Below are 60,978 nucleotides of genomic sequence, written 5' to 3'. Positions count from 1 at the left end.
GGTTGCAGCATCTCTTGGCTTGGTGCCACCAGCATCTGTAGTGACAACATCCCTGAAGACCAGATCAAAGCCACAAGGGCTTTGAGGGTCAGCATCCAGCTGTTCCACCAACTGTGTTCTGCCTGCAAAAAAAGCCTTTGATCTTCAAAGTGCTCCACAAATCACCACTAACTTCAGCCACGCAGGTGCCTGGAGGTGAACAAAACTTAATTAGGGCATGAAAAGGCACAGATCCTCTCCAGACAAGCTTAGAGGTTCTTCTCCCTTGATGTGCAGCACTGTGGGTCCAAGAGTGAGCCTGAGCTTCTATTTCACCTCTCCCATGCTGGAGAAGGACCTGTCTTGCTGTGCTGGTGTCTGGCCAGGGTAGCAAGTGGAGGGTTTTTGCTTGGTTGACTTGGTTCTGAGATGTGGACAGCAGTTCTGTGTTCATGCCAAGCAAAGAAGTGACCACTGAGCTGTAACCCAAGCACCAAGCCACCCCTGCTTGGCACTGAGTTGGGAAACCAAAGGCTTCCTTTGTGCTCACTCCCAGAACTTCATCCTGATGGCTCAGCACATCTTGAGACCTTTTGGCATCTTCATGCTGGCCTCACCTCCTGCCACAGGGATGTGGCTGCTCTGGCCAGACCAAACAGACTTGGTTTGGGGTCACACCATCCCCAAAACCCCATGCCATCCCTGCCCCCAGTGTCATACATCCTGGCACAGCACTGGTGAGTGCAGACCAGGGGTGGCCTTACCTCCATCCCTGGTGAGCTTAGACCCAGTGTGGCCTCCACTCCATCCCTGGTGAGCAGAGCCAGTATGGCAGCAGCTCCTTCCCTGGACAGCTCAGAGCCATTGTGGTCTCAGTTCCATCCACAGTGAGCACAGGGCTAGCATGGCATCAGCTCCACCTCTGGAGAGCTCAAAGCAAAGTGGCACCAGCTACATCCATGGTGAGCAGAAAGCCAGCATGACATCAGCTCCATCCCTGGTGAGCTCAGAGCAAATGCGGCACCAGCTACATCCATGGTGAGTGCAGAGCCAACATGATCTCATCTCCATCCCTGCTGACCCAGGAACCCATGGCTGTCACTTCTTCATGGAGGTGACCTCATGTTGGGTACAGCAGCCCACTCAGGACTGAAGGGACCAGAAAGAGCCAAGCCTAGCGTGGTGCTACGCGCATTTATTTAGTCCCAGCCCTTCAGAGGTAGCACAAGGCATAGACCCATCTCCACACCATCTCCCACCATGCCTCTGCTGGGGCTGTCGGGGTCCCTGAAGGGCTTTAGTCTGGTCCCCCATTGTCCCTCCTGCCCCATGGGGTGGGGACAGGATGGAGAAGGGCTCCTCCCCAGCCAGGCTGCTAGTCCTTGGCCACATCGCAGGCGCGGTTGGTGGCTGCCTCCACGGCGTTCATGACGGTGGCCCTCAGCGCGCCCTTCTCCAGCTGGTGCAGCGCGTGGATGGTGGTGCCTCCGGGCGTGCAGACATCTCCTCGCAGCTTCGCTGGGTGCTCCCCCGTCTCCAGCATCATCTTAGCTGCACCCTACAAGAGACCAGGGTGGGTCAGGGGGAAGGGGACCTCCCAAACCTCCCTTCTCCTTATCCAGGTGTTGTATGGCAGCAACCTCCCATTGCCCATTGTGCCAAAGCATCTGTTCCACCGTGATGCTCTTGGCTGTCTTCTGGTGGCCTCATCCTTGGCTTCAAGAGGGGAAATGAGGCCAAGAGCATGGTTCTGCACTTGGGTTGGGGCAACCCCAAGCACAAACCCAGGCTGGGGGATGAAGGGCTGGAGAGCAGCCCTGTGGAGAAGGACCTGGGGGTGCTGGTGGGTGAAAAGCTGGACATGAGCCAGCACCATGCACTGCCAGCCCAGAGGCAGTCCAGTCCTGGGCTGATCCCCAGCAGTGTGGGCAGCAGGTGGAGGGAGGAGATTCTGCCCCTCTGCTGCACTCTCCTGAGACCTCATCTGCAGTGCTGGGGCCAGCTTTGGGTTCCCTACACAAGAAGGCCCTGCTTGAGCAGGTCTGTAAGAGGCCATGAAGATGATCAAAGGGCTGGAGCACCTCTGCTTTGAGGCTAGGCTGAGATGGTTGGGGCTGTTCAGCCTGAAGAGAAGGCCCCAGGGAGACCTTCTCGTAGCCTTTCAAGACTTAAAGGGAACTACAGGAATGACAGAACCATAGAATCTCAGGTTGCAAGAGACCTCAAGGATCATCTGGTCTGAACTTTCTTGGCAAAAGCACAGTCTAGGCAAGCTGACCCAGCACCTTGTCCATCTGAAACTTACAACTGTCCAATGCTGGGGACTCTGATGACTGATTCCCAAGCAAAGCTGGGCAGGGACTCTTGATCAGGGGGTGTAGTGACAAGGGGTGATGGTTTCAAAATGGAAGAAGGAGATTTAGACTGGATACAACAAAGAAGTTCTTCACCATAAAGGTGCTGAGACAATGCAACCAGCTGCCCAGACAGGTGGTAGATGTCTCATCCCTGGAACCATTCCAGATCAGGTTGTTTGGGGCTCTGAGCAACCTGCTCTGGTTGGAGATGTCTCTGCTGACTGCAGGGGATTGAAACTAGATGATCTTTAAGGTCCCTTCCAACCCAAACCAGTCCATGATTCTGTGAACATCATCCAGCTCCTCCTCCCTCACTCTGCAATCTTGCCAGGTGCTTCAGAGCCCAGGGAAGGACGGTGAGGAGGCACTCAAGTCAGATGGGAGGTTCAGGAGGGAGAGAAGCAATGATGGATTTCCCCAGGTGATGCCACCAACTCACCAGCAGCGTCTGAGCTGCGATCCTACTGGCCAAGCCAACTGGCATGCCCATCTTCACTGCTCCCTCAGCCAGAGCTTCAGCAAACAGGTAGACCTGGGGGAGGAGAACATCAAGGATGAGCATGGCCAAAGATGAGGACCCCAAACCTCAACCCCACATGGGTGAGATGTCTGATGGCACCCTGTGTCCCACCAGACATGGGTGCTTACATAGGCCACCCCACTGCCACTGAGGCCAGTGTGGATGTTGATGTAGGATTCGGGGACCTCTTCACAGAGCCCACAGGAGGACAGCAAGTTCTTCAGTAGGGCAGCTTCTCCGTCACCAGCAGCACTGCCCCGGGCGAAGACTATGGCCCCTGCCTGCACCACACATGGCAGGTTTGGCATCATCCGCAGCACCTTGGTCCCAGCAGGGAGAAGCTGGGGAGAGATGGGGGTGGGAAAGAGATGCCAGCTCCAGGCTACACCCATGGATGCCCTGAGACAACCATTGGAATTGGAGGAGAAGTGTGGTCCGTGGGGAAGCACCTGGGGGTGCAACCCAGATGGGGAAAGAGCTACAGCAGTGTGTCCCTCTCCACGGGTGCAAAAGGGATGACAAAGCGGAAGAAGGGGTCAAGGAGGATAACATGGAGAAGGGGGAAGAAAGAGAGAGGAGGAGGACAGAGAAGAAGAAGGAGAAGAAGAAGGAGAAGGAAGAGGTGGATAAAGAGCAGGATAAAGAGAATGGAGAAGAAGGAGAAGGCTCACCCTCTGCAGTGTCTGGAGGGAGACACCAGCTGCCATCGAGACAACGATGTGGTGGGGTCCCACAGCAGGACGGATCTCCTGCAGAACACCTGGCAGAATGTGGGGTTTGGTGGCCAGGAAGACCAAGGTGGTGTCCTGAAGCACTTCCAGGTTGCAGTGTGTAGTCCGGCAGCCCGACTCCTGCCCATGGGCAGGGAGAGGTGTCACAACCCAATGCCACCCATCCCTGGCACCCACCAGCCCCAGGACAAGAAACATCTTCACACATGGTCATGGCTTGCGGATACGTTCCCAGCACAAAGCCACCAAGACTTCACTTGGATTTCACCCAGACCTGGGAAGGATGAGCCAAACCCCTTTATGGGGTGAAAGGGTGCCCCAAAAATCATGGTGAGGAGAACCCCAACTCGACTCCTACCACCACGGCCACCACCAAGCAGAGTGAGTTGCCACCCTGTGTCCCCACTCACCCGCCAAGTGTCCAGGTTTTTGTCCGAGGGAGCACTGGCCAAGATGTTGCTGGCTGGCACCTTCCCTTAAGGAACACAGACACAGGGGTGAGAGGCTGGGGTGGCCCCAGGGCGGTGGAGACACCCCAAGCTAAGCCAGGATTGTTCTATCCTCCAACCCCAGCGTCATCAGGGTGACACCCCGCTGGGGTCAGCTGTGGGCACCCACTTGTGCCAAGGTGCAGTGACAAGGGGCGTGACCCCAAAGGCAAGATCCATCTCCCAGCTTCTAAGTGTGAGCTGTCCCCAAGCTGTGGGGCAAGGACAATCAGAGACACATAGGGGAGGACAGTGATGTGGCTGCACTACCTGTAGAACAAGAGACCCTGGGGAGGGAGACGGGACAGGATTGTTTTCATGTCCCCACACCACTCCACGGGGTCATGGAGAGCAGGGATCCCGGGGAGCGGGACAGGACAGGTTGTGCCCACCTCCCCACACTGTTCCATGGGCGAGGGACCCTTGGGAAGGGGACAGGACAGGGTTGCCCCCATGTCCCCACACTGTTCTATAGGACACGAACCCTGTGGAGGGTAGGGACCCTGGATAGGGGGGCAGGACAGAATTGTCCCCATGTCCCCACACCGCTCCACGGGGTCATAGCCGGCACCCGGAAGCGGGTGACACCACAGGTCTGGCCCCATGTCCCCACCCCCCTCCACATGCCAGTGTCCCCCCCCCCCCAGCCCCTACCTGCCCGGACCAGCCCCCGGGCCATGCCCGCCGCCATTCTCCCGGCCCCCACGAACCCGACCCGCAGCTCTCGAGATTCCGCCGCCTCCATCGCCGCCCGGCCACGCCCCCTGACCCCCAAACCCCGCCCCAAAGCCCTCACTGGCTGCGTCATGTCCGCCCCCACCCTCCTATTGGTTTATATGGCCAGAAGGGGGCGTGGTTCCGATGGGGCGGAGTTAGCGCAGGTGCGGCCGCGCCATGTGGAGGGCGGTGGGTGCGTCCGGGGCGGGGACCTGGGTCTGGGGGGGATCCTGCGTGAATGGGGAGCATGGAGGGGTTCCAGGGATGTGACTGAGCCACCCCCGCCCCTCTGGTGTATTTTTGTCGTTCCCCATCGGGCGGGTCCCTTCAATAAGGGGGTCCCCACCACCCCAAAAACCTCTCCTTGGATACTGGGGGGTGGTCCCAACTTTGGGGTGACCCCCACATCGGGTAGGAACTCCCTGGTGTGTGTGTGTGTGCACGTACGTCCCTCAAGCCTTTCCCTGGATTTTGGTGGGGTGGTCACAACCTTGAGGTGACCTCCCTTCACCATTGTCCTTGTAGTGTGGGGTCCAAAACTGAACACAGTACTCAAGGTGCGGCCTCATCAGTGCCCAGTACATGCCGACAATCCCTACCCTAGTCCTGCTGGCCATATTCTTGTTGAGCCAATGAGACAACACGCAAGTGGCCCAGCTCATGTGCGGACATCATCCAGGGAATGGGTTAAGAACCACTTACCGCATTCCAGCTATGTCCTCATGTCCCACTTTGGTGACCAACCCAATCTTTTGTGCCTACCCACAGGGAACATGAGCAACTATGGGGCCATGGCAGAGGGTCCCAGGGTGGGCTGCTGGCCCTCAGGAAGGTGCAGCACATCTTAAAGGCTTGCCTGAGGCTTTTGGGCACCTCCTCCCAGCCCTATTTCTGCCCAGAGGAGGGTGTGGGAAGATTGGAGATGGGGCAGCCATCATTATGGGAGTGAGGAAGGAGTCACCAAGGTGATGGAACTCCAGGTTTCCTTATTTCCACATAGGAAGGATGAACTGGAGTTGTTGCAGGAGGAGCTGGGCAGGATGGAGATAAGCTGCCTGCAAGGTGAGAGCTGGCCAGGCAGCAGAACATGAGAGGTGGGAGGCGTGGTGGCTTCAGGACAAGGGTTTGGGACCCTAGCATGTCCCCATCCTGTGATGGGTCCCATGTGTTATTCCCATGTTCTTCAAGCTGTGCAAGGACATGTGCAGCAAGCCAGGATGTCCCCATCCAACCCCTGGGGACAGCAGTGCTGGGAGTGCCACCACCTTGATGTCGTGTTCTTGCAGAGCTTTCATTTCATGCTGGCAGCAGTCCCCAGTGATGCCAAGAGACCTTCCTGGCTTTGAAAGGCAGAAGTCACCCATCTCTGGTAGATGGAGGACAAAGCAGAGTAGTGAGGTAAGCCTGAGCTTGGAGATAGGCGCTGAGTGGGATGTCCACAGGTTGGGCCACACCTTGCTTCTGGGGACCAGCTGGGTCCGAGGGTCAGACCTTCTAGGGCTGAGATGTCCACGTTGTGGCTGCACCTCTAGGTGCTGGACACCCTTTTGAGAGAAGGGTCAGGATTGGGGATGTGATACCCAAGGAAGACTTGGGTGTCCTTAAGGATGGATGGCCAAGGCACCCACCTTGGGACAGGATGGACACCAACTGGGGACATCTCCTGCATGACAGGAGGGTCATTGGAGATGGAGGATGCCCTTCTCTCCAACCAGGTGATGCTGGAGCCAGCCAAGGAAAGCACTGGGAGCCCAAACCCTGCAGCCCAAATAGGTCTCTGGCCAGTGACCTGTGAATACCAACCACACAGAACATCCCAACAGGGGCTTGGTGTCACCTCAGGGGGCAAAGTGCTCTGACAGCATGCAGACAGCACCATTGGGGGCTTCTTGAGGTGCTGATGGATCTCTCTCCTCTGCAGGTCTTTGTTGTCCCCACAGTCCTCATGCCAGGGGCTCACTGGGGTGGGCAGCAATGCTGGAACAAAGCCACCCCCAGGCAGGGCTTCTGCCACATCCATGCCACCAGCTGAACCTCATGCAGCAGCCTGGCTGTGGACTTTCACTTCATGTTTGACCTTATACTCCCTCCCAGAGGGGTTTTAAACTCTTTCTTTTGCCCTTCCAGATCCTGGAGGAGAATACGAGGTGGTGCCCAGACCCTAAGGGTGCCACTCACCATGGGCATGGGCTGGTGCTGCTGGGCAGATGTTCCTTGTCCCACCACTTTTACTCCATTTGCATATATTTCAATAAATGCTCAATTGACAGCTGGAGCTTTTCCCACTCTGGTCCCCTCCATCTTGATGCTGGGGCCTTGCTGGGAGGAGCTTCAGGACCATCCCCACAATCTTGGACATGGTCAAGGTGATGGCGGTGGCTCCAGTTGGCTGCACTACCTGGTCTGGGAACCCTTTTGGGGGTGGCCCAATGCTTTCCCCCCAGCCAACTCTGCTCCCAGCAGTGTGCAGGAACTTGGAGGCTCCTCACTGGGCTCTCATCCCCATTTTGCTTTGGAAATGTCACTGTTACCACCCTCCCAGCCACGTCCTCTGCCCCAGCAAAGGACAACCCTGAGATGAAGAAGATGCTGCTGGTCCCAGCTCTGCCTTGGCCCATCACTTCCTGGCGTTGGTGTAGTTGGCACTGAACCAGGCACAGGTCTCCTTCACAGCTGGGGAGGGAGAAAATGGGATGACAGTTGGGAGTGGAGTTTGTTGATAGTTATCAAATGGTTTGGGTTGGGAAGGACCTTCTGAAGGTCATTTAGTCCACCCTCCCTGCCGTCAGCAGGGACACCTGCAACTAAAGCAGGTTGTTCGGAGCCCCATACAACCTGACTTGGAATGGTTTCAGGGATGGGGTATCTTCCACTTCTCTGGGCAGCCTGGGCCAGGGTCTTGTTACCCTCTTCATGAAAATTTTCCACCTTAGATCCATCCTAAATTTCCCTGGGTTTAGTTTCAAACCATCACCCCTTGTCCTGTCCCACCAGGCTCTACTAAGAAGACCATCCCCATCTTTTTAATAAGCCCCTTTTAAGTCCTGGAAGGCCACCAGAAGGTCTCTTTAGAGCCTTCTCCATAATGAACAACCCCACCTCTCTCAGCCTATCCCTTACAATAGAGGTGCTCCAGCACTTCTCATCACTTTTGTGGCCTCCTCTGGACCTGCTCCAAGAGTTTCATGATGGATGGACTACCCCGATGCCACCAAGGCCAATTACAGCGGGAAGGACCTCTGTGCCATGGAGTCCCCCCCCAATCTCACCTTGCCTGAAGGGTGTGAACTGGAAGCTGGGCAAGTAGCGCCGCAGCTTGGCGTTGCTGGCTGTCTTCTTGAACTGCCCATCTGCTTTGGAGGTGTCAAACTGGGCAAGCAAGGGTTAAGGGAAACCAAAGCTGGCACAATAGAAGGGATGCTCTGGACCATAACATCTTCCCTACAGCCCCATGACTGCTGGTGGAAAGTGGGATGACCCCCCCCAGAAAGCCTCATGAGTGAGGGGCCCAGCCTGTGGTGAAGGATACGAGAAGCTCTCCCTGAAAGTCCATGGCCTCCACAATCGCCTCTGCTGCCTCCTTGATGGAGACTTCTTCTTCTTCTCCCACTGTGGAGAAGGGCATGATGGTCACCATTCTTCTGTCTTCTTGGGAAGGGGCTGGAACCCCTTGTTGTAGTTGAGGTGGGGGGACAGGACCTACCTGACAAAATGATGGGCTCCACCTCATCATATTCCCGCAGGACCCAAAGGAAGAGCCGGGCCAGGTCCTGCAGAGGGGCAGATGACTCTTGGGGGGCGGCTGCTGTCCCCCTGCCCTCCCATCACAAGGGGACCCAACCCTGAGGATGACCAATGCTGCCCAGGACAACCCAGGTGGGCTCAGAAGCTGCTGGGGTCCAGGCAAAGACCCTCCCAGCCCCATCCCCTGCCCTCCCAAAGATGTGGGAGGGGAGTGGTCCCCAAGGCCACACATACCAGGGAGTAGATGAATTGTCTCCTGGGCTTGCCCGTGCCCCACACGGTCAGAGCGGAGCCACTCTCTGCAGGAAGAACATCACATCCTTGAGCACTGGAGCCACCTCCACCAGCACAGCAGCTCATGGAGCAGGCAGGGAAAGAAAAAGGCAACCCAACCCTTCCAAGAAAAGCTCTAAGAAGTTTCTGCCACGCTCACGTTTGGCCAGGTAGACCTTGTGGATGAGCCCCGGCAAGACGTGACCGTCCTCGATGTTGAAGTTGTCGTGGGGCCCGAAGACGTTGGTGGGGATGACGGCAGTGAAGCGGCAGCCGTGCTGCTCGAAGTAACCCCTGGGTGAAAGCAGGAGCTTGCAAATAGGCTGTCCACCAGCTCCAATCACCCACCAGCTCCAATCACCCACCCCTCCAGCACAGAGCTGTCCCCAGAAGACCCCAGCCAGCAGCGTCTCCATCTGCTGAGGCTGGGGATCTTCCCAGCTTCATTTTATTCCTGGGAGCTCCAGAGGAATCTTCTTGCCCTGATAACTAGAGGGTGCTCACAGCCTCCAAGGATGTTCCCATGTCCTTCACACACCTGTTCTGGATGTCAATCATCCTCTTGGCATAGGAATAGCCAAAGTTGGAGCTGTGAGGTGGCCCATTGTGAACCTGGGGGCAGGAAAGCAGAGTTAGGGGACCAGGGACTTCTGAATTTGAGCATGGGGATGCAGATGCTCACCATGGTCTCATCAATGGGGTAGGTTGTCTTGTCTGGGAAGATGCAGGTGGAGAGGCAGGAGACCACCTTCTGCACCCCCGTCTCATAGGCTGAGTGCAGGACATTGTCATTGATATGGATGTTTCTCCTCTGGGGATGGAGAGAGTTGTCAGCAGGGGAGACACTCAAGAGTTCTTTCCCACTATGGCTAAGAACTCCAGAAACCTAAGAAACCCTGGTTTGACCCCAGGAGAAGAGCAAACCATGTCCTCATATGCCACCAGGGGAGGGGCAAGGGGGTTGCAGCATCCTCAAGAACCCCCATACTGCCCCTTTGCCAGGAGCTCACCCAGAAATCCAGGTTGTAGCGGATGTTCTTGAAGAGGCCTCCAACCATGGCAGCCAGATGGATGACGTGGGTGGGCTTGTGCAGCTCAAAAAGGGCTTTGGTCTCTGCAGCATTCCTGGGATGGGAAATGTTTGGGGTTCAGTGCTCTTGAGGGAGCAGCCTGGGAAGGGTTTCCAAATGAAAACCCGAGCAGTCAACTCACGTCAAGTCAGCATCTCTGGAGGACACAAAGATCCACTCCTCATCCGGCCGCCCCTCTCCATCAGCCACCACCTTCTCAATGGCTTTTCCCACCAAACCGCTGCCACCTGTCACCAAGATGCGCTTGGCCACCAGCCCTGTCACCTCCGTCATGATCAAAACCCTGTGGGGAGTCAAGAGCTGAGCTGGGGTGCACCCTGCTAGGAACCACCAAACTCAGCCTCACTCCTGGGCCTGGGCACCCATGAGCATCACTCATGTGCCAGGCTGCTGGGATCACCTTGGGGGGCTTTTACCCAAAGAGTAAAGTGGCACGGTTGTGTTTGGAGGTGACACATCCTGGCCACAGCCGCAGGAACTTGGCAGCAGCAGCTTCTACTAAATGAAACTGGCTGGTGGCCAGGTGGCACCTGGGCTAGGGCCAGGTCCTGCCACGTGGCACCACGTGGCACAGCCCAGCCTCTGGAAACAGAGGTTCACCCCATATCTTCCTCTACACCCCAGGTCTGCACCCCAAATCTGGACCTGCATCTCAGGGCTGCATCCACACCTTTCCTACACGCCAAATCCCAGGTCTGCACTTCATGCCTCTCCCTGTACCCCAAGCCCCAGCTCTGCACCCCAAACCTCCTGCACCCCAAATCTCCCCTTGGACCCCAGGTCTGCACGCTAGATCTCCTGCACCCCATCCACCTCCCGCACCCTAAATCTCAGGCCTGCACCCAGGTCTGCACCCCACACCTCTCCTGCACCCCAAACCCCAAGCCTGACCTCCTTCCCCCTCCCCCGCCATACACTGCAGGCACTCCCATGCCTCTCAAACGCCCTGGGTCCACCCTCTCCGTACTGTCCTCCCTCTTCAGGAACCCCCACTCCCACCCACAACCCCCTCAGAGCACCGCCGCGTATGGGGGTTCCCTGCTCACCCCTCCTCGGGGCTCGCCTGGATTCGGCTCGGTTCTGCTGAGCTCGGGCAGACCCACGGAGGCTCGGCGGAGCTCGGCTCGGGCTCGGGGCACGGCTCGGTCGCGGGGCACGGCTCGGTCGCGGGGCTCGTCTCTGCTCGGCAGGGCTCGGTCGGACTCGTCTCAACCCGGCGGGGCTCGGCAGGGCTCGGGCTCGGCAGGGTTCGGCCTCGCTTCCCGCCGCCCCCGCCGCCGCCATTACTGGGCGCCGCCGCTCGGCTCCTCGGGAAATGGAGTCCTTGGCCCGGCCTCTCCGGGAGCTGCCACAGCAGCGGGGCCGCCGCCACCCATCGCTTACACCCGGGCTGCTGCTGCAAGCCTGAGGAGCGGCGGATGGGAAGGGGGTGCAGGGGAAAGGGGCGTGCAGGGTCTTGCCCCTCCTCCCCAAGGCAAAAGCCTCCTCACAGCGGATTTGGCTGCGACAGGGTTCAGTCACCTCTGGGGGAAGGAACATGAGATTAAAAATGAGCAGAGCTTGATGGCCGGGGGCGTTCAAAGACATCCCCCCCTCCAGCTGGATTTCCATCGGGATTGCAGTGAGGCCACTGCCCCGCCCCGAAGTTCCATGGGATTCACGGAAAGCCAGGCAGGAATTCCTGCTCTGCCCCCATGAGAGAGATGGCCTCGGTGTGCACGAGTCCTAAAAGCACAGATTCACGGAGTCCTTGGGGTGGGAAAGACCTTTACGGCCATCAAGTCCAACCCTTAACCCAGCACTGCCAGGGCACCACCGAATGGTGGCCCTCAGCAGCACGTCTTTGAACCCCCTCCAGGGATGGGGACTCCACCAGGGCAGCAATTTCTTCCCCATGAAGAAATTGCTCATGTCGCACACTTGAGGCTGTTTCCTCTTGTCCTACTGCTTGTTCCTTGTGAGAAGAGACCAAGCCCCACCTGTCTCCAGCCTCCTTTCAGGGAGCTGTGAAGGGCTGAATGTCCTCTCAGACTCCTTTGCTCCAGGCTGAACAGCCCCAGGCCTTTAAGCTGCTCCTCACAAGTTCTCCAGACCCTTCCCCAGATTTGTTGCCCTCTCTGCACATGCTCCAGCCCCTCAATGTCCTTCTTGGAGTGAGTGGCCCATAGCTACCCAGTACTCAAGGTGTGGCCTCATCAGTGCTCAGTACAGGGAGATGATCACTCACCGCACTTGTACTGATCCAAGTCAGAATGCTGGTGGCCTTCTTGCCCATCTGGGCACACTCTGGCTCATCTCCAGCTGCTGTTGACCAACATCTCCAGGTCCTTTCCAAGCCACTCTGCCCCAAGCCTGGAATGTTCATGGAATTGTTGTGACCCAAGTGCAGGACCCAGCCCTTGGTCTTGTTGAACCTCACCCCAGTGGCCTTGACCCTTTGATCCAGCCTGATCAGATTCCACTTCTTCTGCCATGATGCAGGATGTCCTGGCTGATCTTACATGTGGAGCCAGGGATGAAGCACTGAAGATCCTTCTCCATGCAAGCTAACTCCTCATGAAATACAACCCCCCCAGGTCCTGTTGCATCCATACTTCCAGCTCACCTCCTGGTAAAATTAGAGAGTAGAAGGGTTTTGGTTGGAAGAAAACTTCAAGGATCAACTAGTCCAACCCTCTTGCCATGTGTAGGAACATCTTCAACTAGACCAGGTTGCTCAGAGCCTCACCCAATGGGACACTGAACACTTCCAGCGATGAGACAACCATTAGATGTACAGAAGTACAAAGAAGGATGATTTTCCAGGAGCTGATAGGAGCATAAAAGCTGCTTTCTGCATCTTGTGAACTTTGGAGTCTTCCTTTGGCCCTGTTTCAGCTGGGGAATCACTGGGAAGTGTTGCAGCCAGAGCTGCTGTGACAGCAGCTGAATAATGATGGTGCCAGATTAAAATATGTTAATTGTGGAGCTAATTAGCAGAGACACGCTAGAGCATGAGGGAAGATCACAAGGGTGAGGAGTAAACTTGTGGTGACCACATGGATGTGGCAGGACTTTCTTTTTAATGAAATATCACCCAGGCTTTTGATATTATCTGGCAAGACCTTCTGAGTTAAGGATGAAAGCTTCCATTAGGCCAGCTGGGAAGGAAAGTGGGGCAGATGGGCACAAGCTGCCTGAATGCAGTGTGGAAGCCAGCTTGGGATGATGCTGCATGGCTGTGGCCAGGCTCCAGGAGCCCACATGAGGACACACCACCTCTAAGAAGCCCATCCCAGCATGGAAGCCAGCTTGTGATGATGCTGCATGGCTGTGGCCAAGCTTCAGAAGCCCAGGCGAGGATACAGCAACTTCAAGCAGCCCATCCCAGCATAGAAGCCAGCTTGTGATGATGCTGCATGGCTGTGGCCAAGCTCTAGGAGCCTAGGTGAGGACACACCATGTCTACACACCTTTCTCCCACTTAGACTTCAGGTTTGTGGTTCTTTTTTATGCTTCTAGGTAGACAATACACCAGCAGTGGGTCCCTTTCCAGGTCATGTCCTCCCTCCATGTGTGGCTTTGGCCAGCTAAGGTTCATTTTGTTCCACGAAGCTCAACTCCCACCAGTTTCCACAGGGGTTGGGAGGTCCTCTCACTAATGTGGTCCAAAATCATGGGACAATCTGGAACAGCCACAGAGAGTGGAGACTGGGATGGGAGTAGGACCAACAGCCATGGCTTCTAGATGCTTTATTCATCCTAACAATGGGTGGTGTTCTATCATGGGAATTATAAAGCAGGAGCAGTTGGAATGGAAAACTTCTGACTTGGAGTGGGACAGGAAGGAATTGGACCCTTTGCAGAGTCCTGGTTCATGGGATCAGGAGGAGCTGCTGCTCCAGAACATCCTTGTCATCAATCAGGCATTGGAATGGGCTGCCCAGGGAGGTGGTTGAGTCACCAACCCTAGATGTGTTTCAAGGTCATTTGGATGTGGTGCGTGGGGATATGGTTTAGAGGTGAACTTTGTAGAGTAGGGTTACCAATTGGACTTGGTGATCCCAAGGGTCTTTTCCAACATGAATGTTTCTGTGATTCTGTGAACATTTGGCTTTTGGCTGAACACAGACCTCCTGAAGGAGGGAGACAATGGGGTGCATGAAGTTGAATGTGGTCAGCAGATGGAGGGAGGTTCTTCTCCCCCTCTACTATGTCCTTGTGATGCCACATCTGAAGTCCTGGGTCCAGTTCTGGGCTCCTCAGTTCCAGAGAGACAGGGAACTACTGATGAGAGTTCAGTGGAGGCTCTGAAGATGCTGAGGGGCCTGGGGCATCTCTGTGAGGAGGAAAGGCTGAGAGCCCTGGGGCTGTTGAGCCTGGAGAAGAGCAGCCTGAGAGAGGATCTGATCAATACTCAACAAGATTTGAAAGGTGGGAGGCAAGAGGATGGGGCCAGTGGTGCCCAGTAACAGGACAAGGGGCAATGAGCACAAACTGGAACTCAGGAAGTTCATCAGGAGAAACCTCTTAGCTTGAAGGGTTCAGAGCTCTGGAGCAGGCTGCCCAGAGAGGTTGTGGAGTGTTCTTCTCTGGAAAGCTTCCAAACCCACAAGGAGATTGTGATCCTGGGGACTCTGCTGTGCGTGACCCTGCTTTAGCTGAGGGGTTGGACTGGATGATCCCACCATGCTGGGATTCTGTGACAAAGGGGCTGCAAACTGTGACTGCTCCATGGAGTTTGGAGCTGCTCTGAATGCAGTGGGGGCCTGACTGGGTGACTGAGAGTCCCACTGGGAGTCAGGCAGTGGGTGAGATGCCACCCATTTCACCTGTAGCTCACCAGCACATCCCTGGCTTGCAGTCTCCTAAGGATGGGATCAAGCTAGCTGAGCTTCAAGGTGAGCAACCATCCCTCAGAAGAGCAGGTACTAATTGAGTTTGTCTTCATAGAACGGTTTTGGTTGCAAAAGCCCTCTAGGATCATCAAGTGCAAGCATCAACCTGGCACTGCCATGGCCATGAAACCATGCCCCAAAGTGCCATGTCCACACATTTCTCAAACACCTGAGTCCAACCATCCTTTGATGACAGATGAAGAGGAGTTGAAGCCCCTCAAGGCCAATGAAGCATGTCTGGGAGATGTCTTCTTTACACTAAATAAATGAATGAAAAGCCCAAAGCTCCAAAGCCCTTCCCCTCCTCTCCTTGGAAGCTTCAAGGCAGGTTATGTTTGGTATCGATTTCAGAGAAGAATTTTGTTCCTAGGCAAAAGGTCCCTCTTTGAAGTGAAGCCCAATCCAGCTGTGCACTGAGCTCTGTGGCTCTCTGAACTCCAGCTGCTCTGGAGATGTTATCTTATCTCTTTTGATGAATATTTAGGTTGTTCCAACAGCCCTGGGGACTCTGAGCTCCTGTCTCACCTGGTTTGCAGGAGACATCCCACAGAGCGTGCGAAGTAAATACAAAAGAGAAGAGAGAGTGACTGGACCTGGTGATAAGCAATTGCGGGGCAGCCAAACATCTGCCAAGGTCAAGGCTTAAATGTTGGAAGGCTGGAAGTAAGAGATGAAAGAGGAGGGAGCACAAGGGAGCGTGCGTTCCCTGCCACCTTCTTGGCCACGCAGCCCCACAGGAGCCTCACCAGCCCAGCCAAAGCAGGGCCAAGGGCCTGCTCCTGGTTCTGGTCCTCAGGACCTCAGGGAGCCCACACTGAACAGGGAGCTGACCTCACAGACGGGGCTTTCTGTGTGACCTCTGATCACCCTCACAGGTGCTCTTAGGGACCTTGCAGCTAGGAGGATGCTAGTCCAGACCCTGCAGTGAAGAGGAGATGGTGTCCTGAGGCTACTCCCCAGGGAATGAGTTGAGGATGCCATAGGAAGGCAAGAGCATGGCCTGGGGACAACCACCTGGGTGGAATGGGGACACTGGCCAGGCAGATGGTCCAACAAGGATCCAGCACTACATCAACACAACAAGCCTGGTGGTCAGCTGGGCAGCCTGCAGAGAGACTTGGCCAGAGGCACAGCAGAGGAACGTTGTTGTGTTGGAGCCTTTGTGTGAGGCACTACTGGGGCTGCGTCACAGCCCTGACATCCCCAGGTACCATTGTGAGGTGTTGCTGGTGGCATATTTCTGAGAAGAGCTCTTGTGGACATTTTTCATGCACTGCAAAGGCCTGGAGAGCCCTGGCCTTGAGAAGCAATTCAGAGGAGGCTTCTGGGTCTGGTCTGCAGGAGAAGTTTATTGAGGGCAAAGCAGAGGGCAGAGGCAGGAGCAGCAAGGGGAAGGAGGCGGTGCGAGGGGCAAGCAGGGCGAGCATGAGGCCAGGGGCTCGTGTTGCAGGAGCTGCTGCAGGCTGTGTGTGGTGTCAGGGGCGGTGTGCAGGGCCCTCAGCAGGGGTAGCAGCCTCTTGCTGCGCCGCAGCCATTGCCCAGGCCAGCCAAGCCGTAGCCGTAGCCGAAGGCGCCGGAGGAGATGGGCACTCCCTGGGCGTTGAGCTCGGTGCCCAGGGCAGCCCCTGAGGAGGATCCGACGGCGGTGCTCTGGGGGAAGGAGGTGAGGATGGGTCCTGGCAGGGTGACCAGCACGGGGGAAGGCTGGATGAAGACACGGGAGTCCTGGCACTGCCTGACGCAGGGCTCGTTGCAGCTGTTGGCCAGCGGGGTGGGTCCGCAGGGGCGGCAGCGGTCGTAGCAGGCCATGGGTGCGGGGTGGAGGGGCCCTGGAAGAGAGAGAGGGTGTGGAGGGAGCGCAGGGGCAAGGGGGTGTGAGAGAGGGGGGCTCGTTGGGGCAGGAGAAGGAGGGTGAGGGTCCGGAGGCTGACCTGGTGGAGGGAGCAGAGCACAGGAGAAGGCGTCAGGAGGCGTCTGTGAGGGAGAGAGGCGCTGGGCCGGCTTTATGCTGGCAGGGCTGGCAGCAGAGCTGAGCCCAGCCCAGCAGAGGTGGGGTGTCAGCAGTGAGGTCATGGCGTGGCACTGGTGTGCTGTGGTTTGTGGGTGCCTTGTGGCCGGGGGGTCTCATTTCCTGGCGGCCCTGCAATGGCTCCTCTGGCCCTGTTGTTTGTGATCAAAGAGGGACCTGTGTGTGAGCTGGAGCCTGGAGGCCATCTTGGGCACAGCAATTTCTCAATGGTGGAGCCTTCTGTTCTGAGAGGAGTAAGCAGTGAGGTCAGCAGCTCTGCTACCCCGGAGTTGCAGAGGACACACTTGGCCTTGTTTAGTAACCTGCTTGACAAAGTATGTTGGGAGGCCGTGCTGAAGGGCACAGGAGTTCAGGATGACCAGGCATGAGCAGGCATGAACAGACATTTTTCAAGCAGGGCCTCTTGGTGGCTCAGCAGCAGGTCATAGAGTCACCGAATCAGGGAATTGTTTTGATTGGAAAGGACCTCTAAGAGCATCACGTCCAACCACTGACCTAGCCCCACCATGGGCATTAAACCACATCCCAAAGTGCCATGTGCACAGCTTTCTTGAAGACTTCCTGGAGAAAGAGAAGGCATTGGGATAGGGCAGGTTGGCTGCACAGAGAGCTTTGGCTGGAGCTCCTCACAAGAAGAGTTCCTGACCTGTGGATGCCAAAGCAGGGAACACAGGAGGACTCCAAGGCCCTTGTGAGGTTCTGAAGGGAGAAAATTAGAGAGGGCAAAACCAACTGGAATTGCTCCTGCTTCTGCACAGCAGAAGTGCCTTTGTCTTCTTCAAGGGGAAATGGTCAGTGAGGAGCACCTGTGAGACACACACAGGTCTGTGAGGCTGGATGGAGGCAGGCAAGGCTACTGAGGGAGCTGGTGGAGGAGCTCACCAAGACCCTTTCCATTGTTTAGCTGCAGTCCTGGTTGGCCCAGCTGAATGGACATTTGTCAAGGTGTTGCCCGTGGCACCAAAGAGCCCAAACAAGAATGCTGAAAGCTACAGGGCTGTTGGTGTGACTTTGGTGCCAGGGAAGGTCATGGAGCAGTTGATCTTGAGTGCCATCACACAGCACATGGTGGAGAACTGGGCCATCAGGCCCAGTCAGCAAGGGGTTTGAAAGGCAGGTCCTGCCTGAGCAGATCTCCTTCCATAAGAAGTGCCCCACGTGGTGGATGAGGGAGAAGCTTTGGGTGGTTTTCACCTGGGCTTTAGGAAGCTCTTTGCCAGTGTGCCCCTCAGCCTGCTCCTGGAGAAAGTGGCTGCTCACAGCTGGGACCTGCAGACTCTGCCCTGGGTACCAAGCTGGCAATGGTATGACAATGTTATGAGGGTCACCGAAACTCTGCTCTGTCTGTGGTGCCTCGGGACATGGTTTGGTGTTGGATTGGTAGTGTTGGTTAAAGCTTGGGCTTGGTTATTTTGATGGAGTTTTCCATCTCAAGTGACTCTGTGATACAAGAGTGCTGCCATCTCCTTGTCAAACATGGTGTTGAAGTGTGTTGAGATGTTCTGGGAGCAGCCAGGGGTTGCTGTGGCATGGAGATACGGGCATGCCCTTAAAGGCAAGCCCAGGGAGAGCTTTCTCTACCACTCACCTGGCCAACAGGATGGTTGCTTGCTGCTGAGAAGCATTGAGAAGAAGCATCCTCGTGGTACCAAGGCCACCACTAAAACAAGTCCCTTAGCACCACATCTGCACAGCTTCTCCATCCCTCCATCCCTGGACAGCCTGGTCCAGGGCTCGACAACCCTCTACATTGAGAAATTCTTCCTCATATCCAACTTAAACCCCCTCTGGTGCACATTGAGGCCATTTGCTCTTGCCCTGTGCCTTGTTCCTTGGCAGAAGAGACCAACCTCTACCAGTCTCCAACCTCCTTTCTGAGATTTGCACACACTCAAAAGGTCTTCCCTCAGCCTCCCATTTTCCAGGCTGAACAAGCCCAGGTGCCTCAGCTGCTCCTGACCAGACCTGTGCTCCAAACCCCTCACCAGCTTCATTGCCCTTCTCTGAACCTGCTCCAGCACCTCAATGTCCTTCTGGGAGTGAGAGGCCTGAAAAGTGAACACAGGATGGGAGGTGTGGCCTCCACAGTGCCCCACAGTGTGGGGGCATGGTCACTGTCCTGTGGGGCCCCCAGGCCAGGACATGAAGGTGTTGGAGTGGATCGAGAGGAGGCCAAGAAGATGAGGCCCAGCTGAGAGAGTTGGGCTTGTCCAGCCTTTTAGTTGTTGGAATGTGCTGCCCAGGGAGGTGGTGGAGTCACCATCCCTCGAGGTGTCAAGTGGGGATTTGACCTGACACTTGGTGCCATAGTTTAGTAGTCATGAGGTCTTGGGTGACAGGTTGGACTTGATGATCTTTGCAGTCTCTTCCAACCTTATTGATTCTATTGATGGCTAACAGTTCTCTCTGTGAAGAACTTTCTCCTCACCTCCAGTATAAACTTCCCCTGGCACAGCTTGAGACTGTGCCCTCATGTTCTGGTGCTGATTGCCTGGGAGAAGCATTCAATCCCCTCATGGCTACAACCTTCCTTCAGGTAGTTGTAGAGAGCAGTAAGGCCTCCCCTGAGCCTCCAGGCTAAACAACTCCAGCTCCCTCAGTCTCTCCTCATAGGGCTTGTAGTCGAGGCCTCTTCCCAGCCTCATTGCCCTTCTCTGGACACTTTCAAGAGTCTCAATGTCCTTCTTCAATTGAGGGGCCCAGAACGAAACACAGGACTTGTTTTGTTTTGTAAGAGTCATTATTTTGTTGCTCTTAGAAAGACAGAAAGAGAGCCCAGGAAAGAAAGTCAAATATACCAGTGCAGAAGCCATGATCACTTTCTGATGGTGTTTTCTTCTGGTCTCATTTTCAACTTTTGAACCATTAATGGCTGAAACATTTTTTTTCTGAGAGTCTTTGGGGCAAGCTTTTCACACCGCAGGTTACTGGAGCCGAAGTTAGGTTGCTTTATATGGGCTGTCAGACTGAGAGACAGCAGATGAAGGGAGTAAAAAGTATGGGAAAGTCTGGCCTGAACATTTTGAGAGATCAGGCAGTGTCTCAAATTGAAGGCTGACTTCCCATGTAGTCCCACTTTTTGTGCAAGCCCTCTAAAAGCCTAAGGGAGAGGGAAGTAACATCTATCACCAGTTTCATCTTGGCACTAACCAGCCTGCGTACTCCGTTTTGCAACCTGGGAAAATGGGAAGAATAATAATTTGCCTTTCTGTAAGGGAGGGAAATCCTGGTGATCACAGTATCACTAAGGTTGGAAGAGACCTCGAGGATCATTGAGTCCAACCTGTCTCCACAGACCTCATGACTAGACCATGGCACCAAGTGCCACGTCCAATCCCCTCTTGAACACCTCCAGGGACAGTGACTCCACCACCTCCCTGGGCAGCGCATTCCAATGACGGCTCGGTGAAGAACTTTCTCCTCACATTACAGCTCAGGATAGGTAGGCCATTATAAAGCAAGTGCAAAAGCAAACAGTATTAATTTGTGGAACCATCTCATCGTTGATTTAAGACTGGAATACGCCCAGTGCTTTATAATACAGTGTTATAAATGGTTTGTGTCCTCCTCCAGCTGTTGTGTGCAGTGATCTGAAGCGTTTGGGCAGAAACACGCCAACTCCTGGATTCTGCTCCCCTCTTGTGGCCTCTCTTTGATCTGCAGCCAGATAGGAGGCGTTGTGAGAGGTCGGTTGGCTTCGTTTCGGGCGCCGTCGTGCTGGCTTTCTCTCTAATTTATAATAAGCATCTTTCCCCCTTTCCTCTGGGGCTTAACGTGGACAGGCCACCCCACTGTTTAGCCACTTTTTGTGGCTAGAAAACTGAATCTAAATGTCGCCAGTACTCTGGACTAGGTTGTGGGATTTTGTACTACTGTGCTTTGTGCAACATGAGTTTTCTTACAGGAAAAAAATCCAATTCTGATCCCTGTCGTCACATGCTTGTAGTTTATACCTGGAGTTTAAAGTCTCCTTTGTGCTGCCTATGCTTGCGGCAATGTCACAATGAATTTTAACCTAATCAGTTGATTGTCACCTTAAAACTGTGGTTGCAAGTATGCCAGATTGAAGTGCTGCACTGGCTTCTGAAGCATGGGTGAAGTACTTGGAGCCAGTAGCTGAAACAAGACCATTTCTCATCCTTGTTAGTATTCCCTCAAGCTGATAAATTTCTTCTTTCATGGATTTAAAACACCAGACAATTAAACTGAACACATGAAACAATAAATTATTAGACTCTACCAGCTTGTCATTGTGTGAGACAGAAGGACAGCAGAGGCTGTGAGCAGTAAATTACTTGCAGCCATTAAAAAATTGTAATTGAAAGGGAACCCCAGTCCTTCCTTTCCCTACAAAGAAACTTAGGAAAATGTTGGAGTTGCCGAAAACAGCAGGAGTTTTAGGCAGTTGAAAGGGTGTCTGCCTCCTTAGCAGCTTCACTAAATAACACAATGTTGCAAGGTTACATTTGGAGCTTAATAAAGCATTTGACACTGTCTCCTGCAGCATCCTCCTGGAGAAACTGGCTGCTCCTGGCTTGGATGGGTGGACACTTCATTGGGTTAAAAACTGGCTGGATGGTCAGGCCCCAAGACTGGTGGTGAATGAAGTCCAGTTGGCAGGCAGTCACAAGTGGTGTTTTCCAGGGCTCAGTATTTGGGCCAGTTCTCTTTAATGTCTTTATCAATGATCTGAACAAGGGGATTGAGTGCACCCTGAGGTGCAGATGACACTAAACTGCGAGGAAGTGTTGATTTGCTTGGGGGAGGAAGGCTCTACAGAAGCACCATGACAGGCTGGATTGATAGACCAATGCCAGTTGCATAAGATTCAACAAGGCCGAGTGCTGGGTCCTGCGCTTGGGTCACAACAATCCCAAGCAATGCTACAGGCTTGAGGAATAATGGCTGGAAAGGTGGCAGCAGAGGAGGACATGGGGGTGTTGACTGGCAGGCAGATGAACATGATCCAGCAGTGTGCTCAGATGGCCAGCAGCATCCTGGCCTGTATCAGAATCTTTGATTCTATGATTTAACTAGCAAGAATTTGCTGACCTTTAAATTGCTTCAAATTTCCTGCTGAGTCATCAGTAGTCAATTGATTGGGTTTTTATACACAAATAGAGGCTTAATAGTGAATACTCCACGCTTTACCACCACCCCTGTGGGATCAGCACACACCACAGCCCCATGTACCTTCTGATACCTACACACCAAGGACACGCTCACCCTTCCACATGACAGAAACACAACTTTTGCACAATTGTCCTCCTACATCAGATGCTCTGAATCAAAAAAAGTCTACCACCAGCCAAAAAGTCCTTGAAACACTGTGAGGGCATGACTGATGTGCTGTGAGGAGGGGAAGGATGGTTAACCATGATTAGCCTGGGCAAGGCTTCACTGCTTGTCTTGGACGCACTCAGCATTTCTAGGCACAGGCAGCATCCCACCGCAAGGGCTCTGGATGGAATCTGCTATGTGGTTTTGCCCTTCAATCGTGTGAGACACTGTTCTGCTGAGTTCCATGTTTCATGCTCAACAGTCCCACCTGAGGTGGCATAAGGACCCTCCTCTCCTCCACCGAGTATGAAGAACACAGGTGATGTATGCCTGCCCTGAGTGTTAAACTAAAGGGATAACAAGATGTGTATCGTTCTGAAGCCTTGAGCCTGCAGGAGCCACTCAATGCCTTGCCCTCTGAAAAGCCATGCAGAGAGCCCAGAATTGGCTCTCAGCGTAATTCAGTCTGCAGCTTAGGGACGCTGAGTGACCCTGACCCTGCAGTGAACCTGTGCAGCACTTGCACGATCTCTATGAGAGGTTTTGTCAGCAGAGGGAGTCGCAGACTCCCAGCAGTAAGAAACACAGCCCAGTTTGTCTTTCCAGTGTGAGAGCACGTCACAGCCGCGTCAATGGAAAGCCTCAAGATTTCCTCTAATTCCACTGTCTTAGATCCTTAGCAACTTTCTCATAGCAGTGGGAATTCTTGCTTTCAAACTGTATTTGGCTAGTGAGGACAGGATTTCTTGACATCTTCTGCATGTCTGACATGATGTCCTCTTCCCTGACCTTTCTCCTACCTTCAGTCCCCAGCCTGCATGCCTCCCTCCCCTCTGCCTGGTGTGGAGCACTCTTCTGACCCTGTGTTGAAGAAATTCCACTCACTGAACGGAGGAATATCAATACAGCAAGTGGTAGCCATTTGTAGGAGTGAGCTGAATCAGTTCAGTGAGAAGTCTGACAAGTAAACAGCTGAGCCAGCACAAGGTGAAGGTCAGAGCTGGGGAAGAATAAGATTTTGACAGATGAGTGCATAGGTAGTGTGCAGCTGCACCTGTAGTCACTCTCCCAGGTGTCCTACAGGAACATTCAGGGCTTCCACAGATTCCATATCCAGATTCAAGTTCTTAAACTTGTCTGGTTTCACCCAGCTCCAAATTAGACAAGAGGGGCCCTTTGCTGGTGAAACAGAGAGAACCTTCAAGAACAAACTCGATTTTCTGCCTTCCCTTTATAAACATCCACTGATTTCAGTGGGAATACTCTCTTCTATTGCATGGCAGGAGCCAGACCCAAGCCATCAGCAGGCTCACTGAAGAGCTGCTGACCTGTATTATTTGAAAGTGTGAGCCTTTGTGCCTGTCTGGGGCACATATTATTTCTTTCATAACACAGACACTCTTTAAATTATTCTTGTTTCTCTTTGCACATGGTCTGCCCAATTGAATATTCCCAGACTCATGTCCCTGCATTTTAATATGATCTTGGAGACCCATGAATTAAGTTGGCTTCAGTGAGGAATCAGACTGACACTGGTAAGAAATAGAGACCCCAATATCTTTTGAATTTGTGTGTTTAAGTCATAGAATCATAGAATCAATAAGGTTGGAAAAGACTTCAGAGATCATCAAGACCAACCTGTCATCCAGCACCTCATGACTAACTAAACCATGGCTTCAAGTGCCATGTCCAATACCTTTTTGAACACCTCCCTGGGCAGCACATTCCAATGGTCAGTTACTCTTTCTGGGAAGAACTTTCTCCTCACCACCATCCTAAACTTCCCCTGGCACAGCTTGAGACTGTGTCCTCTTGTTCTGGTGCTGCTTGCCTGGGAAAAGAGAGCAACCCCCACCTGGCTACAATCTCCCTTCAGGTAGTTGTAGAGAGCAATAAGGTCTCCCCTTGAGCCTCCTCTTCTCCAGGCTAAACAACCCCAGCTCCCTCAGCCTCTCCTCATAGGGCTATGCTTGAGACCTCTCCCCAGCCTTGTTGCCCTCCTCTGGACACATTCAAGAGTCTCAATGTCCTTCTTAAACTGAGGGGCCCAGAACTGGACACAGTACTCAAGGTGTGGCCTAACCAGTCCTGAGTACAGGGCAGAATGACTTCCCTGCTCCTGCTGGCCACACTATTCCTGATGCAGGCCAGGATGCCATTGGCCCTCTTGCCCACCTGGGCACACTGCTGGCTCATGTTCAGCTGGCTGTCAACCAGTACCCCCAGGTCCCTTTCTGTCTGGCTGCTCTCCAACCACTCTGTCCCTACATACAGGCGTTGCAGAAACTTAACCTACACTTAAAATGAGGAAGTGAAAAATGCAGGGAAATTAGGGTTATACATGGACATGAAAGGGCTCCTCGGGTCAGATGTGAGGCGCTGGGAGGGAAGTTTAGTTATAGGTTTGAACAGCCTATAGGATGTGGTAAGGCATTTTATATTTTTGGAAGGAAATGTGGATAACAGCATATCTGGTTTCTGAGTGAGCTCGAGATTTTCCAGGAGTGGAATTGCGTAAGCACAATTAAAGCTGAGAGGTGGACAGCTACGCTGGGGCCGCAGTAAAGGCTATTTCCAGGCCCCGGCCGGTGTCACGGAGTTCATAAGCATCGCTCCTCACAAATAAGGAGGAAACATTTTGCATCTGAATTGCTATGGGAAACTCCCGGTATCCTCCTGATTTCAGCTCATTCCAGTTTCTCAACCTGGATCTGATTCAAGACCTTTCTGTGTCTGAATTTCAAAGGAAGTGATCTGGGACCTGGGACAGATAGCGAGATCCAGAGCCAACTTTCTGAAGCACCGAGTTCCCACAAATCCACATGAAACCAGCTTCCCCCGAGTCAGCTCCTACCCTGGTCTTTTCCCCACTGTTCCTCAGAACTTCTAATGGGAGTTTAGGAGTCAGAGGTTTCGGTCATCTACTTATTTATGCCCTCATTTTGCTGCTTATTGATTTACTCAGAGGAAATCAGATTCTATCTCATCTCTGCCAACAGCCTACTTAAAATTTCCTTTGCAGGTTAGACAAAACTGAGCTTGCAGTCTCCCAGTAAGAATAAGCTAAAAGAAAGGACAGAGCCAGGACACTAGTTGAGGGCAAAGCCTAGGGGAGCACTGCCTGGTGCCCCTGGCAGTGGCAGAGACCAACAATTTATTCTTTTGCTCTCACTACATTAACTGCTGCCTCTCCACAGTCCCAGGTCTCCTTTCAGCAGCAGCAAAAGTCAGCCTGCTTCCAGGCTTGGATGTGTGGAAAGTAAGCAATAAGGGCCATGACTAATTTTGCTAGGCCAAGCAGTTGGCTGTCCTGGTAAATTTGTTGTCTTGTCTAGGCTTGATCTGAGTCTCTGTGGACCCAAGAAGCTGATGGACTTAGCCTTTATTGCCCTAGTTACTGAGCTGTGGATCAGCATTACCTAATGGAAGTTTTCAGAGGTGCTGTGCCACAGCAATCTAGATAAGACAAAGTTGTTCCTACACACCAGAAGTCACTAATGACAAATAATGTTTGGTTGTGGTGGATTTGGGGGTTTTCTGGTTGGTTTTTTTTGTTTTGTTTGCCAGCTCTTGCCTTTCTCCTATTCATTTTCCCCCTTTTCCTGGAGTTCTCGTTTAGAAAATGTCTTTGCATCATTCTTTACAGACTTCATCCTTTCTTTGCTTGCACTAAAGTGATGGAAAATCAGCAGACAGATGGAGGAGAATGCCAGGTGTCTGGTTTGCATCACACAAAGCCACCAGAGGTCAGAGTTAAACTCCTCTTCGTTTCTATTGTTGAGCAGTTTAATTCAGGCTGACTTCTATCATTGCAACAGAAAAGCTTACAGGACGTTTACTGCAGTTCTGTTCCCGAGAGACTGCATCCTTCCAGGGTATTTTCTAGCTCTTGGTGTTACACACAATTGCCTCTGGTTTTGCCCGATGCTATTTGGGAACTGGAGGAACTGTCACAACCAGTTCAAAGACTTTCCTGATAAGCAGCCTGGAATTACCCTTTCTTTTCATCCCATCACTCATACTTCTCTTGTGACATCTCAGGTATCAGCACAACAGAGTTGAAAGGGAAGAATTCTCCTTGCACCAAGTAACTTGAACAAGTTACACGTGGCCTGTACAAGAAGTGGTCAATTTTCACAACACTCATGACCCTTTTGAACAGGTGATTTTCATAGTGAGCACGCAGGGACTCAGGTCCTTGCTTCTCTAGCAGTTGCAAATGCCTAGGTGATGAAGTGGGTAATGCAACTCTCACCAGTGCAAGGTGAGGGTTCCTTGCAATTCTAGTTACTTTGGCCCATCAGAAGCTCCTACATCACATGGAAGGAGGAAGTTGCCACAACAAGAATATAGCCTCTGGTGATAGACCTAAACACCTCTGTCTTGTGGAACCACTGTTGTGTTCTACCATAGCCAAAAACATGTGGAGGAGATGAAGATAAGGGGGTGAAATTTATGGGATAGAATTAGATAAAGAGGAACAACAGATGTGGCACAGAAAATTTACAGCAGCAAAAGTCAGAGCCTTGTCCATTATTAGGGTTAAAGTTTGAGCATCAATGTGTTGCCTATGGCTGTGAGGTGGTTAGTCTGGGTGTTCTGCTCTGAGCCTGTAGACCTAAGGAGGATAGAGGAAAACCGGCAACAGGATAGACTTTCTTATGCCATATTAGGTCAGGATGCTTCAACCTAGACTGCAAGGGATGCCTGAGGGTTAGCAGGATAGTTCACATACCCAGCCTGCCCAGTCTTTGATTGCCCAGCTGACCACCATTCAAAACAACCAGTGCCACTGAGAGGTGTTGTAACTGTCCTGGATGAGCTCAGCTCTGGTGGGGAACTGAAATTAGTCTATAGGATCATATCACATTGATGGCAAAATGTATTTGATGACCTTCAATGGATATGAGCCAGTAATTTGGAGGTGATTTAATTGATTCTCCTTTTACCAATCATGAATCAAGGGCATAGTAGTCTAATTTTCAAGTGGTAGTGAGGACCATGACAATATACTGTTTGGCACCTCTTTTGTCTTGGTGTCAGCCAGGAGACAGCAGGATGAGTGCTGGTAATGACTGAATCCTGACTGTTGCAGTATCACCCTTGCAAAGAACCATAATATCTAACCTTTAAGTGCTCCATATACAACCTAGACCACAGAAACCAGCCGGAGTCCCAGCTGCCTTGTGCTGTCACCAGACCACCTCATAAGCCTTGTGACTTGTTAAACACAATTCTGTCAAACTTTGCTCCCCAGCCTGCCATTATTCAGATGCTAACTAAACAAACTCCCAGCAGCTCCCTTGGGGATCATTACATCTGTCTGCATTTGTGCTGTGGCAGCAAAAGTTTAACCTTGGATTGTAATCATAAAGAAATTAACTTGCTGTTTAAAATGGTCCTTTAAGTAACATGCACTTGAGCAATCCATCATAAAAACAAATGAGCTTGTAGCAGTGCTTTTGACTTAATAATCTTTTTTGCTGCTTCAAATTTAAATCATTTGCATTTTTTCCTCTCAGTCTGTAGCCCATAGAAAAATACAATGAATTGCTGCAAAGAAAGCAGCAGTTCAAACTGCAGTAGCTGTAGTGTGTGGAAGGGATACATTAGATCTGTCACTGCAAGATAGATTTGGATGCCATGGACCTCATTTTTGACTGATACAGCCTCCAGGCAATTCCACTGACGTTTTCTGTGTTACACAGAAAGTAAGTTAATGCAGAAAATTCGGTTTCAGATACTTGCAGAATGCTTTGAAGAGAAAAGACTTGCAGGTGCCAGAGCCGATCGAGTTCTTGTTGAAATCTGTAGCGAACGTCCTGCTCGGTGCAGTAAGAGCTGCTGGATCAGGCCTGATGAATGCAGCAAAGCACTGGAAATGATGACAGTTGGGTCATTTTAAACGTTGTGCGTCTCTCCCTACCTGTAGGCGCAAGGCCACCCGTTAGCAGTTCACAGTAGGTGCCTGCTTTTAGACCCAAGTCACTCAGTTTGTGGCTGTTAGCTGCACTAGTTGTGTGGTGAATAGAAGAAGTAAAAGAAGATGTACATGGTGCAAAAGGACAACCCTAGCTTGTATCACCAAGGTTGGAAGAGACCTCAAAGATCAAGTCCAACCTGTCACCACAGACCTCATGACTAGACCATGGCACCAAGTGCCACATCCAATCCCCTCTTGAACACCTCCAGGGACAGTGACTCCACCACCTCCCTGGGCAGCACATTCCAGTAGCCAACAACTTATTCTGTGAAGAACTTCCTCCTCACCTCAAGCCTAAACTTCCCCTGGCACAGCTTGAGACTGTGTCCTCTTGTTCTGGTGCTGCTTGCCTGGGAGAAGAGAGCAACCCCCACCTGGTTACAACCTCCCTTCAGGTAGTTGTAGGGAGCAATAAGGTCTCCCCTGAGCCTCCTCTTCTTCAGGCTAAACAACCCCAGCTCCCTCAGCCTCTCCTCACAGGGCTGTGCTCGAGGCCTCTCCCCAGCCTTATTGCCCTTCTCTGGACACCTTCAAGTGTCTCAATGTCCTTCTTAAACTGAGGGGCCCAGAACTGGACACAGTACTCAAGGTGCGGCCTAACCACTGTCCTGAGTACAGGGCAGAATGACTTCCCTGCTCCAGCTGGCCACACTATTCCTAATGCAGACCAGGATGCCATTGGCCTTCTTGGCCACCTGGGCACACTGCTGGCTCATGTTTAGGTGGCTGTCAATCAGCACCCCCAGGTCCCTTTCTGTTTGGGAGCTCTCCAGCCACTCTGACCCCAGCCTGTAGCTCTGCATGGGGTTGCTGTGGCCAAAGTGCAGCACCTGGCACTTGGACTTGTTGAATGCAAAGAGACTGTGTGACACAGTTCCTGAAACTGAAGAAAAGCAAATTCAAATCTCCTTGCTCATCACTATCCCCATCACAGTTCCACTTTTCTAGGTGTTTGTGCAGTCTGCAGTAATTCACATCATACACTCCCAGCCCCTACCACACGCCCTCCACACCTCTGTTTTAAAAAGTCAGCCTTTACCAGTACTGGTCTCAGTATTAGCAACCTGATTTTTCTCACCTTATGGTCCAGGTAAAACTGTGCGTGTCGAGCAGGTATCTGTTGTAGGTCGATTGCCAGCATCAAACCCAAGGATCTGAACTTGGAAGATAAAAATCACTACTAGGGTCCCGTATTTTCTTAGCTGTTCTTTCTTGCTGCTCATCCTTGCAGAATCTCAGGAAATGCCTTTTGTTGTTACAGTCTTAACTAATGCAGCTGACTTAAAAGTAAATGCTCCTCTAACTGAGGCAGTGCAAAGATTGGGAGCCACGTGCAAGAACAGCTAAATAAAGGGAAGAAAAGAGTTCAGCAGTGGTGTACTTATTTCTGTCCTGCGCATTATCCAGGATATTTACTTAACACTGACAGCTGTTTGCTCCAATTTATCTCTTGTCTGTGAGATGCTTGGCTGCTTTTGCCATGGAAAATTTCTTCAATATATGGGAATATCTCTGTTGTCATTCCCCTCCCCCCCTTTCCCCACTGACTCTTCACACACAGCTTTTAACTTACTCAAGAGACATTGAGTCTCCTGTATCCAAGTGGGATCCTCATTGTATCCAAGTGAGATCTAATTAGTTATAGGATAGTTGTGGCAAATTGTGTGCTGGCAGAGTAATGCAGACTCTACAGAACATTTGGAGAGAGTTTTCCACAAAAGCTCTCCTCTGAGGAGACTTGGTGACAGTGCCAGGGACAATCTGCCAGTCTGCTGTGGGTAGAAGTCACTGCTGGCATTTCACATCTTTTGGGTGTCATACATACATAGGAGCAAATGAAAAGTTCATTTTATCAAGGGGTGTTTGAGCCCAAAAGCCACCAATGGTGGTTTTATGTTTAGCAATTACTCCACAACAGTTACTTCAAAGCCCAGATTGTGCCACTAGGCACAGTACAGAGCTACAGAGAGGATGAGCTTGAATGACTGCAGTATCTCCTCCTAGGTCACCTTCCTCTAGCACTGGGAGAGGCCATATATCAGGACAGGGATATGACACAGGTCCAACCAGAATGTCTTCTTTAGGTTGTGCAGGAAGCTGCTGGTGGTTCAAATCTGCATGAAGCAGCGCTCAGGTTTTCAGCTGGGTGCTGGGACTTGGAAACAAGGTATCATAGATCTCTTGGGTGAAGAAAGGTAGTATGCAAACCTGCTGCATATCCTCTTGGAAGGAACTGTGACAGATCCATCTATGTGCAATCCATTCCTAGGAAAAACCCTCTAGATTTCTTGTAGGGAGAGCAGAGTAACCAAAGACAGCAGGCTGTTTGAGGTAGCCTGGCAGGAAGAAAAAGGGGAGATGAGTACCTGCAATCTTTCCAGGAATTGTGTTGAGTTCTGGTACCTCACACAACAAAGGAGACAGCTACTCAAAAAGCTGAACTATACTTTTGAACTGCCTAGTATGTGAGGGCACGTTTGTACTAGGCAAAAAAATGTGTTTCCTATGATAATAACATTTCAGATGCTTTCCTCATTATTTAAGAATATTACTTCCTTAGTCCTACAATCTTTCAGCCTTTTGGTAGACAGAGTAAGTAGCAGCACCAATGTGAATGTGAATACCTTTTCTTAAAGGCTGAAGGAGGGCTTTGAGTTCAAGCTTTCATCTGGGATGAAATACCGGCCAAAGTCCCAAGAGGGGTCAAGACATTCCTCTCCCTCCTTTTTTCTAGCCTGGTTACAGACTGTCCCACTTTTCAAAGCACTTTTCTATTTTGTTAAAGTGTATACAGTATTTTTCAGAAACAAACAGTGGTCTCTGTCCTAAAGATGTCATCTAACTAACACCCTCAAATGTGGCCTTCATAGCTGATATGCTACAGCTAGAGGGGGAGGAAAGAAAAAGCTGGATTACAGATGGATAGTGGTACCAGGAATAAACTTGTTCCTCTGTGATTTGCATTGGGCACTGTGCCTATGACTTGTACACTGTGAACCTGTTTTATTTATCTTTTTCTTCTCATCACTTTCCATTTTGTGAGCAGAAGGTCAATGTAAGAGCAAGAATAGAGAACATAGGAGTGGGAAGCTAGCTTTGGAGGAGGCATTTTGGGAAGGGTTGCCAAACTGATGTCAGTGATGCTGTCTGTTCCAGAGTACTGAGAGACTTACAGTGACTTCTTTGTTATTTATCAGGGATGAGGAGGGGTAAATGTGAGAGAGGAAACCATTTAGTTAACCACTTCATTATTGACCAGGACTAAGGGGGGAGCATTTTTTTTCCTGATATCACTATTGCTGTGGTAATTTACAAGCATTCTAATTCCACATTAGAAAACAAATTAAGACCCTGATTCTTTTTATTTTTTTTTTTCACTCCCTTTTTTTTCTTTTTCCTTTTTGCTCCATGACAAACACAACCCCCCTAAACACACAGTGAGAAATGAAGTTTAATATATGTTTAAGACCAGGCTGGATGAGGCTCTGGCCAGCCTGATCTAGTGTGAGGTGTCCCTGCCCATGGCAGGGGGGTTGGAACTAGATGATGCTTGTGGTCCCTTCCAACCCTGACTGATTCTATGATTCTATATCCAAGAATCTGGTAATGAAGGCACTTACTTAAAATGTAGGAGATCCAGACTCAAATTCTTTCTCTACCTAAATCAAACCAGTGTTTGCACTAGAGCCTTATGGTTATATTGCCTTATTACAAGGCTGTTTGCTAGTAAGTTATGTCTTTCAGTATGTTGGACCAAAAAATGTGCCTTGGAGCTAGGAAACCTGCCTTAACAGGCAATCCATCAAAAGTGATACACTAGCACAAAAAGCTTGGGTTTTGGCAAATTGGTATTTAGCAATCCAGTTTCATTGAAAACTCTTCGAGCGGCTTCATTGCTGATGGAGATTTAACAAGGTGCAGTGCCTATTGTGCATGTTAATTCTCATGGAATCAGGCTTAGGAAAATGGCTGTAGGCAAGAGAGGAAAACAAACTAGGTACTGTTGTCCAGACATAAAAGGCATACAACAAATATTTCCTAAGGCCTGAATGGTTTACAAGGAAACCCTGAGAATACAGAAAAGAAAATCCTGAGAGATTCTGTTCCTTTGAGATAAGCAGTAATAAGGTAACCTTTGCCTCTTTGGACTCCCAAGTGCTTCATTGGTAATTTATGTTACCCTCACTTACTTATTCTTCAGACTTTGGCAGTTGAGTGTCAGTAGACTGTAAGGAGTACAGGCCACATCCTGAAATAGTGTTCATCAAAATGGGCCCAGATGTGCAGCCAATTTTAATAACTTGTAGAGTCCCAGATCCTGTGGTTGGACTCCAGGTTAATACTTCCTGCTTATAACCATGGGCTGATTCAGCCAGAACTGCTGAGCATCCACTGGCATCCTTTCTAACCCCAATTTAGTATTTAGGAGAACTTTCCTCTTCAGTCCTTTACTGTACTGAATCAATCTGGAGACATCAGAAAAAGAAGAAGAAAAAAGCAGTGCAAGAATTGTCCACTTTGGGAGCCTAGAGGGTTTCAGCTCTCCAGGTATCAGAGGTCATGGTGATTTGGAGTGTTTCATCCTGTTGTGCTGGATACATCAATCACAATGGCAAAGCAGAAGAGGAAAAGCAGTAATGTGGTTTGCCAAGTGTAGGGAGGAAAGTAATTCCAGAGCTCTTTTGTGAAATGTAATTTTGGGGTTTGACACCATGCAGTGATTACTCGAGGCTCTAAACACGGTCGTCACCAGTTGTTGTTCCTCTGAGTTAGACATAAATAATGGCTTGACCTTAATGTGCCTGCAAATAACTGACCAAAACCCCCCCAACAAACCAAATTCTCCAAAATGTCTTTGTTTCTACATTCAGTAAACAGCTTGGAGGACTCTAATGATTTTAAGTAATTCTTGTTGGATATTTGAGTGGCTTAATCAGCCCCAGCAGTGTAGAAATATGTGTTCTCCTGGTTATGATCTCCCTGGCTTCCTGCTAGTGAGTTTGACTCTTTGTTGAGTTAGGGGACCTTGAGGGATGGGTTTGAGCATCTGACACAGAGATGGTGCTCTAGGAGAGCCTTAGGTCAGCTTTAGAGCTTTAAACCCCTTTTTAGCTTACTCTACCTCTACTTTCCTGCTCCTATGCCCTCAGTTCTGAGCCCTTAAACACAAAAGCTGACCTAGCTTCCAGATGGAATTGTCTGCTGCAAAGCAGGAAGGATTTGGAGACAGCTGGTGTCCAGGGAGCAGAGTGGCCGGTCAGCACCAGAGTCTAAGGAGCTTGAACTGCAGACCACAGATTCAGAGAGCTGCAGGGCACATTGTGAGGTGCAGTACTCAACCCTATACCCCATTTTTTCAGCAGACCTCAGTTGTGTGTAACTCCCACTCTGCACTGCAATTTTGCATTTCTAGCTTTTTATTTGCAAGAACAGAGCAGCTTAGCCTGGATATGTTACAGGCACTTTGATTGTGAGCACTTTCTCAGAGGATAATTCTCTGACATTTAGCCTTCAGCTTTCAGTTCTGCTGAAGACACTTTTGACGTTACCTCATACAGCATCAGCTTTCCTGAGAGGCCTAAGACAGATACCTATTGCTATTGTTTTCCATGCCATCATTTGGAGAAGCTGTCCAAAAGAGTGAGGCATTCACATATGTATTCAGAGCTGTGATAGAAAGTGACATACTCAGTGTGGTTTGTAATTGTGTTTATCTAAGTGCAGCCTCTTCCTGTGTCAGAACAGATTTTTTGCAAACAAGAGGGCAATGATTCAGTTCCAGGGGAAGACTGACAAAACAAACCATGGCTTCTACTGACCTGATGCAGAGCTGAACAGTGTCCTACCCTGGGAAAATATTTCCTGCTTCATTTTCATAAATATTTATGTAATTCCTTCTGGGAAACATGTCTTCTTCAGAAAACTGAACATGCTGCTCCCTGACACAAATTTAACTGTTTGTTTACACATGAGAGATTATGGGCCTGCATCCAGCCTCAGACTTTTACATTCTTATCTCAGGCATTTCTGTCTTTTAGAATTCTCCTTCACCCTCCTCCTAGAGATCACAGAGCTTAGCTCTGCTACTGGAATTTGAACATCCCTGATGCTCTTTGGAGAGCTGTTATTTAGGGCTGTTGAAATAGGGACCAAATATAATGTTCTGCCTGGAATCACACTTCTCTCCTGCTTAGTTATGTTCTTCCCCATTCCAGTTTGAGCTTCCTCTCTAAAAAAACATAATAATCATCTAAATAATTAAACAGAGGGTAGCAGAGCTAATGAAAAGCTTTATTTTTAGGAACAATCTAAATACACTGCTGTGAACCAAAATGGAACTGTTGGTGCAGTCTTTTGAGTTTGCTTTCTAAGTTTATAGTGGGGGCTAGCAGCAAAGTTGTGTACAAGTTGCCCCAAGAAAATGGGTGTATCTCTGTGTCAGACTGGTAAAGGTTGATCCTTCTCTCTGGAACTTTTGATAGCAGAGCAAAAAAGTCACTGATCTTGCAGTACAAATTGGCAGAATCTTGCACAAAGCCTTTCATTTGTGCAAAGCTGAGCTTTTCCTACCAACACACTCACAAACCTCCCATGAAGTGGTGAACTGTGTGCCATGCTCTGGAGAAAGCTGTGTGATGGGTGGAAGACAGTCAGAGGAGACAGCAAACAGTAAGCTTGTGCCATGGATAAAGCATGGAAATGAGTAAGTGGCACCTAGGTGATGTGCTGATTTTATATGAAACCTGTTTGCCATACAGAGCAGTGATAAACCTTCAGCGCACGAGCTCTGTCACTCCTACAGGATCTTAGTCTCCTGATGCTAGCATTCAGCTGCTGTGGCTTACATTACCCATTTGACCTTCTCGTTGAACACATGTATTTATAGATAATATAGATTTAGAATTGTTTAGTTTCTCTTTTTTTCCTTCTTTTTCAAACTCTGATGCACGCTTTCCAAACAGAGCCAGAGCCAAACAGCTTTTAGCACTTCCTTCAGCACTTTGCAAAAGAAAACCCAACAAACTAGGAGGCAGCTGCATGTCCTGGAAGATTTGTGATCTTATCCAGCAAAAAGGGAAGGCAAGGGTGCAAGGAAGATGAGCGAGAGGTCTTGGTCACTGCCTGAACCCTGCTACTACACCTGCACCACACAGTGGACTCTGTCTTATCTTCTGAGTTATTTCCCTGGTGTTTGAGGATGCAGAGCGTTGTATAATGTATGTGGTAACACTGATTTCATACCTGTGTGGGTGCCTTTCTGCCAGACTGTTTGCTAGTGGAGGGGATGCAGGGTGATGGTGGTAGTGTATTTTCTTCTTGACAGCCTAAAAGCAAAGGAAAAGAACCCTTCACTTGGTCTGTGCTCAGGAAGCGGTTTGTTTGGATTGCTTTTTAACATACTAATGAATTAGACTTCTTGTTACTTCAAGCTTTGTGTGATGAAGAAAAATAACAAAATGAAGATATTTTCTACTCAATTCTGATTATTGCTAGGACCTCTGGAGCTTTTGGACTGTGATTCAGAAACTGGCAGGCTGAATTCCAGTCCCTACTTCATATGCATGTCTCTGAATTGTGAATATTGGCTTAGTTATATAATGTAGTGTCATTATGGCTGGGTTTTAGGTTAAAGTAAAGCACTAGCACAGACTGGATAAAAGGGCTGCTGTGACTTCTATCATTTGGACTAATTCACATCACTTGGAACTACTGCTGAGCCATTCCTGGCAAGGAAAAAAATAGAGCTACAGGGTTTATAAAAAAATTCCTGCATAGTAATTACTTTGCCATTGATAGGAACTGTTTGGAACCACTGAGTTTTCAGTGTTTTTCCCTAAGGCAAGATTCCCCCGGACTTCCAATTTTTGTTTGTCTCATCCCCACACAAGAAGTGACACTTTCTTGAACGCTTTGCTTTTTGGTCTGCCTGCTCTGTGGCTGCAGCAGTGTGGGCACAGGTATAGAAGAAAGGTTAATAAATCAGCACAGCATTTCTCATCACCCAGACCTGGTTCATGTTCCTGTTTAATGTGTGGGCTTTCATGACAGCATTCAAAAGAATTTGTGAATTTAGAATTAGCATTAAATCACTTTCAATGACAATGTCAGACTGTGTCTAACACTGTCAGTAAACCATAATGTCTCGTTGTTATTTCTCCGAGGGTTTTAGAGATTCCAACTTTATTAAGGAGTTCACCGTCATTTTCAGTCAAAGGGACAGGCAGTGGCTAGAATATGCTGGGTGCTTACAGTTTAGTCTGAGCAGCATGTGCTGGGAGGAGACAGTAGATCTGGCAGGGTTTTGTGCTCTGCTGTGGTAGAAGGATCTTACCCCTTAGCCCATAACTGGTCACAACCAGTTAAGAATAAATCTGAAGTTCTGATCAGGGACTTTTTAGCCTAGAGAAGAGAAGACTAAGAGGGAATCTTATCAATGCTTATAAAGTGTGGGTGTCAGGAGGGTGGAAGCAGTCTTTTGATAGAATCATAGAATGGTCTGGGCTGGAAGGGACCTCCAAAGTTCATCTAGTTTGACCTCCCCACAGTCAGCAGGCACGTCTACCACTGGATCAGGTTGCCCAGGGCAAGACAAGAGGTAATGGGCACAAACCGAACCACCCAAATATGAGGAGAACTTCTTTATGTTGAGGGTAGTGGAGTACTGGAACAGGCTGCCCAGAGAGGTGGTGGAGTCTCCATCTTTGAAGTGATTCAGAGCCTGCCTGAATGCCATCCTGTGCAACCTGCTGTAGGTGAAGCTGCTCTGGTGTGGGGGGGGTTGGACTGAATGATGTCCAGAGGTCCCTTCCAACCCCTGTCATTCTGTGAATATACAACCCATCATTAAGAAATCTCCAACTGCTCTTCTCCTTCCTCTCCTACCTCTTTCTCTCTTGTGCAATAGATGTCGTGATCCCTTGGCAACAAAAATATCTTCACACAGTGGAGGAGACTGGCTGATTTTGGAGGTGATTCCTGCTTTATGCTGTTGGTACAATCCATTAACTGTTGAATGTGTGCCGAGGTTCCAGCCGTGCTGTTGCATCCACATTCCTGGGCTTGGATTCATGCCTTTCTTGCCCACAGTCAGTGCATGCACAATTGCTTGGCTGACCACTCCAGCACCCATGCAGTAGGATGGCATGGTGCCTGCTCACAGAGGTGGGAAGTCAATTTCACAAAGGTACAGAGGAGCACTGGAAGTGGATTTAAACTGGCAGCCTTCCTGATGCTACCTATACCTGTTGCCCAGCTGGAAGTGGCCTCATTTCAATGATAACTTTAAAAATATATATACAGACTTAATGGACCTGCAAGTGAATGACTGCCTGTTAGCACTAGGAAGAGCTTCACAGACAGCACGTGGTTTCCTTTAAGGAGGATCTGTGGCATGGAATGAGTCAGTACCTGTGAGTCTTTCCCTGTGTGTGAATGCCAGTGGACACCACAGCGATGACGGTCACAGATGTGCTGACCATGCCCACTATCAGGATGTTCCACATGGACAGGGGCATGTCCAGTGAGTGTCTGTCCATGCTGTCATGGGGGAGAATGATGGAGGCACAAAATGATTGCTGAACTGCCCTCTTTCAAGGAGGCAAAGGGCAAGAGCTGACTTGTTTTGACTAGAGCCCCTATACATCCTGGCAACCATGCTGGCTTTATATCTCCAAACCACTGTTAATAAACAGTAACTAATAGGGACACCCAGTGATAGATCAAGGAAATAAAGGAATTGAGCAACCATAAGAAGAAAGCAGAGATGAGAAAATGAGAAGTTATGATTTGTCTGTTATTCTAATTACATGGGATTAGAACCAGAACAGAAACATCTGCTGCTTTCATTTTGCTGCTCCTGGGATTCCTCAGCCCTTTCCTCCTAAGTGGAAGATTTCAAGTGAGTGGGATCTGGCTTGAAGAAATCCATAGAGCTGTATTCCTTCCTTAGGTTTTCTGTTTGTGCTGTTTTAAAGAGCTAGCTGGTTTGATTTTCTTTGGATTAGCTGAGTTTAAGGGAACTCTCCAAAGGAATGTGCCTTTGGTTTTCTGTTGGTGGTTTTCTGTGTGATGCAATGCCTTAAAACTTTTGTGCAGACAGTCATTAATTGTCAAACCCCAAAACGTCCCTAAACTCCTGTCTGCAATTCCCCACACTCTGCTATATTTGGGACACATTATGGTTTCTGCCATTAAGGAGGCCTCCTTGTCATGCCCCATCATGGATGAAAAAAAAAAGCTGCAAAAGTGATGCATATGGACAAAATATGAAGTGAAATTATGGGTTTCTATACTGAAATGGAACTACTGATGATGCATATGCCAGACATGAGTGACACACAGAACAGAACTGTTAGTAAACACAGGGGAAACTATAAATATGCTGAAGACGAGACATCAGGCATTGTTTCAAGTGACAAACCTTGTACTGAAAAGAAAGGGAAAAGATCACAAATCTAGACAGACAGCACTGGTAAAAGTTACATAGCCACATGATTCACTCCCCAAAGAAATCAATGTCAGGATGACATTTCTCTTCGGGCAGTACTGGCAACTGCTCGTAATTTGGGTAAACTTTCTCTGCCCTATAAAAACAAACTATCAAACCAAAAGGTAACCACTGAAACAGCTACCACTCCACCAAGAAAAGCAAAAAAATAGCATTTTAAACAGAGCACAACATACAACTGCGTGAGTCAACCTACCGTAAACTTTTGGCAAATAGGATGTGTCATAGAGATCAGCTTCGGTGTTTCCAAAGAGCATGGGCTTATACAGCAGGCTGTTGAGAAACAGACCTTGCTCCAAATAGTCATTCCCTACTTTCAATAAACCCTGACTGCCTGCAACTACTTATTTCTCCTGATACAGGCAGCCAAAATAAGTGACTCGTAACCAGAAGCCTGTGGGGCTAGATTAATTACGGGCATTATGTATAGCATTCAGAGCTTTTAGAAGCAGAAGGAATCATTATGATGATCCTGGCTGGCCTCCTACATAACACAAGCCTTGGAATTTCACTGAAGGATTCTTGCTCACAGCTGCTGGTGGTGATGGGAAGACCTATCAGCTCTGTTTTAACTACTTCAAGTGAGTGAAAGCACAAGTACCCCATTCAAATGGCTGCTTCCATAACCTGCTGGATCTCCTGCCATGCATATATAGAAAAGTATCTTTAATATGTGCATCTGTATAAATAAACAATTTCATTTGAAATATTTATACCTTTCTATCAATCTTAAGCCCAAATGCTAACTAGTTCTACCTTCTGTATCCTAAAAGCTGATTTATGACATGGTCTATCACAGTTAGAGAGCACCTTTCATCCTGGAGTCTTGCCAGTGAGATTTTCAGCACACAATACATGTTTCTTGGTTTGCTTTCCATTAGAAAGCAGTCCTGGGGTCCACTGTTTTAGCATGTTTTTCTTGACAAACTCCAGTTATTGAAGTTAGAGGCTTTAGTCTTGCCACTGTCTTTCATGTAGGGAGGTGGCTGAAATGTTGCCTGGCTGTCCTTAGTGACCTTGATTGTTCTCATTTGAAGCTCCTTGACATTTCTCTTGAAAAAACCCCAAGACCCTGAGTTCAGATATTTCCCACAAAACCTCAACATTTACCCTGAATAAACTTCTAGATGAGACAACCTCTTTGCTTGATAAAGCAGAGTCATCTCTCCATTATGCATGGGAAGACTATTTGGTTTGCAGATCAACCAGTGCAGTGGTTACAGAGAGCTAAGATGATCCTGTGTGAGTCAGTTTAGGGCCAGCGAAGCTGAGGACTTCAGGCAGAATACCACAATATTACTTAAGCAGTGGTGTCCAAGAGCAGTTTAGGTCCAGAAGGATTTGTGCCTGTATTTTTCCTTTGGCTGTGGTATCTCTTAACTGTGGAGAGTGGAGAGTTTATGCTAAAGGATTACCAAAAACCATTTTATTTTGTACCCATAGGTGGGGGAAACAAATTCTACCATGAATGAGAATAAGAAAGCCAGTCCTACCTTGTTATACTGGAGAGGCATATGATGAAGAGTTTAGAAAGGATGCATCATGCAACTGGGAAAGAAAAGAGAGCAATAGAGAATATCCCAAGATGTCTTTCTGTTGTAAGGAGGAAGTAAGCTAAAGAGAAAAATAAAGGAAAGCTACAGAACTGGAATGAGCTTCTTCAGTGGGTCTTTGGTTGTAAATAAATGAGGAAACATGACTTCAAGGAAGCAGTTTTGCAGGTGAATGTTCAGAAAGGCAACAAAGCGTAAAAGATCTGTGGTGAAGGAATAGAAAAAGTCCCATCAACTTCCCTGGGTTTTGTACCAAATTCTTTGTGAATTGTTTAGCATGGAAAATCACATCTTGGAATATGAAGAGCCTAGTCCACCTCTTCACCATGCTCACTTCAATGGCATGGCATCAACTCACAATGGAATCAAGCACATGTAGAAGAGCTTAAGAATGAACATATGAAAGGGCCTTCCAGTCCAAGCCATTGCTTTGGCCATAAAGAAGACTAAATATTGTAGACACTTGTTTTTTACTATTATTATTATTTTGGGTCTTGCACCAGGCTGCTGAGCTGAGGCTTGGCAAACCTGCTCCTTGTTTTTGGTTTTGCCACCAACCTGCTGTTTAACACAAGCAGAGGCAGACATTCAGTGTTTTGCTTGGTTACCGAGTAGGCTTTTATGACAGATTGTCGCTTTCCTATGAACTTTCCTTCCTGTGGATGTCTACCCCTAAGGTTACAAAATAATAATAACAATATATTAGAAGTTTTCAGCCCTCCTTTATATATATATATAAAGAAATATATAAATATTTATAATATTAATAAAAATCTTTAATGTTTATTAAAATGATATAAATAAATACTTATTTTGTTTCTACAAAGAACCTTTTTCTGACGTGTTGTGTATCGTGGTGTCAGGGAAGGTGAGCAGATGCAGCTGAACTGTTGAGACAGATCCCTTCCCCAAGGTGCAGCTGAATTGCTAAGACAGAGCCCTTCCCAAATGGCTCTTCTTCATTCTTACACATGGACTAAATATGACAGCGTTTCCTGCATCAGTGGTGCTTTGCAGGTCTCAGTGTGTTGACCCCTTCTCAGTAAAAGCTTTTCGATGCACGTGCCCAAAGGCATGTGAGTTCCTGCTGTTTGTAATTATGAACCACTGGTTAAAGTGACTAGAGTTTTGAGAAGCTATTACTGTAGAATATTTCTTCTGCTGAGGCACTGTGGCTCTTGACAACATCTTCAGACTTAATGTGCCTAAGCACCACTTTAATAAATTTGGATATTAAAGAAGCAGCTTAGTACCCGGTAGGGGAGAATGTTCAGAGTTTTTCTGTTCACCAGACTATCCTCACTGCTTTCTTTGTTGTTGCAGCATAATGGCTGCACCCCTGGGTTATTTTGGGGATGCACCTTGAGAGTGTGTGCAGAACACAGCACTCAGGCAGTTTTGCCTTATGCTTCGAAGCAACTCTTACAAATTTCATCTTTAGTTTCCACAGCATGTTTGGGACAAGACAAGTGCAGGTAGTTTCCTTACTTGGAGAAACACGTGCCATGGCAGGAGAGGTGGTACTGCTTCCAGTTCATGTAACAGGTACCACACGCATGAAATCTCTGCATGGATTGTACTGAGCAAGCATTTAAAGTGAAGTTGTCTCTGAAGTGAAATTCCTTTAGGAAGTGCAGGTGAAAAGCCAACATCTTTATTCTACCTAACTGAAGGAAATAAAGCCTGCCTGATTTCACAGCCTGTCAAGGATGGATTGACATGCTCAACCTTGAACAATCCTACCTTGTCAGCTTTATTACCTGTTTTGCTCTTACTTTCAGTTTTCCCTTAGCAATAAAGAAGATGAGCTGAAAATATTGGTTAGTTATTAAGGTGTCTCTTTCTGTCTTGAAGAGCTCCTATAAAAATTTCTTAGGTGACTCTCACTTCCCTGAATACCTGTAGCAGACTGACCAGTGAACTAGGAGTCTGAAAAAAAAGAAGAGCAAGTTTAGATAAATTTGCTTTCTATTTGATACACATCAGCTTGTATATTGAACAAAACCCACAAGTCAATCCTGGTGCAGTTCAAACACAGCACCATAGTGGAGCTACCTCTCTTACTTGCAGCATATGCTTTTATTTTTATTTTTCTTGTTCTTTTTATTTTTATTTTCTTTTTCTTCCCTCCCCCTTTTCCCTTTTCCTTGTCTTTTTCTTTTCCTTTTTTCTTCTTTTTCTTTTTTCTTTTTTTTTTCTTTTTCTTTTTCTTTTTCTTTTTCTTTTTCTTTTTCTTTTTCTTTTTCTTTTTCTTTTTCTTTTTCTTTTTCTTTTTCTTTTTCTTTTTTTTTCTTTTCCTTTTCCTTTTTCTTTCTTTCCTTTTCCTTTTCCTTTTTCTCTTTTCCTTTTCCTTTTGCTTTTATTTTCCTTTTCATCTTTTCCTTTTCTTTTCCCCTTTTCCTTTTCCTTTTATTTTCCTTTTCCTCTTTTCCTTTTCCTTCTTCTTTTTCTTTTTCTTTTCCTTTTTTCTTCTTTTTATTTTTCTTCGTCTTTTTAGTTTTCTTTTTCTTTGTTAAAAACATTGTGAGTCTTTTGTAAGTTTATTCAAAGCTGTTTGCCAACAGCTACTACAACTTTGTTTAGCAATACTTACTCGTCATTTCAATAGGAAAGGAGATGATAAAAAGTTGATACCACTTGCTCATCAACCCCCCTTTTTCTTTCACTTCCACAGGCATGCTTTTGACCTACACGTCACTGAATCTGTTGAGTATGACAGTTTCAATATTTGATGTGGGGTTTTGGTAACTGCAGTAGAGAATTCAATTAGGAGACACAAACTCCACAAATATGTTCAAAATGTCTATGGATCTTTCTTTCTTCATTGGCTTCTGTTCACTTTTATATAAATTTCTCTTGATCTCTGCTTCCTGCAGTGCCTGTAGTTATGATGTTAATATTCAGGAAATATATATTCACTATCAGTTCCATACTCCATCTCTTAGTTTCATCTTGAGGTAATACTGTGCATCTGTTATGGTTAAATTTTTGTAGTATGCCTTATCCAATTTTTGTAGGTACAGTAGACAAAAAAAATATCAGTATTTTATTATATCCATTAAGGATATAATTAAGATTGAAAGTATTCTCTTAGTAGGTAAGAGTTTCAGCTCTTCCATTAACATCCTATATGCACAGAAAAATTTGTGCTGGTAAGTAGCTCTGTGCATCAGAAGGCAGTAGTTTCAGTCCCCATTTTAAGGCTGCTTCTACCTGTGTCACAGAATCATGCAGATGTGGTTCTGTTAGATTCCTGTAGGGAAATCCTTTTGATGAAAGAGATACTACAGAGGGAAGGAACAATTTCTACTGCTGAAATGCTGGATTGAGTTCTAGCCTCAGCAGAATAATTGCTTATCTACAGAAACACCACTCATTTTTTCTCTGTCACACATTGCTCTTATTTCAATATAATATAAACTCTTACCTCAATGTATATGTTATTATATATTAATGTCATATACATTAATTTTTCAGATAGATATTATGAGCAGGTAGAAGGAAGATGTGTTATCAAACCTATATTTTTCTGAGGGTAGAAGACCTACAGTTCATTAAATCTGTTGGTTATGATAGTTTCTTTGAATATTTGATGTGGGGGTTTTGGTAACTGCAGTAGAGAATTTAATTAAGATGAATAAACTATATAAATGTGTTCAAAATCCTCTTTCTTCCTAGACTGAGCTTCTTATAGTCAAATTGAACAAGAGCTGAGGGTAAAAAGCACACCTGAAATTCATTACAACTGAGATGTCATTATATTCTGCATTAGAATTGTGATTGTCAGCCTTTCTTCTACAGGCCCTTACGTGAATGTTAGTCATGTGTATGGTGTTTGCTTATTGAGTTTGGTTTATGATCACCTTTAGCAGCTATTAATTACTCTGTTCCCTGTTCTGGCTGGAGAAGAGAAGGCTCAGGGGAGACCTCATTGCTCTCTACAACTACCTGAAGGGTGGTTATAGCCAGGAAGGGGTTGGTCTCTTCTCTCTAGCAACCAGCACCAGAACAAGAGGACACAGTCTCAAGCTGCACCAGGGGAAGTTTAGGCTCGAGGTGAGGAGAAAGTTCTTCACAGAGAGTTGTTAGCCATTGGAATGTGCTGCCCAGGGAGGTGGTGGAGTCACCATCCCTGGAGGTGTTCAAGAGGGGATTGGATGTGGCACTTGGTGCCATGGTCTAGTCGTGAGGTTGGTGGTGACAGGTTGGACTTGATGATCTTTGAGGTCTCTTCCAACCTTGGTGATACTGTGATACTCTGATACTGTAAACAAAGCTCTGGAACTCAGTTCCTCAGGTGCTTAAAACCAAGCATTGATATTCTTTTCAGAATCAAGTCCCTAGCCCTTTTCCTTGTGTTTTGCTCTGGTATAGCAATTTTTGATGCTTAAACTCACCTCTCCTCTCCAGTGAATCTGTGTATTTCTGCCATACAAATATGGGTTTTATTACAATGATAAATCCCCAAAAGGAGAGGTTGTAATGGAAACACTGACTGCTGCTTAAATGACTATGGAACTGGAAGTCTAGGCAACACTGAACAAAAACAAGAGGATATTTTAAAATTAGGCCTGCCATTCCTACCTTTATAAGAACTGGAGGAAATTAAATGATTCACCTTCAACCTGGGGACAAAGTCAGCAATGCTAACAGTATTGCACTGGGCACAGGTCTGGTCTGAGGCTTTAGATATGTTCAGTTTTCCAAGATCTCACAACCTAGCTAGTATGAAGCAGTCAGAGGAATCCTGGAAGGGAAAACAAAGTGCCAAAAGAAGGGCTGTGGTGATTCAGAAGATGACATTCTTCACCCTGAGCCACTCACACCCTACTGGGGTGTTCTCCTGTGGGTAAATCCCAGCACTGAGGCTCTGAGTCCTGACCGCTCCATGACGTAAAATGCTGGATGAAACTTGTCACAATAATAGCAGCATCTGTCCTGGCTTTTGGCTATATTGCAAACTGGGTAATTACCTTAAACTTCTGGTTGCTTTAACTGCCTCTGGTTCTTTCTTCTGTACTTTTTTCCGCTTGGTCTGTGTCATGTTGCTGGCACTTGCTAAAATAGCTGCTGTGTTTCTATGGGTCGCTGGCTTTGCCTGATGCCCAAGGGAACCTGGCTGGATCTCAGTGATTTCTGATTTGCTGCCTCTGTGTCATGCCTGTTTAGCTTGTGGTACCACTGAAACAAAAGCTCACCTTCCTTTTCTGTTTGGAAAGTGCCTACCTAATCTACTGGGGTTCATACCCAAATAAGAATGCTGTTAGCCTGAGGGACAGTGGAAATTTGTGCTGTGCCAGTAAGTTAAAATGAACTTTATACAGCATCACAGGCACCAGAAAGCACAAAGTACAATAGGTAGAAGGCACCACATAGAAGACATAGTTGGCTTGAGTCAGTTATTACATTTTATTTCTAGTGCATATTTTAACACAACTACCAAAATTTCAGCCACATGTATGCACATCTGGAGCACTTAGCTCATACTCACAAAGAATGAGCAATTACTCTACTCCTTTGCAGGTTATTTTTAAAATAAGGAAGCTCTTTCTTACAGTTATGGAATAATAAACAGTGCAATGAATATTAAGGACCAAAGTTTCCTAGGTAATAAAAGCACAGATAAACTCAATTCTCCTCAACTTTCATTTCATTTTTGTCTAGAATGCCATAATAATCACTGATTTTATTTCAGTGGAAACCTCCCTGCTTACTTAAATGCAAATATTAGAAGGATTCTGAGGCTCAGCAACCACACTCCACATATCTGCTTTCAGTAGATTTTTATGATGGCTTATAATGGAAAAACTGGTAGAACTTTAGCTATCACCTTGCCATCAAATGCTGCTGTCCTACCCAATTAATGTATCACAGTATCACCAAGGTTGGAAGAGGCCTCAAAGATCATCAAGTCCAACCTGTCACCACCGACCTCATGACTAGACCATGGCACTAAGTGCCACGTCCAATCTTCTCTTGAACACCTCCAGGGATGGTGACTCCACCACCTCCCTGGGCAGCACATTCCAATGGCCAACAGCTCTCTCAGTGAAGAACTTTCTCCTCACCTCGAGCCTAAACTTCCCCTGATGCAGCTTGAGACTGTGTCCCCTCTTGTTCTGGTGCTGGTTGCTAGAGAGAAGAGACCAACCCTTCCTGGCTACAACCACCCTTCAGGTAGTTGTAGAGAGCAATGAGGTCTCCCCTGAGCCTCCTCTTCTCCAGGCTAAACAGTCCCAGCTTCCTCAGCCTCTCCTCGTAGGGCTTGTGCTCAAGGCCTCTCACCAGCTCATGCTCTCTACCAGCTCAGCTGCTTGCCTTGAATTCATTATAAGAAATGCTGGTTCCTGGTAATTTTGTTAATTTTCATGTCTGAGAGTGGGTGTTTTGAATTTCTTCTTCTATTCAAAGCATACAGCAGAAAACAGTCTTCTGCCTGTTTGTTGGAAACCTGATCTTGGTAAGCACTGTGTGTTTTTTGACTTGGTTCTGTTGATTTCAAAGAGCTGAGGGTACACAGTGACTCACAAAGGACGTTGGCACCTGGCAAAACCATGTCCTAATCGATCTGTGTGGCGCTCGGTGGTTTCAGCTGGCAGAGTCGTGCAGACTGTTGTCTTTTATTGTATTACACATTCCAACCTAAGTGGTTTTGCAAGCCTTGAAGTTTGCTTTGAGCTCCAGATTCAAGTGTTACTGAAGTATTAACGTAAGAATCCATCAAGGTATTGTATTTTCTAACTTTGGTTATGAAAACATTCTAACTGTATGTTTAATAACATTATGGTGCAGGAAAAGGAGGCAGTGTTATTAAAGTTGCAGGTTCAAGCACTCTGTGAGCCTTAATGGACCTTTTTGATACATGTGCTGTGAGTTAAGGATCTCTTTCAAAGCCCCCAACACAATACACTTTGTGTAAAACCTAAGAGAAATGCAGCTGATGTTGCCCTAATCAGCAGTTACTTCTTTCAGTTCTGTTTAGTAAGGGGCCAGCTCGCCTTCAGCTTTTGCCAAAACTAAAAGGCAGCAGGCTGTTTAAGCAGGCAGCAAGCATAGCCTCTTTACTTTTTTAAACTGTCATTATTTTTGAACATTTACAGCATTGTCTGTGTCCTTTTAATACCTTAAACTGAACAGGGTTCATTCTGTCCTTTGGCATCCACAGGGCAGCTGTCTAGTTGCTCATTTAGTGCAATGATTACAAAGGATGCAGATGAAACTAGATCTTAATGCAAGAACGTTAAGAAAAGCCTTAAGAATGTCTTAAGAAATGTCAGATTTTCAAATGGAACCTGGATTCCCATTCCAGGGTATATTTTCTATGGAGGTGAGGCCTATGTGCATTGCAGAGCTGATTTCAGTCATCCTCTTACAGTTAACTTTAAATACAGTTCTATATGTTACCCCTGCATTATGCACTATGGTGCTTTTAATGTGAGATATTGATCAGCCAGAGCAGCTAATCTAAGCTTCAGCTAACACAGCTCTTGGGTTATTAACAGGACACAAGTTGCCTCCTCTGCTTTGCTGCTGGTCTTTTACTGTCTGCCCAAAACTTCTCCCTTGCACCAAAAGGGCCTGGAAATCCCTCTCAATTCACATAGGAGCATTGCAGACGCACAGTTAGGCTGTTTGAAGACCGAGAACAAGTCCCACAGCCCCAAAGGGATTTCTGCCATGCATAGGTGACTCCAGTCATAACTGAGCAGTACAGGTGCTACATCACAGTGTAGCCATCTCCATTAGCAAGAGACTAAATCAAGTTTAGATAGCACTGAAATCAGTGAATCATAGAATGGTCTGGGTTGGATGGGACCTCCAAAGCTCATCTAGTCCAACCCCCTCTGCAGTCAGCAGGGACATCCTCAGCTAGATCAGGTTGCTCAGAGCCCTGCTGAGCCTCACTTTAAATATCTCCAGGGATGGGGTCCCAACCACCTTCCTGGGCAAGCTGTTCCAGTGCTCCACCACCCTCCCAGTAAAGAACCTGTTCCTAACATCCAATTTAAATCTTCTCTTTTCTAGTTTGAAGCCACTGCCCCTTGTCCAATCCCCACAGGCCTTTGATCTCATATTCTTCAAACTGAGAAGGGCCATGAGGATGATCAGAGGGCTGGAGCACCTCTCCTATGAGGACAGACTGAGGGAGCTGGGGCTGTTCAGTTTGGAGAAGAGAAGGCTCTGAGGAGACCTAATTGTAGCCTTCCACTATCTGAAGGGGCCTACAAGAAAGCTGGGGAAGGACTCTTTAAGGTGTCAGGGAGTGATAGGACTGGGGGGAATGGAAACAAACTAGAAATGGGTAGATTCAGATTGGATGTTAGGAAGAAGTGCTTCACCATGAGGGTGGTGAGACACTGGCACAGGTTGCCCAGGGAGGTGGTAGAAGCCTCATCCCTGGAGGTTTTTGCAGCCAGGCTGGATGTGGCTCTGGGCAAGCTGATCTAGTGTGGGGAGTCCCTGCCCATGGCAGTGGGGTTGGAACTGGATGATCCTTGAGGTCCCATCCAACCCTAACAATTCTATGATTGTATGATCTGTGAAGCTGTTACTGAAAAGTCAGTGAGGCTTGCATCCTTCCAAGCTTTTCTGCACCTATAAAACCAGACCACAGGTCATTTGATGCATTCATTTGTGCTGGGTGCAAACGTTCAGTGTTTTTCAGGAAGAATGGACACAGGAAAGTCAGTGTGCCAGGGCCTCATCTGCAGGTTGCATATTAAACAGTTTCTAAATGCAAAGGTGGTTTACTGTGCTACAAAATAAAGTCATCTTCCTGCAGACCTACAGCCCACCGGAACCGGGAGACAGGATGGAGTGTGCCTTTTCCAGTATTCCCCACCCACTGACCCAGAGCATGAAACCCACAGAGTTCTTGGAACTGCAGACAGTGTTTGAATTCAGACTAAAACAGGAAAACAGAAACTGGCCTTTTTTTCTTTTTCTCTCCCCCCCCCCCCCCTTTTTTTTTCTTCCTTCCTTTTTTTTTTTTCCCCTTTTTTTATTTTCTTTTTTTTTTTTTTGAGTCACATCAGTCAATGCTGTTTACAAAAGTGGTTTCTGTGAGACCACAGGTGGACACACTGACTCATGACATATGAATACTAAATATAGCCAAGACAATCTTGGAAAATCCCATAAAGAAAGAGGGAATAGCCGTCTGGCTTTTATATTTATAACCGCTGGGGCTCGGATGCCAGGAATGAAAACGACATTGGTTTCACAAAAAGCAGGTGAGGGACAGTAAGGGACTGAATGATTGCCAGGCTGCATGTGGCTGGCAGGAGGGGAAAAAAAGAAAAGGCTCCCAGCTAGACAGGGAGGAAGGTTTGTCACGCTGCCGTAGGTTGGTGCTTGCGTTCGTGGCGGGCTGTGGTGAGGTTAGCAATGCGGTCCGCAATTGTCAGGAGTTAAGCAAATGTTATGTCCTTTAGCCAGGGTGGAAAGCAACACCTGCCCAGGGTGCTGGCAGACAATGGTACAGCCTCAGATCTCCTTCAATGCTACAATCAGAGAACACAGTCTCAAGCTGCGCCAGGGGAGGTTTAGGCTGGATGTTAGGAATAAATTCTTCATAGAGAGAGAGATTGGCTGTTGGAATGTGCTGCCCAGGGAGGTGGTGAATCACCAGCACTGGAGGTGTTTAGGAAGAGACTTGATGGGATGCTTGGTGCCATGGTTTAGTTGATTAGAAGGTGTTAGATGATGGGTTGGACACGATGATCTCAAAGGTCTCTTCCAAACTGGTCTGGTCTGGTCTGGTCTAGTCTAGTCTAGTCTACTTCTATTCTATTCTATTCTATTCTATTCTATTCTATTCTATTCTATTCTATTCTATTCTATTCTAATTCTCTCTCCATGGAGAATTTGAGTAGTGCTTGGAGTACTCGGGAAGAGAAAAGGCTTCAAGGAGACCTTATTGTGGCCTTCCAGCATCTGAAGAGGGCCTACAAGAAAGCTGGGGAGGGACATTTTAGGGTGTCAGGGAGTGATAGGACTGGGGGGAATGGAAAAAAACTAGAAATGGGTAGATTCAGATTGGATGTTAGGAAGAAGTTCTTCCCCATGAGGGTGGTGAGACACTGGCACAGGTTGCCCAGGAAGGTGGTGGAAGCCTCATCCCTGGAGGTTTTTAAGGCCAGGCTGGAAGTGGCTCTGGGCAAGCTGATCTAGTGTGGGGAGTCCCTGCCCATGGCAGTGGGGTTGGAACTGGATGATTCTTGAGGTCCCTTCCAACCCTAACAATTCTATGATTCTGTGATTCTATTTGATGGCCTCATATCCTGCCATGTATTTTAGCCTTGATCTAGATCTTGAAAACCAGGGAGGTCCAAGGTCTGTCACACACACAGGAAAGCAGATTCCTCTTTGTGGTGCTGAGAAGGCAGGTTCTCTTTATGTTTGTCATCACTGAATTCTGTTTTGATGGATGTTTTGGTGCCAAGGCTGAAGGAGAGCTATTGCTGAACTCCCTGCAACCTCTGGCTTTACCCTGACATGTAACAGGGAGAATCTAAACCAAGACATACCAATTCTAGCCTGAAAGCTTACTTTTTACATAAGATTAGAAACAACAGCTTCCAGTAAGAAGAACTGAGGAAGGAGTGAGTGATTTTAATCTATACCCTTTCCTGAGCAGCCATTACAGTGAATAAACTAGATGTCAAGTGCAATTTTTTTACTTACAGATCACCCAAACCTGTATTGTGGGTTTATGATATTTTTTATTGCCAAGATGCCATACCCAAATTCTGTCCAGGCAGTGCAGATCAGTTCCTGTCTTTGAAACAGTCCCAAGACTAGAAAGAACTTCCCTGTCACTACTGTCTTGTGGGAAGCAACAAGGTCTGGATGGATGTGGACATAATCCAATGAGAAACTACTGATGTAAAGTGAAATCAAGTAGTCAGAACTGTTCTGGTGAAAGCTGTATAGCAGAACTAGTGTCACCTTTTTGTGAAGGCAGTTTCTATCAAGTGGTTCATTGGAGGAGTGCGTGTAATGGGGATGTGCTTACAGACTTTCTTCCTGCTAAATTCATTTGGCTCAGTTTGCTGATCCTTTAGCACAGCTTCAGGAAAGTCATTCTTCTGGTAGTACCCTGAATGACTAAAGTTCAGGAGCTGGAAATACCCAATCAGCCTATCTGCTTGGCTCACTGCAGTCAGTCCCTGATGCACTCTCCATTTGTTCTCTGTGTCTATGTAATGCTCTTTCCAGCCTGCTGTTAAAGTACGCCTAGTAGCAGTTTCTGTTTCTTCATTGCTTTCAAAGGTGTTGATTCTTCAGTGTATTATATTCCTTTCCTTCCATTCACCTTTAATACTATCTACTGCAACAGACTTAAAGACAAGTAAAATATTGCTTGAAATGTTCAGAATGTTGTTGTTGTTGTCTGTGGAATTCAACCCATCACCAGTGCAGAAGACACAAACAGCACAGCACAAATGGAAAAGTTTATTGCAAAACCAGAGGGATGGCAAAGTAGTCTCCCTTTCCCCCCCCCCCCCCCCAGAAGAATAAGTGTCTGTTTCAGTGTTATGTCCAGCAGTTTCTGCCAGCTCACTGTCTGCAAATCTTGGTCCTGTGTTGATCATTATAGTCATGTGAAATTATTTAGCAGGTATGTTGTTGCCAAGATCATATGAAATTAGTTAACAAAAACTTAGAAGTAAATTTGCCAGCTCATCTCTCATTCAAACACTCTTTTGGCCTAAAAGAACCTGCTGAGTTGTAAGAATGAGAAGGATCAGGCATTTTCCCAGTAATAAAATGGCAATAACAGGGAAGAATGCTTGGCTATGTTGTAAGGTAAGTGAACAACACACCCATGAACTTTCTAAGTTTATATTGTTAGAAACTTCATGCTGACATATCTGTGGCTAAACTACCCAGTGCAGGAAAATCACAGGTAGTCTGCAGCTGTCTCTGAGTATTTTGTAAATACCCCTAACAAACATAAAGAGAAACACAAATCTTCTTCTGGGGAGGAGGTGGAAACTTTTTTTGGGGTAAAAGACAATTATATGAACCTAACTTGAATGCTTTGCAATGGCTCTTCACTTCAATCCAGTCCCATTCAATGCACACTTTTGTCTGTTATACAGAAATAGCACTACTGGAAGATTCATTCTTTTTTCATGAGGTAAAAGGGTCAAAAGACAAAAAAAAAAATGAGTGTTTTAATACTGAACACCTGAAAGCTTCAGAAGTAGATCTCCCTCACTGCTGAGTTACCAGCTGTAGGTTTCCTCACTGCTATCTCTCTGGACTCATGGATCTCAAATTGAGGTTGCAGAGTGTCCCAGTTTCCAGGAGAAGAAATAGCATACCTCTTACTCAAGAGTGTCCTATGACTTGATGGAGCCATGGATTGGGGTTCTATCATCACAGAAGGTCCACAAGCCAGCCTCCCACTTAAGCAAATACCCTAACCCCAAGTTTATATGTAGCTTGCCTCTTCCCACTATCATAGAATCACAGAATGCATCAAGTTGGAACTATCTTCAAATGAAGGTGGCTGTAGGTCTTGGCACAAGCCCGTTGTGAGCCCACCCAATGAATCAATCAATTTGTGGCTTTTGTATGAACCTCAAACCACCCTAGGCAGGAGAACAGCTTCTGCATGCTGAGCTCAGCCAAGGTAGTAGTTCTTGTGAGGTACCCATCCAGCTGAAGGTGCGTATACAGATTAAATGTAGCTTTCCTTCATCACTTGAAGTAAAAATCATGTCTTTAGTTGAATTTTACCACTCCCTTTCATTGCAGAGGAGGTTAGCCACAGAATGTGTGAATTGTATTAATTTATCTTGTTTAGATATTTAAACACAAAACTATTTACAGAACCTCTGAGGCCCAGGGTTCATCTAAGAAAGAAATGTTCTATGCTTCAATAAGCAAAGGACGAGGCCTTTCAAGAAAGAATCAAACCTGCTCCTGTCTGAAAGGCAATTGCTCCTTGACTGGTCTGGCTGCTCTGCATGCTTCAAAGGAGACCACACAATGTCAGCTAAATGATTGAAAAAATAGATTTTTTTACCAGACAGTGCAAAGTTGGACTCTGCAAAGTGTTTTAAACAAAATTGAGACACCACAAAATTTCGGTCCGGTACGAGTTGTTCTTTGTGCTGCTTCCACTAAGGAAAAAAGCACAAAGTATTTCCTTTGCTGAGCACAAAAATTATTCTCACTTTCGCTGCAAGAGCTTTGGGGTTAGTTCAAAGGCTTTTACTTCGCAGACCATAAGTATTTCTTGCTAGACACTGTGTATGTGAGCCTGTCTATACCTTTGTGATTTAAAAACAAATATATTACAATTTTAACCTTTTCAAATTCCCTGCATAAGCATTCCACTTTCATTCCTTTAACTTCATCCCCAAACCAGGCCAACCAAAAGTCTTTCTTGGCCCAATAAGAGCCTGAATAAAATCCTCCTTTGCCTAATTTCATTAAATCTAGGAGAAGGAAGGTTTGGATTGGTCTTTGGATTTTGGTGTTTTTTCCCCAATAGTAAAAGAAAGAATTATTTGGTGACTCAGTGCTTCCTTACATTCCCCAAGGTCATACAGAGAAAATGTTGCAGCAGCAAACCTTTGAGTCCAGGTCCCACAATACAACCACATTATCACTGGGAGGGAAAAGAGAGAAAAAAAAACCCAAAAATCATTTAACAGAAGAGCCTTGGGGCATCTGAGGATCTGCCAATATCTATTGACTCCATTATGATAAACAATGTAGACAAGAGAGAACATGTAGCATACCTTCTGGTTGCCTGCCCATGAAAGCAAAGGTTTAGCCACAAAAAATTATTGGGGAAAGGGAAAGGGTGAATATGTGTACAGAACCTGGATCTCCAAAGCAGAAGAAGCATTTTAGGTAATTCTCTTCAAAATCTCAAGGGAGTTTGAGAATTGAACAACAGAAACCATATCCTCTGACTTTGGAGATTTGTTTTTCCTTTTGGAGAAAATCAGCTGCAAGGAAGTCTATGGCTGCCCTCCCACAGTGCACTCATTAGAGCAGTTGTTGCTGCAAATATCCTCATTGCATTCCTGCTGTGAATAATCTTCCCAATCCGCTCTCCAAGTCCACGGAGCACAGCAGGGTGTCACTGTCTGAATGAATGGCTTGGCCATCAAAGGCTTCCAGGCTGCACACTAACCACCTTCCAGGTGGGCTGCTCTGCACTGAAGCAGCATATGACTGAGCAAAACTGTGCCTCTGTGGTCCTGCCAGTGATGTCCAGTGGGCCGGATCTCCACTGTCATCTCCAAAGCCAGAACGTGCTGAGCTGTGAGAGGAATGCAGTCAGAGCTGGGAACCATTGCCATGCCGTGTCTGTATGAGGCAGCAGCTCCTGGTGAGACAGGGATGACACCTTCCCTTTTCCCCTCTCTCTACTTAGACCACTGGTCTCAAGTCATGAATCAGGGAAAGGACATACTACTGAAAAGTAAGAGAATGTGTACACAGCTCATCAACACCGAATTCCAGAAATTCTCTCAGCTCAAACCCTGGCTCCAGTGGTAATGATGAGAAAACAGCACAGCCAAAACTGGAATGTAAGGACCAGGATCTGCACTGTCTGTTGTCCCCCTCAGGGAAGCTATGAAATAACATTAGGCTGAAATTCCCGGGGGCAGGGGCTGATTAACCTGTGTCCAGGACACTCAGGTATCTCGTAAGTGGAATACAGTATTGCCATGTTGTTCATCCTCACAGAACCTACTCAACGCTAGCTTCTTGGGAATTTTGTACACTAGAGGTTATTTACTCAACTTTATTTATTACATTGGAGAAATGCTGCACCTGGTTTTAATCTTATGCCAAGCATTGGGTTTATATTTTTGCATGTGCTGTAGTCAGCAATGATTAACAGCTTCCATGTCTCAGCAGTTTCTTTCTTTCCTACCTTGCATTTGAAATGAAATGCAATGGAAATTCAATATTCGGATCTTTATTCCCCCTTCTGCCCACGTAATTTCTCAGAGCTGTCAGACTACATTCACAAGCCTTCCATCTTCTGTCATCAGAAAATTATGTCAATATTCCACATCCCCTGATGCCATATATAAAGTACTAGCCAAAGTGTGAAAAATTGTACCTGTTGGGCCTGGGAACGATGCCGTTTGCAAAGCGTGTTGTCTTTGTTACGCCTTACACGGATATCCTAAGAGTGGCAAGGCTGGGTGTGTGCAATGATCTCACACACCAGTTATGAACTCTAAAATACAAATATATATTGAAGGAGCTTTGGAAATGTGTCCTCTCCCCTGAGTACTGGAAAGAGCACAAGCATTTAAAAAGTCTGCATCCAAGACTACACTTTTGGTTTTCCTGTAAGGAATCTATTATGGAGGACACTGAGTAAGCTGATTCACAATTGAGAGAGTCTTCAACTGGGAAGACTGAAGGTATGTTGAGTTTCTTTACTGGAAAATCTGTTATGAGTCAAAATTTTGTGCAGGAAAGGAGAAGGCTGTTGTGATTCCAGCGTGAATTCCACTATTTGATGAATTTAAATCCTCGCTGGTTGCTGGTGAAGTTTAATCTTGGATACCTTGTTCAATACTTTTACTATAGACAATGAATGCCTGAAGGGAAATGTATGTAGAACAGTCTTTCATACCATTTTTACTGTGTGTGACATACCCATGGTAAATGTAGGAAACCAGAAATAAAAGGGGCCACAATTATCCATCCACTTCTTAGTCATGGCCCTTGTCGAGAATTCGCAATGGCTACAGCACTGCTGCCAGCCATTCTTGGAAGAAACATCACCACAGAGGGCAATTAATGCAGCTTGCTTCTGCTCTGGCAGCCAGAAATACAGACTGGGCTGCTGGGGGAGAGCCAGAGCCTGGTTTAATCTTCAAGAATTAGCAATAACATGCTGTGGCAGAATTTTAGAGATCCTACTGTATCCATATTAGCTTTATTGCGCTCACAAAACATTGAGAGCATCCAGGTGCCAGTCCCGGTATTTTCCTGTACACTCATAAATGCCACTCTGACTCTGGCATTGAACATTTCATTTAATTATTTAATTTAATTTCATTTCATTTCATCTCATTTCATTTCATTTCCATTTTTTAAAATGTTTTACTCTTTCCCTCCCTGAGTTACTTCTCCTCTCCTCAAGCCTGCCCCCTGAATTTCCTGTGACTGAAAACCGTATTTCCTTCCACCTCCTGCTTCTGACTACTTGCTAGAAATAGTCCCAAGAGATCAAGAAACAGACGGATGGACTGTTCTTGGTCTTCCTCCCAGGAATGAAGCTCTGGTTGCCAGTGGCTTTAGTTTCATTGAAAGAAGCTGCTGCTATCCTACAGCCAAATGGGAAGATTAAGTGATTTGGGGACAGTGAGTTCACCCAGGAGAGAAGGGGTGGAGAAGACAGTATCTTGGCACAGTGAGTTGGTTTTGTGTAGGGAGAGCAAGTGCCTGGACTGGGCTGTGCTGGGCGATAGAGGCTAACCCAGAAATTACTAAAACAAATGATCCTTGAAACATGATTTGGAGCAGAGCCTACAGCAAGTCTGCAGTGCACAAGAGAAATCCTAGAAAAGTTTGGAAGGGATGTCTGACTGCAATGAAAGGCTGAGTCTTACTTTACAGTGCTTGGAAGGGATGAAAAGGCCCACTAGGAAAAATGTCTGGGTGCTGACAATGATAGAACACTACAGGACTGCTGGGGAATTTGGTGCCTGATAGTGCCTGTGGGAAGGACAGAGGATGTGCCATGCTTAGATAGAAGCACTGTGGTGTATTTAAGAGCCTCAGCCACCTGTGATCTTGCTTCCTGATTCCCCATAAGGGATTGGCGCCTTCTCTCAGCCTCTCAAGGCCTCTCCTGAACAAAGGGTGTATTGGAAGATGCTCCCCTGCCATTGCAAAGCTGCTCAGAGGATTTAAGCACATTAATTTTGTAGCTGTCCATAGGTGTATTCCCCTGCACTTCCTCACCTGGTTGACATGGATACCTTCCCCTCTTTCTTGTAGATAATAGGTCTCAAACTCACCCCTGCACTTTAAGCTCCTTGAAAATCTGGGCTTCACTACTCTCCCCATATCTAATCAAGCATTTCAAACCTGTTCTGCACCACTTGCTATTTCTTAGATCTGGTAGGCAAGCACTATCAAGGAGGCATGAAAAGATGCTCTACTGGGAGAGGGGTTTTTTCCTTTATTTCCTGAAAGAAAGGCCTCTGGCCAGTATTAGGAGACAGTGATTTTCTGTGTGTAAGTCATCTTCCTGGTTGTTGCTGGCAAAAACAGGGGACAGGTTTAAATAGCTCCTGGGTGGATCTCTCTTCGAAACCAACATCCCCAGCTCAAGCTCTTGCCCACTGTATGCCCTCCTGATGGACCCCTAATACACAACACACCTTTGCCACCAAGTGTGAATATGTGCAGGACGCTGCTGGAGCTGTGTTCAGAGGAAAAAGCACCCAGGCTGAGGGGCAGCAAACAGCATGAGAGATAAATAAAAAGCTCTCCCCTGGTAACTCTGCCAAGACTTCCTTCGTTTGGTTTCCTGTCTGCTGGTGTAAACATCCAATAGCAAATGTCCTCTAACCACATGACTTCATCCCTCCACCTCTGCTAACCCTCTCTCCCAGGGTGGTGGCAGTGGGCACAATGGACCTAAAGACTTCAGGTGCGCTTGCAAAGCCTCTCCCTAGGCTTTATGGAAATGTTGCCTGGTTCTTTCCTGAAGCTTTCACAGCTGCTGCAGCTCTTGTGATTTCAGAGTCAGTTCTTTCAGTCCTTTCTTTGCATAATGCTTCATTCCTCTCTCTTCTATTTGTCCATTTGGTTTCTGTTTTAAGCAGAGAAATAGCTATAAAAATACTCAAAATTACCCTTGAGGGATTCTGAATAAAAATCTAGTAATCTTTGTAGTCATCATCTCCTTTATCCATATAAGCAAGGCAGGATGAGGCATGGGTGAAAAAAACCAAGCCCAAGGCACAGATAATACAAATCACATGTAAAGGAGATGATAAGTGTTCTGGAGCTCTGAAGCTGTTTCAGCTGTACAGCTATGTTAGTAAACAGATCTCCACAGAGGAGAGCAGCAGCTCTGAAATACAGTGAGAGCATGAGAGTCTTTTACAGCTCTCTACTGCAGGCTGTCTGTCACCTCACCAGGCTCAACAGTGAGGGAAAAGTAGGGATCAGTGTCCCCAAAGATAGCCACAGGTAAATGCCGTTTATTTTAGCTCAGGGCTTACACTGATGTACAGTGATGTGTAGCTCTATGGCATCTACTTTTTGGCTGCTTCAGGGCTAGCTCAGTGTCCTCTAGAGCAACAGATCCAAAACTTTGTTGGCCTCTGACAATAGTGACTGACTGAAAATACATTCTGGAGCAGCATCATTTGTTTTCTTGTCAGCTAGGGGTTTGGTAGTAGCAGTTGTGCCTGGCTGCATGTAATGTTGGAAACTGGAGAGTCTTTAATATTGCCCATAAGCCACTTCTCCAAAGCTGCAGGCTGCATAATTTGCAAGGATTGCATGGTGGTCTGAAACTGTTGCCTGTAACATCAGGTTTAGTCACTGGCATAAATATACATATTTGGCAAGGTATGCCTCTGGTTAAGGCTCTGAAGATGCATAATGTAAACAATTCAATGCTTTCCAAGCCCAAATATATAAAATGTGCCATGCTGTACTTAGCATAGCTGTGGAGAAGAAGAAAGAATGTTTATGAACAGATTGGGTGAATCAGAATGCCTAACTTGCACCATTGCTTATAAGCATTTCCAACGTAGTATGAGAAATGCAAACCGGTTATATTTCACTAGAACCCTCTATTAGGGAAACGTGAAAACCCCAGAGAACCTGGCTAACAAGATAGCCTTGTTAGCAGGCTGCACATCTGAATGAGTTACAAAACCCTTACACCATCATACAGATCAGAGAGGATGCAAGTCTGTGAAGATTCCCCTTTGGATCTGTGGATTTCCTACAGGTGCATCTCTTTCTCTTTGCCACCATACTATCTCTTTGTGGAGTGGAAATTTGAGGTCTTTGATCTTCCCCAAAGTGGACCTTATTTGATAACTTTGCCAGGCACATATTCCACTTGAGTCTCTTGAGAGGGATTAAAGAGGTAAGCTTGCTTAGCCAGTCTGAATCTTCTTCTTGTGTAGACATGTACCAAGCAGGTATTTACCCTGTTTTGATCTATACAGAAACATTAAGAGTCATAAGGTTTTCTTGTCCCATTTTTTCTTGGGGGTTTAGGTTCTTTTTCTGATGTAATTACTTTGTTGAGGGACACAGGGATTTACATTCAAGTGATCTTTGAAATGTGGTTCTATGTGAGTTGACTTTTGAAGCCCAGCAAACTGTTACAGAGAAACAGAGGGGGGAAATATTTACAGTGTGTGTTTCTTCTGCCTTTATTCTGCCATTTCAGAATGGCTTAGCATAACGTACAGTGTTGGCACCAAGGAGAGACAGACACAAGTAGCTGGAGAAGCCTGAATCATAGAATCACAGAATCAGAGAATCATAGAATGCTGTGGTTGGAAGGAACCTCTGAAGTTCCTCAACTAGATCAGGTTGCCCAGAGCCCTGTTGAGCCTCACTTTGAACATCTTCAGGCATCGGGCCCCAACCATTTCCCCGAGCAACCTGTTCCAGTGTTCCACCACTCTAATAGCAAAGAACCTATTCCTAACATCCAATCTAAATCTGCTCTTTTCTAGTTTGAAGCCATTGCCCCTTGTCCTAACACTGCAGGCCTTTGTAAACAGTCTCCATCCTTCTTGTAGGCACCCTTCAGGTACTGGAAGGCTGCTATTAGGCCTCCCCAGAGCTGCTTTGAAATGTGCTGAATACTCGCATTTGGTATCCAAGACATCTTCTAGCCTTGATGTGCCAGACTGAATCTCCCCAGTGCTATTCTACATAAATTGGGAAGCTGTTAGCATTCAAAGTGTGTTATCCCCTTTCAGTGCAATAACTTCAGGAGCTTACCACCCCACATTGGAACAGAAGCTTATTTTGCATTACATTGTCATGATTAGGCTGAGGCTGAGAGAGCTGGGGTTGTTTAGCCTGGAGAAGAGGAAGCTCAGGGGAGACCTTATTGCTCTCTACAACTACCTGAAGGGAGGTTGTAGCCAGGAGGGGGTTGGTCTCTTCTCCCAGGCAACCAGCACCAGAACAAGAAGACACAGTCTCAAGCTGCACCAGGGGGGGTTTAGGTTGGAGGTGAGGAGAAAGTTCTTCACAGAGAGAGTTGTTAGCTGTTGGAATGTGCTGCCCAGGGAGGTGGTGGAGTCACCATCCCTGGAGGTATTCAAGAGGGGATTGGATGTGGCACTTGGTGCCATGGTTTAGTAGTCATGAGGTCTTGGGTGACAAGTTGGACTTGATGATCTCTCAGGTCTTTTCCATCCTTATTGATTCTATGAATGCTATGCCTAACCCTTACCTATTAAGAAATACCATCATGGAGATGAAGCCATTCATTTTTTGGAAAAATCTCCTTTTAGAAGAAAAAAAAAATCCTTTGAGTAACACTTCTTGGGAAGATCCATCTGTAAAATTAAGATATACTTTGTCAACAGGGCTGTGAAATGATGATTGAAAGACAGACAGATATCTTTCAGTGAGAAGTGAAGGAGAAATACTCAAAACACAAATGGAAGACATTTATTTAGCCTTCACAAACTGCCAAAGGAAGAGAGAAGTTCTTTTTCTTGACATTTTCACACCAGTGCTTTCCTGGAGGACTGTGTTCTAGTCAGACATCACTTATTGGCAGGAATGAAGTGAAATTCAGTAACTCATGTTATGCAGGAGACAAGGCTACATGACCTAGTGGTCTATTC

The 60,978-nt window shown here is 47.4% G+C and overlaps 3 protein-coding genes across 5 annotated transcripts; all 3 read right to left on the bottom strand.

The window, feature by feature from the left end:
- Positions 1–1,168: 1,168 nt before the first annotated feature.
- PYCR3 (pyrroline-5-carboxylate reductase 3) lies at positions 1,169–4,826 on the bottom strand. The gene is made up of 6 exons (XM_054167517.1): positions 4,730–4,826; positions 3,998–4,062; positions 3,528–3,707; positions 2,985–3,197; positions 2,776–2,868; positions 1,169–1,537 (listed from the first exon to the last, which is right to left on the bottom strand). The coding sequence occupies exons 1-6, from the start codon at positions 4,818–4,820 to the stop codon at positions 1,355–1,357; spliced, it is 825 nt and encodes a 274-aa protein (XP_054023492.1). The 5' UTR covers positions 4,821–4,826; the 3' UTR covers positions 1,169–1,354.
- A 2,136-nt stretch (positions 4,827–6,962) lies between these two features.
- GFUS (GDP-L-fucose synthase) lies at positions 6,963–10,178 on the bottom strand. Of its 3 annotated transcripts, XM_009899561.2 has the most exons (10): positions 10,022–10,178; positions 9,820–9,934; positions 9,492–9,620; positions 9,348–9,421; positions 8,970–9,103; positions 8,771–8,835; positions 8,496–8,562; positions 8,322–8,401; positions 8,062–8,161; positions 6,965–7,465 (listed from the first exon to the last, which is right to left on the bottom strand). In XM_009899561.2, exons 1-10 carry the CDS (start codon positions 10,171–10,173, stop codon positions 7,410–7,412), a joined length of 972 nt encoding a protein of 323 aa, XP_009897863.1. In that variant the 5' UTR covers positions 10,174–10,178; the 3' UTR covers positions 6,965–7,409. The 3 variants fall into 3 exon arrangements, with proteins under 3 accessions (XP_054023489.1, XP_009897863.1, XP_054023488.1); XM_054167514.1 differs by lacking the exon at positions 9,348–9,421 and having other exon boundaries at positions 6,963–7,465; positions 8,986–9,103; XM_054167513.1 differs by lacking the exons at positions 6,965–7,465; positions 8,062–8,161 and having other exon boundaries at positions 8,299–8,401; positions 8,496–8,650.
- Positions 10,179–16,274: 6,096 nt separating this feature from the next.
- On the bottom strand, positions 16,275–16,613 carry LOC128897809 (feather beta keratin-like). Its single transcript, XM_054167515.1, has one exon. The coding sequence runs from the start codon at positions 16,584–16,586 to the stop codon at positions 16,275–16,277; it is 312 nt and encodes a 103-aa protein (XP_054023490.1). The 5' UTR covers positions 16,587–16,613.
- Between the last annotated feature and the right edge of the window lie 44,365 nt (positions 16,614–60,978).

Source organism: Dryobates pubescens, chromosome 14 (assembly GCF_014839835.1).
Source record: "Dryobates pubescens isolate bDryPub1 chromosome 14, bDryPub1.pri, whole genome shotgun sequence".
Classification (NCBI taxonomy): Eukaryota; Metazoa; Chordata; class Aves; order Piciformes; family Picidae; genus Dryobates; species Dryobates pubescens.
This window is presented reverse-complemented; position numbering and strand designations above follow the sequence as displayed.

Coding starts and splice junctions, on each gene's coding strand:
- PYCR3 (XM_054167517.1), bottom strand. CDS start 4,820: ATGGAGGCGGCGGAATCTCGAGAGCTGCGGGTCGGGTTCGTGGGGGCC. Junction 4,063..4,729: donor CCGGGGGCTGGTCCGGGCAG/GTAGGGGCTGGG, acceptor GTGTTCCTTAAG/GGAAGGTGCCAGCCAGCAAC. Junction 3,198..3,527: donor CCCTCCAGACACTGCAGAGG/GTGAGCCTTCTC, acceptor ATCTCTCCCCAG/CTTCTCCCTGCTGGGACCAA.
- GFUS (XM_009899561.2), bottom strand. CDS start 10,173: ATGACGGAGGTGACAGGGCTGGTGGCCAAGCGCATCTTGGTGACAGGT. Junction 9,935..10,021: donor TCCAGAGATGCTGACTTGAC/GTGAGTTGACTG, acceptor TTCCCATCCCAG/GAATGCTGCAGAGACCAAAG. Junction 8,402..8,495: donor GGAGCCCATCATTTTGTCAG/GTAGGTCCTGTC, acceptor CCTTCTCCACAG/TGGGAGAAGAAGAAGAAGTC.
- LOC128897809 (XM_054167515.1), bottom strand. CDS start 16,586: ATGGCCTGCTACGACCGCTGCCGCCCCTGCGGACCCACCCCGCTGGCC.